Source organism: Hippopotamus amphibius, chromosome 9 (assembly GCF_030028045.1).
Source record: "Hippopotamus amphibius kiboko isolate mHipAmp2 chromosome 9, mHipAmp2.hap2, whole genome shotgun sequence".
Lineage (NCBI taxonomy): Eukaryota > Metazoa > Chordata > Mammalia > Artiodactyla > Hippopotamidae > Hippopotamus > Hippopotamus amphibius.
In genome coordinates, this window is record NC_080194.1 from 106,690,453 (window position 1) to 106,758,207 (window position 67,755).

The window sequence follows — 67,755 nt, forward strand, 5'->3', positions numbered from 1 at the left end:
GGTCACACCGTCTCTTGGCCCCTTTGGCCCCCTCTCCCCTACCAATCGCGATTCCCCGTGTCTGGGGCACTTTCAGATCAGAAGATTCCCCACCTTGGGAATAGCCCTCTTGCTCTTGTGGAATTCATCCGCCCGTCTGTCCATACGTCCGTCCATCCTTGTCCCCATTTGGCCGCCCGGCACCACTAGCTGGCTGGGCGCCCCCACCATCAACTCGGTTAACCTGTCATGGCAGCCTGTGCCCTGCCTCAGCCCCACCACACACACCCCTACGAAGGGGCCCCGAGCCCAGGGTGTGAGGGGCTGTGCCGGCTGGGGCAGCAGGAATCTCCCCCCCAACTTGGGTCTCCCCCCACGCAGTACTGTATCCCCCATCCCCCCCTCGAGCCACTGTACTTCAGAGCATTTCCCCCCCTGCCCTGCCCATCTCTTTGTGTCTCGCTGTGATAGATCAATAAATATTTTATTTTTTGTCCTGGATATTTGGGGATTATTTTTGATTGTTGATGTTCTCCTTTGGTTTTATTTTTGTGGTTTGTGGAAAAAATTTTTTTTTCTTCTGATCTGGGGAGCTATATCCCCAGTAGAAAATGCATTTTAATCACTTTGGTATAACTCTGGATGAAACACTTTTTTTTTTAAATAAGAAAAGAGAATTAACTGCTTCAGAAAAGACTAATAAATGAAAACCTTTTAAAGGAAACTGTCTTGGCCTCCTTTGTAATCTGTCATCTGCCTTCAGCTCCTGGTCCAGGTAGGGAACAGGACTCAGCCTCGGAGAACCTGTTCAAAATATATTTGGGGGGCTGCTTACCAGAATCACCTACCATTGGCTCCTGGTCAATTGATCCTACTCCAGGTTCAGCCTGGCCTTTAATAATGATAATCCCTTTGCAGGGGAAGCAGGGTGGCCAGCCCCACACATGCCCACCCACAGTGGGTCTCATCCCACTGAGGAGGTGGGCTCCCCCTCCCCAGCCCTCACCCCTCAGGCCCAGGCTCTTGGCCTCTGGATGCTGAGGGTGCAGCTGGATGGAAGGAGGAAACAAAAAAGAGTCTTCTGTCCAGACCAAACCCCTGACCTTGGAGGACAGCCATGCAGAGAGGAAAGAAGTGGCCCGACCTAAGAAAAACAGAAGAATGCTTCCCTCTAAACACCCCTCTAAGGAAGACTCACTGTCACACGTGGCTGCGTAAGGCACCACTTTACTTCTTTACAAAACATAACAAATGACACCCTGCAGGCAGCAACGGGAGACTCAGTGCCACCTTTGCGTGCACCCATTCCTGGGGCCATCCCCCTCCGCTCGGGGCCACAGATCCACACCGCCTGGGGATGTGCCCCCCTGGAGCCCACAGTTCCCTTCTGGAGCACACTCTGGGTACCAGCTTCCGGAATTTCCTCCCCAAACCACCAAGTCCACTTCCAGGGCCCACGTGGTCTCAGGTCTCTGTCCGTCCCCCTGAGAACGAACCCCATGGCCAGTGGGCACATGAGGAAGCCACCAGGGTGACGAGGGAGCTGCATGTTGGGAGTGAGGGTGGAGTCTGCTGTGCAGACTGCAGTATCAGCGCATCTGCGCACAAGGACCCTCGCGGTGCCTGGAGTCGGGCTGGAAAGAGCAAGGGGGTGGGGCGATGCTCAGGGACAGCTTCCCAGAGGACAGCAGAGCACAGGAAGCAATTTACCAGGCAGATTATAGAGCAGAGAAGAGGGTCAGGCCATTCGGGGAGAAAGAGCAGCCCTGTGAAGGCCCAGCGTGCCTGGTAGGAGGGGGCAGAGCTGAGGAAACATGGAGGATGGATCAGAAGGGGTTGGGGGTGGGTTCACAGAGACCACAAGAGGGCTGCTGTGACAATCAATGAGGAGTGACAGCCTGCCCAAGAGTCGTGGCAAATGAGATTCATTCATTCATTCATTCATTTGTTCAGCAGAAAAGATCCCTTGCTCATCCCTCTGCAGCTCTCCAGCCTCTGAAAGTTGGCCGGCCCCAGCATTCAGCCCTGGGGCCCCCCTGCTTTAGTTCCTTATAATTCATGCCTTTAAATACCAGGCATGCATCAGCAATTCCCATACTGACACCTCCAGCACAGACCTCTCCCCTGAAGTCTGGACTTGCACGTTCACAGCCAGTTCTTAACATCTCCACCTGGAAGTCTCATAACCCTGCACAGCATGGGGTCCCTCCCACCCACTGCACACACCCACCAAAACCTGCTCCCCTCCCCACCTCCCCCATCTCAGTAAACGGCAGTTCTAATGGTTCAGGCCAGCAGCTTTGGAGCCCTCCTCTCCTCTCACTGACCACACCAGATTCACCAGTGAATCCTGGGGCACTGCCTTCAGAAGATAACCAGAGTCCAACCGCCCCTCCCTACCTCTAGGGGCGGTGCCCTGGTCGGCCAGCAGCTCTTGCCTGGGTGAAGGATGTAGCTTCCAACCTCGGCTCCCTGATTCTGCCCTGGTTCCTCGTCAGCCTTCACTCCACACAGCAGCCAGAACAATCCTTTTAAAACATGGCAGCTCAGGTCACGCATCTGCTCAAAATCCTGCCCTGTCTGGTTCGGGGCCCCAGCCAGAGGCCTTTCAATGGCCGAGGAGCCCCTACCTGAGTTGGACCAGCTGTTCTGACCTTGCATCTTGCTACTCAGCCCCCGTCAGGCCATGCGGTTACACTGCCCTCTTCCCTTTCCTTGTGGGCGGCAGGCACCCCTCGGCAGCCTCCACATCTGCTGCCTCTCCCGCCCAGAAAGTTCTTCTCTCCGCTACCAACGTGCTTGGCACCCTCCCCTCCCTCAGGTCTTGACTCAAAGGTCATCTTCTCAGAGGGTCCTTCTCTGACACCCTGTCTAAAATTGCAAACTATAGGGATTTCCCTGGCAGTCCAGTGGTTAGGACTCCAAGCTTTCCACTCCTGAGGGCCAGGGTTCAATCTCTGGTCGGGGAACTGAGATCCCACAAGCCACGAGGTGCAGCCAAAAAAATCATAATAAGATAAAATTGCTAACTGTAACTTCCTCCCCCACTCGGCCCTGCCTTCTCCTTCTCTGAGCACCCAACACCAGTACCCAGCATTCTGTCACCGCATAGCACAGTATACTTTGCTTCTTTGTTTATTGTCTGACTTTCCACATCGGAATGCAACTCCCTGAGGATAGACATTATTTTAAGAACAAAATAGATTAAACTCCCTGCTTTCATTAGTTATCCCCTCCGGTAGAGAGATGGTAATGGTAAGCAAATGTGCTAGGCTGATAATAGCTTCAAAGATATCCAGGTCCTGGAACTTCCCTGGTGGTCCAGTGGGTAAGGCTCTGTACTCCCAATACAGGGGGCCTGGGTTCGATCCCTGGTCAGGGAACTAGATCCTGAATGCCACAAGCAAGACCTAGCACAGCCAAATAAATAAATATTGGGGGGGAAAAAAAAAGGATATCCAGGTGCAAACCCTGAAACCTTGTAAACATTACTGTTATTAGTTTGCTTGGGCTGCCATAGCAAAGTGTCACAGACTGGGTGGCAGAAATGTATTTTCTCACAGTTCTGGAGGCTGGAAGTCCAAGATCAAGGTGTTCACAGGGTTGGCTTCTCCTGAAGTCTCTCTCTTTGGCAGGTAGGTGGCCTTCTCCCTGTGTCCTCATGTGGTCTTCCCTCTGTGCACATATGTCTCCTAATCTCCTCTTCTTATAAGGACACCCGTCATAGTGGATTAGGGCCCATTGTGATGACCTCATTTTAACCTAATTGCCTCTTTAAAGATTCTATCTCCAAACACAGTGATGTTCTGAGGTGCTGGGGATTGGGACTTCGTGCGACATATGAATTTTAGCGGGGATGCAGTTCAGCCCATAACAGTTATCTCATGTGGAAAAAGAGTCTTTGCAGGTGTGATTGCATTAAGGATCTTGAGATGGAGACCCTAAATGCCATCACAAGTATCCTTAAAAGAATCTGGAAGAATTGTATGCCAACAAATTGAATAATCTATAAGAAATGAATAAATTCCTAAAAACACACAACCTGCCAAGACTGAATTGTGAAAAAATAGAAAATCTGAAGAGACCAATGACAAGTCAGAAGAATGAATCAGTAATCAATCCTCCCAATAGAGAAAAGCCAGGACCAGATGGTTTCACTGGTGAATTCTACCAAATATTTAAAGAAGAATTTATACCAATTCTCCTGAAACTCTTCCAAAAGATTGAAGAGGAGAAACAGTTCCAAGTTCATTCCAAGAGACCAGCATTACCCTGATACCAAAGCCAGACAAAGACATTACGAGAAGAGAAAACTACAGAGAAAGGACATTAGCAAGATGGCAGAATAGGAGATCTTCAGCCCGTATCCCCCCACAGAAACAATCCTAAAATTTATGTAGAACCACAAAAGACCCCAAATAGCTGGAACAATCTTGAACAAGAAGAACAAAACTGGAGTCATTGCACTTCCTGATTTCAAAATATATTACAAAGCTACAGTAATGAGAGAGAGAGAGAGAGAAATGGAACAGAATAGAGAGCCCAGAAATAAATCCATGCACTTATGATCAACTGATTTTCAACAAGGATACCAAAAACACACAATGGGGTAAGGATAGTCTCTCCAATAAATGGTGCTGGAAAAACTGAATATCCAGTTGCAGAAGAAGGAGACTGGACCCCATCTCACACCATACACAAAAATCGACTCAAAATGGAATAAAGACAAACGTTAGACCTGAAATTGTAAAACTACTAGCAGAAAACATAGGGAAAAAAGCTTCTTGACATGGTTCTGGGCAATGATTTTTCGAATATGACCCCAGGAGCACAGACAACAAAAGTGAAAATGAACAAGTGGTATGGCATCAAACCAAAAGCTTCCGCACAGCAAAGGAAACCATCAACAGAGTAAGAGACTCCCTGTGAAAGGAGAGAAGGTATTTTCAGACCACACATTTGATATAGGTTAATACCCAAAATATATTTGGAACTCAAGCAGCTCAAAGCTGAAAAAAATAATAATAATTTTTAAATGGGCAAAGAACCTGAGCAGACATTTCTCAGGAGAACAATTTTATGCATGTATGTATGTATGTATGTATGTATGTATTTGGCTGTGTTGGGTCTTAGTTGTGGCATTCAGGCTTCTCTCTAGTTGTGGCATGCAGGCTCCAGAGCACATGGGCTCCATAGCTGTGATGCACAGGCTCAGTAGTTGTGGTACACAGGCTCAGTAGTTGTGGCCCACAGGTTTAGTTGCCCCACAGCATGTGGGATCATAGTTCCCCGATCAGGGATCGAACCCGCATCCCGTACATTGGAAGGTGGATTCTTAACCACTGGACCATCAGCAAAGTCCCTCAGAACAATTTAAATGGCCAATAGCTATATGAAAAGGTGCTCAGCATCACCAATCACCAGGTAATGCAAATACAAATCAAAACCACAAGGAGATATCACCCCATACCTGTTAGAATGGCTATTATCAAAAAACAAAAGATAACCAGTGTTGGAGAAGAGATGGAGAAAAGGGAACTTTTGTGTGACGCTAGTGGAACTGTAAGCTGGAACAGCCAGTACGGAAAACAGTATGGAGTTTCCTCAAAAAAATTGAAAAGAGAACCACCATATGATCTAGCAATTCTACTTCTGGCTATGTAATCGAAGGAAGTAAAATCACTATCTTGAAGAGATGTTTGCACTCCCATGTTGACTGCTTCACCGTCCACGATAGTCAAGATACGGCAACAACCTACATGTTCAACAGCAGACGAAAGAGTAAAGAAAATGTGCTGTGTATCACACTGGAATATTATCCAGCCTCATAAAGGAAGGGAATCCTTACAAAAATAAATAAAGGAAGGAAGGAAATCCTGTCACATGTTACAACGTGGATGAACCTTGAGGACATTATTCTCAGTGAACTAAGCCAGTCACAAGACAGATACTGTATGATCCCACCTACGTGAAGCATCTAAAGCAGTCAAATTTGTGGAAACTGAAAGTAGAATGGTGGTCACCAGGGGCTGGGGGAGGGGAAGAAAGGAGTTCCTTTAATGGTTACAGAGCTTCAGATTTGCAAGATGAAAAAGTTTTGGACTCTGTAATGATCTCTATGGGAAGATAATCTTTAAAAAACAATAGTGGGTATATGTATATGTATAACTGATTCACTTTCCTGTACACTTGAAAATAACACAACATTGTAAATCAACTATATTCCAAATAAATAAATAAATAACTTAACAAGTTTTGGAGATCTTTTTCACAACAGTGTGAATATACAGTTTACCCTTGAACAACACCAGTGTGAACTGGGAGGGTCCACTTATGCTCGGATTTTTTTCAATAGATATAATACCTGTATTTTCATTTTACAGGCCTTTAACTAAGTGTGTGAAAAAGTTTGTGTTCGATTAGAGATCACAATATGTAGAATCAAAAGAACAGGGAGATGAGTCCTGATTCTCTCCAAATGGTTTCAGCGTCCTGGCCTTGGGTGAGTCATTTATCAATTCCTTTGTTTTTAAGGCAGAGATAGCAGCGCACAGATTTTCCACTGTGTGTGTGTGTGTGTGTGTGTGTGTGTGTGTGTGTGTGTTGAGGGCAGCAGGGAGAGATGGAATGTGTTGGTGCCCTTAACCCCCGAACTGTTCAACGGTCAACTGTACTTAACACTATTGAAGTGTACACTTAAAAATGGTTAAGATGATAAATTTCTATTATGTGTTTTTTTTTAACCACAATTTTAAAAAGAAAAGAAGCCGGCAGGGGAAAAGAACTGATTCTCCTCTAGAGTCTCCGGAAGGAATGCAGCCCTTGATTTTGGCCCAGTGCAGCTGAGTTGGGACTTCTGGTCTTCAAAACTGTGAGCGAAATGGTTTGTGACAGCAGCCACAGGAAACGAATGCAGTAAATAAACAATTAATTCTAACGTCAGGTGAATCAGTGCTAGGAGGATTAAAAGCCAGGGAAGAAGACAGGCAGTGAGAAAGAATGTTAAATTAGTTGGGATGGTTGGGGACCCCCAATCTCAGGTCAAAGGCCCATGATGAACACATCCTTGGGAAGTGAGAGGGGCTGAGAGGTGCACCGCGGTTAATGAGAAAGAACAAAGGAGAGAAGAGATGTCAGCAACCAAGTAGCTAGGACCTCTGTCTCTTGAGGGCTGCAGCAAGGGCTTTGGGTTTGAAAGCAAGGAAATGTCACACTTTCATGCTTCAGAGGCTCTGGGGGGGTCACAGGCGGCAATGACTCAGAGGCTGTTGTACTGTACACCCAGCTAGACCAGGGAGGAGGGAGGCATGGAGGGAGAGTGGGCAGAATTCTGGGTCTGTTTTGTACAGGGAGCCAAGAGGATCTGCCAGTAGGACTTGCTGATGGATCAGGTGCAAGGAAAAGGAACAGGGAGAGAGGAGAGAAGTCAAGGACGCCTTGGAGTTTGGGCTGAGCCCCTAAAGGACGGGGTTGTCATTTACTGAGATGCGAAACACTGGGGGAGGAGCAGATCCGGGCACAAATTAAGAGCTCTGATCCGAATGCATGAAGTTTGAGGTGCCCATTTGCCATGCAAGTGGAGATGTCAAGTAGATATTTGGGTCCTTGTGTCCACCGTTCAAGGAGAGGGCAGTGGAGTCACCAGCCACATGCCTGGGTGAGGTCACCCAGCGTGGGCAGGGAGGGGAAGGGCTGTGTCTAACTGCAGAGATCCGGTGATGCCATCTCTCTTCCTCCCTAGGCTAGGACAGTTCAGGCTCTGGCCTGAATGTTTTTTTTTAATATTTGTAAATAAATATTAATTTCTTAAAAATTTTTAAAATATTTATTTATTTGGTTGCCCCAGGTCTTAGTTGCAGCAGGTGGGCTCCTCAGTTGTGGCATGCATGTAGGATCTAGTTCCCTGACCAAGGATTGAACCCGAGCCCCCAGCGGGGAGTCTTAACCACTGCACCACCAGGGAAGTCCCTGGAGTGAGTCTTTCCCAAGGGGCTCTGGACCATTATCTCGAAACTTGTATCATGAACCCCATCAATAAAATATTTTTGAGCAAACATCACATATATATTTGCCATTGGATGGCAAATGGGCACCTGAAACTTAACACATCCAAGCCAGAGCTCTTAATTTGCACCCAAATTAATATTTGGGGAATTCCCTGGCGGTCCAGTGGTTAGGACTCAGCACTTTCACTGCCAGGGGCCCGAGTTCAATCCCTGGTTGGGAAACAAAGATCCCACAAGCCGTGAGGTGCAGCCAAAAAAAAAAAATTAATATTTGTTCCCCAAAACACAGTAGACATATTCACTTACAAATTACATACATACTTGACTATATAAATAATAAAATATGTTCATCACACAATACAAAAACAGTTTAAGAAGAACGTTTGAAAAATGAGATGAACCATATTTGAATGCTTTTATTTATCAAAAGTAAAAAATTGCTTTTTTGCTTTTAGTTAAAAAAAGACAACTTGGATGAGCAGAGTGACTGAATATGTCAGATCTGATGGTTCTTGGTTTTACCAGGAAACGTGGCTGACAGGGAGCTCCTACAAGAGAGGGAAGTGTCAGCTCCATCTTTTCACTTGTCTTGTGGTATCAGCATCATCTTCAATCTCGGCTTCCTTTTCAAGAATCTTTTGCAGCCACAAGTCTATTCTGTAAGGTTAGTTGTGTTAAAACTGGGTGATATCCTCCAGCTAACTGGGCACAGGCCCACAGCCCCTCTAGGTCCACTTACTATCCCCCTGCACCCTGGACTGGGGCCCTCTCCCAAGCCCCTTCACCCAGGGGTGCTAACTGCTGCCACCTCATGGTGCTGTGCCTGTCCTCAAGGATTTCGCTTAATTCTGCCCAGTCTGTTGTAAAATCCCCTTTATTATATTCTCCTCAATAATCCCCACTGAGTACTCCTCTGTTTCCTGCCAGGACCCTGCCTGATGTATATCCTATAGGAAAGCAACAAACAAGCAAAAACATTGCTGTCCAGCCTCTGATGACCTTCACACCTCCTTGGGACACTTTACTATAAGTGCTTTAGGGCCATCTGACCAGCAGATAGTCAGGGCACCAGCATCAATCTGAATATTAAGAAAGGAGGGATGGAGGGAGGAAGGGAGAAAAAAAAAAAGAAGGAAAGAGAGTGGGAGGGAGGGAGGAAGAAAGCAAAATTATATTTTGTTCCCTCCCCCAGGTAGTTGTTTTGCACCCAGGGGCAAGTGCCCCATCTTGCAGGCCACTGGACCAAACCCTGACAAAAGAAAATCTATACAAACTTGATGGCTGGAGCTGGAGCGTGAGCAGTGCTGCCCCTTGTTCACTGGGTAAACTTGGGCCTGTGGTTCAACCTCTCCCTGAATAAGCTCCCAGGCAGGGGATGAAGCGGGAGCGTGGGCCTCGGGGAGAGAGGATTCTTCACTTGTAGGCGGGGTGTTCCATGATTCCGGTGCTGGACTGAACACCTGTGCTTTGGGGACCGCCCAATTCCCCTGGCCACTTCGCTCAACCAAAACCCTGTTCAGGTGTGTCTCCTCCTGAATCCTGGGCAGGGCGGTGCCAGCTCCAGGTCTCCAGCACTGGAAGGAGCAAATCCCTGAGCACAGTTGTCACAGTCTCCCCCAGGTCCTGCTCCTTTAGCGCCCAGCCTAGCTGGTGAGAGCCTGAGACGTGGGCCATCGCCTCCCCGCTCCCGCCCCCCCCACCCCCCGCTGAGGCCTGCCCTCCCTGCAGGCTTCAGAGAGAGAGAGGACCTGGCCGGCGCCCCTGCCGGAGGTCCACAACGTCTCCTCCGGGTCCGGTCCCTGTTCTTGGCCTCCAGCAGGCTGGGGTCAGAGGCGCTCCCCGCAGGGAAACCGAGGCCCCTAATTGGGGCTTCTACACCCCCTAGGTGGCCGCATCAGAACGCGCATCCCACCTGAGCCGCAGTTGGGCTTACGAGTCTTTGCCAAGCGGCGCGGTGCAGAGAGCTGCGGCTCCTGGAAAGATGAATGAAAGGAGGAGCAGGGCGGGGCGGGGCGGGCCGGGGCGGGGCCTCGGAGCTGCGGCACGGGGGCGGGGCGGGGCGTCACCGAGGGCGCGGGGCGGGGCCGCGCAGGGCAGTTCGGCCGCTCGCCCGCGCCCCGCCCCGCCCCGCCCCCGTGCCGCAGCTCCGAGGCCCCGCCCCGGCCCGCCCCTCCGCTAGCTCGCCAGGCCGCCGCGGCGCGGAGCCGGTGCCGGAGCCGGTGTCCGAGAGGCGGCGGCCGTGCCGCGAGCCCCGAGCCCACCCCGGCCCGGCCCGCGCTCTCCGCCCGCGCCTCCCGGGCCGGCGGCGGCGGCGGCCGCGGGCGAGCGCGTGGGGCCCGGGCCGCCCCCAGCCGCAGCCCCGCCGGGCCCCGCCCCCCGCCGAGTGCATGAGGTTGACGCTCCTGTGTTGCACCTGGAGGGAAGAACGCATGGGAGAGGAAGGTGCGCGGGGTGCGGGCCGGCGGGGCGCCGACCCGGGGGCCGGGCGTGCGGGGGGAGACGGGGAAGCGGGGGGCATGGGAGGGGGCCGGGCCTGGCCGCCGTGGAGGCCGGGTCTGCCGCGAGGCCGCGCCCCTGTGTCCTCCGGGATGAGCTCGTCCTTCCGAAGCCCACAGGCCCCTCCCTGGAAAGCTCCCACCCGTTTCCTCCTCCTCCTCAGCCCCGGTGGGCTGCCCTCCTGCAGGCGGAGGGCCCCTCCTCCCTTTCATCCCCGCCTTCTCCCATCCCCCGACCGACGACCACCCCGGAGGAATCCCGGGCACAGCCCGCCCAGCCCTGGCCTCCATCCGTGTGCTATGTCCACCGGGACTCGCCCTGGGCCACCCCTTATCCCGTGTCTAGTCGGCCTTGGAAGACAGAATCGCTGGAAAAGCCGCAGCCCTGGGTCCGAGTGGCAGCCCCGCGTCTGGCAGGCTCCGTGACCTTGAGCCAGGCGCTACCTGCTGGGCCTCAGTTTCCCCGTTTATGCAGTTGGGGCCTCACAGTTGGCCCGTGGTGCTGGTGGTTGGGAGCCTGGGGGCAGGATAGACAGAGCAGAGATAGCCTGCGGGGAACCTTTGGATCTATGCTGGGGCCCCCACCCCCTCTCCCTGCACCAAACCCAGTGCCTGCCATCAATCTCATCCTAGCCTCCTCTTCTGCCCCGTCCCCCTACTGGGGCCCAAGGCTTGGGTTTGCAGGACAGTTAGGGTATGAAGACCCCAAGATTCCCTCCCTGGGGTCTCCTTTCCTGGGGTCCTCATCTGAGCCATCTCATAGGCCCACTGTAGCTCCTCCAGCCCCGCCCTCCCCTGGGGCTACTGCCAGCCCTCCCTGCAGGTCCTTGAAGGCCCACTTGGAACAGGGGCCCACCTTATAGTAGCTCCTAGGTCCGTAGGTCCTCATGGAGGCACAGACTGTGGCCTTGGAGTCTGGCTGGTGACCCAGCAAGCCTTACCTTCTCCAGGGCTCAGTCTCCCCATCTGTACAATGGGAAGGGGCAAGCTGGGAGATCATCCAGGGCCCCCCCAGCTCCAAGGGTGCCAGGCCCGAAGGATGACTAAGCATGCCTAGTGGCCGGCTTGAAGAAGTGCCAGGCCTCCCTGGAGCAGGTGTCTGGGAGCCCAGCCCTGCGGCCCTGGCCCCTTGTTAGGCCAGGGCATAGCCAAGCTTTAAAGGGGACTTCAGTACACCAACCTGGGGTAGGCACCAACTTAGCCCTGTCCAGTCCCTGCTCTTTGAAGGGTCCTCTTCTTGAGCAGGCAGAAGAGGAAAGGGGGGTGTGAGAAGAGTGTCACCCACTGCCTTATTTCTAAATCGTGCTGCTTTCTTTCTCCCCATTTACCTTGCTGGACCCTGAGTTGAAGAATGCCATTGCTGGGGGGGGGGCCCGGGGCAGGTGGTGGGACAGACATCTGTTCCTCCTCCTCCTCAGCTTGCAGAGAGAGGAACTGAGGCCCAGAGGGGCTTGGTAATTTAGCCATGGTCTCAGCAGGACTCTCACACCTGCATTCTCTCTGCTGCTCTGCACAGCGACTGCTCAGCCTGGCCGCTGCGTGTGTGCAGGAGGATTTGTGGAGGTGCACATGGTGGGTTGGGGCAGGCCAAGGTAGGCCTGCAGCAAACTGCACCTCCTGAGAATGGTTCCTAACGCCCTTTCCACCCCCGCAGGAAGCGAGTTGCCCGTGTGTGCGAGCTGCGGCCAGAGGATCTATGATGGCCAGTACCTCCAGGCCTTGAATGCTGACTGGCACGCAGACTGCTTCAGGTAGGGCAGGCTGGCCCGGGCTAGGATGCCCTAAGCAAGGCCTGCCGGGGAAGTGGCGATCCCTCCTGGTGCCATCTCTGCTTGTGACTTCCAGCAAGTCCTTGGCCTCAGTTTCCCCATCAGTATTTGGACTAGAAGATACCTGGAGGCTTTTCTTTTTTGTCATTCTAGACCGAAAAGGAGAGACCTGCATTTATGCTCGTAATACCAAGGCCTGCTGGCCCCTTGGCGGGGGAGGAGTGGAGGGCTGTGCACCCCTGTCTTCTGGGTGCTGGTGCTCCAGGGAGAGGCCTTGGGAGGAGCTGGGACTCCGTCACTGGCCCCGGACTCTTGCGAAGATGCGTAACCAGTAAGACCAGTCCCTTCCCTCCAGACACCAACTCCCAGGTGTAGGAGAGTAGATCAGAGTTGTGGCCGAGCACGTGGGGACCCAAAGGTGGCCCAGCAACCCAGTAGTATCATCCTGAGAAGCAGGGCCAGGGGACAGCCTTAGATAGCTCTGTACGGCCAGAGCTGGGGTCCAAAGGCTGTAAGATTTCCCACGTGGAGAAGTGTGGTAGGAAACAGTTTCTAGACAGAGGGTCCGGCAGGTGCAAAGGGTAGAATGGTGACAGGGCCTGGCCCAGTCAGTGAACAGCAAAGTTCAAGCAGGAAAGCACCAAAAAGGCAGACAGGTAAAGTGGGGAGGCCCAACTGAAGTCAGGGCATCAACCATCGGCCGAGGGAGTCTGATTTAGGCCGTGGGAGCCTCCAACAAGGATTTTTTTTCTTTTTTAAAAATAACATCTAACATTTTCTGCAGTTTAGGGAGGGCCAGACACTGTTTTAAGGACTTTGTATAGTTGGATATGTGTTGTCTCCATTAATTGGGACACAGAGAGGTTAATTCTCTCCTCCAAAGACACACAGCCAGTGAGTGAAATGAACACACAGCAGAGCACCCACGCTGGCTGGGGAGCCCAGAGGAGAGGTGGGCTCTGTGACCTGGGGCTCCCGATCAGGTGTTCAGAAGGGGGCGTTCGGGGAGGAAAGGGGCTCTGAACAGGCAGAGACAGGGAGGTGGGACAGTGCACACCGTTGAAGGACTGGGAACAGCTCATCTGGTTGGAACAGAGTGAGTCGAGGGACATGATGAGGAGGCAAGGTTAGGATCGATCTGTGAAGGGCCCTGAATGCCAAGCTGAAGCGCTTCCGAGGGCAGTAGGAAGCCAGCAGAGGGTGTCAGAAAGCAGGGGAGGGATGTGGGCAGAAGTGCTATTGAAGAATGCCATCCCAGTGGGCAGACGGCGGTAACGTGGCGGGGAAGGGACTGTCACAGTAGTTTGGGGATCTGTATGCCTAAGACCTGACCTAGGACAGTGACTAAGAGTGGAGAGAGTTTCAGATCTAGAAGGGACGATATTTGGCAAGGATTAGTCATATTAGCCATTATTCATTGGTGACTCTTGTAACGTCATTTCATTAAACCTTCACCATAACCGTAGGAGGTACCATCATTTGCCCGGTTTCCATGTAAGACACGAGGCTCAGAGAAATCAAGTAACTTGCTAAACGTTGCAGCAGCCAGAGCTGGGACTCGAACCTATGTCTGTCTCACACCAAGTCACTGCAGAGTTGAAGAAGCCAGGGGCTGTGGGGTCGAGCTGGAGGCTGGTGAGTGGCAGGGGCAGAATCTGAAGCTGTGTGGTTTTTCACCCCAGGCGCGGAGGAGGCCAGCGGTCTGGTGGAGCTGGGGGCCAGGTTGACGATGAGTTATGCCCTGTCCTTGCTGAGTCGCAGGTGCGGTGGGCTGCCCAGGGTGGCAGTGCCCTGCCCAGAGCTGGTCGAGTGAGCTGAGACCAGTCAGAGGTGGGAAGGCCAGAGAGAGCATCCCCCTTAGCACTGGCAGATGGGATTTGAGATGAGGCCGAGAGAAATCAAGGGAAGAACTTTGGGGGCCCCTGTGTGTGGGGCGGGGAGGGAGGTAGAGTCTTGGGAGACATGGAGGAGGGCCAGGCGTGCGGCCACAGAAGGGCAGCAGTGGGGCAGGATGCATGGAACCTAGCTTTGGAGGGGTCGCTGCCCTGTTAACCCGCAGAGGGGTGAGGCCCTGGGTGGGGGCAGTAGGGAGGGGGCGCAGGGAAGGCTCCCACAGTGAGGGAGGGCCCACAGGCACTAAGAGTGATGGCTTCCACATAGTTCCATGGCTTCCACAGTGTCTCTGGCCCGGTGGTGTGTGGTTCTCCCAACAGCCCCCAAATCTAGTTGAAGCCGACAGTGTCCTCACACTCGAGACAGTGAGGAAAGCAGCTTAGAGAGGAGCCACTGCTTGCTGGGCCCCCTGGAAACATCTCAGTGCCAAGAAGTGGGGCCGCCTCCAGCCCCTGGGCTCCAAGGCCTTGCAGTGGGAGAGGTGCTGTGGGCCCACGCAGTGTCTCTGGCGTCAGCACTGGGTGTCTTTTTCACTGCAGGGCCTGCCCCTTTCTCTGTTCCAGCCTCCTGGGAGGTCGTGGCCAGGCCCAGGGTGGTCCAGGCTTCCCTTTGGCCCAGCTGCTGCCTCTGAGGTCCCTTCCCAGAAGCCTGCTGTGCAGGAGCCCTGGGGTTGCCGTAACTCTGGCAACGTCTCCCTGGAGGCTGGTCGGGCTGGCCCTGGATGAGGACGGCTGAGTGCGCAGCTGGTGCTGGGGGCCAGAGCCTGGGCTGGGCTACCCGCCTCTTTGAGGGACCTTCAGGCAAGGAGGATGGACTGTCCATGGAAGTTAAGCTCTGTTCCCTTGGGGGCAGCACAGGAAGAAGCAGCTGCTCTCTGTCCCCAGAGAGTCTCCAGTGCTTCTGTGAAAGCAGAGGCCGAGGGGCACGGAGGGTGCCTTTCTCGAGTGTGCAAGGCAGAGGGCAGGGTGCCGGCCAAGCCTCCCCGCCTGCACCGGAGCCCAGGCAGTAGGCCCTTCAGCTGCTTCCTGTTGTGAGCTAAGACCAAGTCCTCTTGCACCCACATTGCTGCATCCTCCTCCCCTGCCGTGTGGCCACGCTAGCCCCTCCCTCTGCAACCTCCAATCCTGATTGCCTGGAGTAGGATGGGGAAGCAGCCTGTCTGGCCCACCCCTGCACTCCCCGTAGGCCTCTGGGGCCCCCTGCGATAGGTAGGTAGCTGCAAAGGATGCTGGCCTCGAACCTGAGAAGACGCTGCTTCCTCAGAGGGGCCAAGTAAGTGGAAAGCCCCCTCCCTGCCTGTCCCAGACCTCAGGCAGGGCCCCTGGTGTGAGGGCTGGGGCTGGAGGCCATGGTGGGACAGACCTACCTGAGGCCGGGCTGTGGGGCAAGAGAACTGAAACTCCTTGGTCACTGTTGGCCGCCTGTTGAGGGGAAGCTGGCCGCCGCGGAGGCTCCTGGCCCTTCTGGTACAGTCTCCCGTGAGACTGGTCCCCCAGCTGCTCTTTTTTTGCCCTTGCTGTCCAGGGATGTGGTTCTGGGTAGAGGGCACCCCTGGGAGGGAAGGACCCGTCTTGCAGGGGTTGCCACTGCCTCCCAGCCTGGCCTGTTCATGTCCCCCTCCCCCACAGTGCCCTCTTCTGCCCAAGCCTGGCTCTGCCTTCACCTGCTCTCAGGGAGGGGTACACTGTACCTGGTATTCCTCTTGACCCACTTTGTAGGGGCAGGGGGCACTGTGGGACACCCCTAAGAGCCAGGCGTGTTCTGCCCCATGCCTCCTCTGGCTCCTGGCCGGATGTAGGGGTGAGGGGATGCATAGGGTCAGGGGCTGTGTGCCTTCCATCAGCTAAGGTCCTCTGAGGCCCCAGGCGCCAGCCACCAAGCCGCCGTGAGCCTGGGCTAGATCCCCTATCTGAGATGGAGGTCCCCTGTCTGCAGTCCGAGGTGGAGGCTGAGCCAGGGCACCCTGGGGCAGTTGTGAGGATGCTGGGGGTGGGAACCACTCCCGGTTGAGTGCACAGAGCAAGCCTGCACGGCAGGAAGCACTTGTGTTCTCTTCAGGGACCAGCGTTTGTAGGTGCCTGGCCTGGGACCTCGGGGACCCAGCAGGTTAGTGGCAGAGGCCAGCGGAGCAGGCTGCTGCGGGCTGGGGGCTGGGCGAGCAGGCTGCTGGGGGGCCGGGGAGGCACCTGAGCAAGGAAGTGGTTATGGGGAGTTGACTGCACTCACAGAGCTTGAGTGAATCAGCGCGGGGTCTTCAGGGCTGCTGCAGTGATAAATGTTTGTGCAGGAGGGGAGGAGTGGGAGTTTGCAGGCAGAAGAGCACTCTCTCCCCTGAAGGTAGGCGCCGCTCCAGAGCCCGGACCGACCCGCCCACCGAGGTGGGGGAGGGGACTGCTTCCCGCAGCCTGGGAGTGAGGGGGATACTCCCGTGGTGACAGTCCTGTGACGCCACTTGTGTCTGGTCGGTGGGAGGGCGAAGTGAGTCACTGATCCGCACCGGGAGTGGGGTATCTCCCCAAGGTCACGGTGCGCTGCCTGCGCCCCGCCTCTTTGCGGAGTCTGCACTCCTGCTGCGCACCTTCCCGCTAGGTTGGAGCGCCCCGGGGGCTGCGCTGGGACCTCCCCATCCCTGGGCGTCCTCCCTCCTGGCTCGGTGCTTTCCGTGCCTTGTCGCCCACCCCGCGTGGGGGCAGGAAGGGCTGCGGGGGCAACAGATGACGTCATGGCTCCCGTCCAGCAGCTGCTTCCGCCGTCTCCTCTCACATCCCAGCGCTGTCTCCAGAGGCTTTCCCTCCCCACTTACCACCCTCACTGAGAGAGCTCATCAGAGCCCCCCCACGCCCCTCAAAAGCGGGCATTTTGTGTTCCCTGCCTCCCCCACTCATCCAAAGCCCCAAGCCGTGGTCCCCAGCCCCTCCCCTCAGGCTCCCGGACAATGGGGAACTGGCTGGATCCTCTTAAAGGGACAGTGTCCCACCAGCCCTCTTGCTGCTGTGGGCTTCCCCCTCCTCCCTAGTTCAGGAGCCGTCAGTGAGTGCTGTCATGTGCAGGCTACAGCAGAGCGGGGGCTTCCGGCTGCCTGGGGCACGGGGCTCTCTGACGCAGTCCCAGTCTTTCCTGCCCTTCGCTCCTCTGGATTGTTCCCCTGCTGAGCCGTGGGCTCTGAGCCTGGGTCCTCCCACCCCTGTGTGACCTTGGACATCACCCAGAGCACCCAGTCAGCAGCAGAGCTGGACGGGTTCCCTAGCTGTTCTCTGCAGTGTGTGCTCTGGTCCAGACACACTTGTGCACACCAGGACCCCGGATCAGGCTCTGCAGAACCCAGTGGGTTTTGTGGCGGGGGGGTGTCGGTCACTGGGGGGTCCCATGTGTTTGCATTTGCTTACCCTGGCTTAGCTGAGTTGCTGGTCCCTACCCCACCAGGACGCTTGAGTGGAAAGAAGCCAGGCATGTAGGTCTGGCTCTAGCTTGTGGGGTGGCACCTAAAAAGAAGCCTGTACCTCATTTCTCCCCATCTGCCCTTCAGGGCCCCCACCAGCCAGGCCTCCCTGCTACCTATGCTGAACCCTGTTCTTGTGACTGGCAGTACCTGTGGGGCTGGCTGGAGTCTAGGAAGCGGGGAGATCCCCTCTCTTAACTGACTGGCTGGTCTATACTGAGCTTAACTCCTGCCTTGTATCTTAGTGGAACTGGGAGTATCTTTGTGGGGCCTGTGGGGCCCATCTGTGTGACCTTGGGCGGGATAAACCCTCTGAAGTACATCAGCCTCATCTCTAAAATGAGGATAGCCATGCCTGCCTCATGGTGGCCTCTTAAGTAAATTTAAGCAAGAAAATGAGAAGGTGCTAGCACTTAATAGGTCTTCACAGCTCCAAAAGGTCACCGCCATCTACCTCAGCGGCCGGAGCTGCCTCCACATTGCTGGGGGGGTGGGGGAGAACAGGGAGGGAGAGGAAGCAGACTAGACTAGAAGGACTAGAAGGGTAGGGCTCACAGCTGGTTCCAGCCACCCCCCACCCCAACCTGACTCCTGGGCTCCCAGGTTCCTCACTGGGCCATCTTCCCTGCATGACAAGGGACGGGGGGCTCAGAAGAGGAGCACCTCTCGCCGCAGGGCTAGCAGGTGGGCCACTCTGGGTGCAGAACTGCTGAGGCTGCTGGTTCGGGCTGCACATCCTACCGAGGCTTCTGGCCGAGGGACCGTGGCGGAGGAGGTGGGGGTGGGCGCTGAATCCATCCCTGACTCCACGTGCCAAGCCCAGTGCCCCAGGCAGGCTGCTTCCATCCAGAGGGCACGCCGTTCTTAATGCTGCCTGTAGACTGGCAGGGGCCCAGCTATGGGGGAGGCCTGGGCCACTCTGAGTCCCACGCCCCTTCCACCCAGGTGTTGCGAATGCAGTGCCTCCCTTTCGCACCAGTACTATGAGAAGGATGGGCAGCTCTTCTGCAAGAAGGACTACTGGGCCCGCTATGGCGAGTCTTGCCACGGGTGCTCGGAGCACATCACCAAGGGGCTGGTCATGGTGAGCACCCCTCCCCCACTCACACCTCACCTGGTGGGGGGCAGGGGGTGTGTGTGTGTTTTCCCACAGGTTTCCCTGCTCCACATCTCTCTCCCATCATCTCTCTTGCTCTTCTTTTCGCTGGTTCTCTGATTCCTCAGTACGTCCTGAGCCTGTCTGTCTGTCTGTCTGTCTGTCTGTCTGTGTCCCTCAGCCCCCATCTGTGGAGCCGGCTCTGCCCCGAAGTTGGTTTGGCTGCCACGAGAGGAGGGCAGGGGGAGGAGCTATGGGGGCTGAAGGTGCTGCTGAGCTGGGTTGTCCTCCCCACCCCCCCACACGCACACACACTCCTCTTCCAGGTGGCTGGGGAGCTGAAATACCACCCCGAATGCTTCATCTGCCTCACGTGTGGGACCTTCATCGGTGACGGGGACACCTACACCCTGGTGGAGCACTCCAAGCTGTACTGGTGAGTGCCCGGCCCCTCCCTGAGCCTGGTGTGCCCACCCGTGTCACACGTCTCTCACTCCAGGGCCCTTCCCCTTTCCACATGGGGGCGGTCCTAGTGACAGTGTAGAAACCAGGTCATGGTGACAGGGAAATAAGACACAGCAGTCAGATGGAGAAAGCCTCGGACATTAGCTTTCTTACTGCTGCGCAGTTTGGGCACCAGACCTCAGAGTTAGCACTCACCCTGCGCGCTCAGGACCCATCCCCAACAAGACCGCCCTGACTTCAGACGCCTGCCACAATTTTTGGGGGTCCCCAGGCCTCTCGCGCATCTGACCGATTGGCTGCAGAGTCAGGGATTCCCACAGCCCCCTCGGGTTTGATACTTGGCTCCATGGCTCACAGAGCTCAGGAAAGCACCATATTCACAATTACAGGTTTTTACTAAAGGCTACGAATCAGGACCAGCCAGATGAAGAGACATAGGGGGCGAGGTCCGGGAGGGTCTCGGATGCACAGCTTCCGTGCGTTCCGCCCATGGAGTCAGAACGTGTGACCCGCCCTCCCCGGCATCACTACAGCTTTTATTGGGGTTTCGTTATATAGCATAATTGACTGGCTCACTGGGCACGGGACTGAACTCGGGTCTCCTCCAGGTCAGGCTGGGTGAGAGTCGCAGCTGCCCCACTGACTCTTCTCATTAGCATTAGCTCGAGTGTGGCTTGAGGGGCTCATGCAAAAGGAAGCCACTCCTGTTCCAAGGATTTAGAGCCTCTTTCCCAGGAACCAGGGACAAAAACCAGACAAATTCTTTATTATGGCAACCCTGATAAAGCTGGATTTGAGGGCAGCCTGGCTTTTGAGGATCCCAGATGGACTCTTAATGACTTCCCCCTGAACTGGATTTACCCCCAGGCCTCATCTCGGCCAGCTGACACCCGCAGACAACCTAGAAGGATGGAGCCCTGCAGAGGGGGACGGGCTGGGCTGGCCTGGGCTGGGCATGCGCAGTTCCTACTCCCAGCCCATCAGGCAGCCAAGACCTGCCCTCCTCCTCCCATGGGGAGCAGAAAGGGGAGGGTGGGAGGAGAAAAAAGCCTGGGGCTGAGGAACTGGGTGGGGGGTGATGCTGGTGACTGTCCTGACACACTTTTCTTCCCACTCTCTGGGTCCCCACCGCCTGCGGCTCTTGCAGTGGGCACTGCTACTACCAGACCGTGGTGACCCCCGTCATCGAGCAGATCCTGCCCGACTCCCCCAGCTCCCACCTGCCCCACACAGTCACCCTAGTATCCATCCCAGCCTCAGCTCATGGCAAACGTGGCCTCTCGGTCTCCATCGACCCCCCTCCCGGCCCGCCGGGCTGCAGCACAGAGCACTCCCACACCGTCCGCGTCCAGGGGTGAGTGGCTGGCCTGCCGAGGCTGCAGCTGGTGCGGCTGTGGGCACGGATGCTCTAGGTGGGTGGCTGAATCTGGGGTGGGGGAGCCCTGAGAACGGGTGAGCATGTGGGCCCAGATGGAGCCCAGCTCTGACAGCCTGGTATACCAGATGCCTGATCCCATCATTCCGCCAAAAAAACTAAGCAAATGCTGGATAAAATATTTAAAATGTTTTCTTTAATCCCTGCATGACCCAACAAGAAAGAGATGTAACCAGGTCAGGAATAAGTGAAGGAGGGCGCCCAGAGGTGTCAGCAGAGCACGGAAGGCAGCCATGCCTTGAGGGCAAATCTAAATTGGGTGAATTAAGCTTCAGTTTTCAAGTTTCTCATGGCTGAGCCTTTCAAAGCCCTGACTTGCTCAAGGAAAGTGAGTCTAATGAGAGAACACCTCCCACGCCATAAAGCTGGGACCCCAAAGGGCCCTCAGGGTGAGGAAGAACAAGAAGTAAACCATACCTTCCAGCAGCGTTCCTCTCCCCCTCCCCCAACTCCCAGAACCAGGAAATAAACTGATTTGAACCCGAATGGAAGGGGCGAGAGAATCTCCCCTGACAATTCACACCCTTGGGTTTGCAAACCAAATTCACGCACCTGGGTGGTTCAGAAAACCTCCAGGCAAAAGCGTAAAAGTTTAGAGTACTTCTCCACTAGGTGTAGTGTCCCTAGGCCCTGACAGAATCAAGTGCAGATCCTTTCTGGAGGAACCCACCTCCAGGCTTCACAGAATTTCCCGAGATACGAGATACGTGTCCCAGGGAAGATGAGCCATTCAGTCAAAAATCACAGAGAACAAGGCACTGTGAGCGAGAGCCAGCAGGAGCGACAGGTGGCAGAAGCAGACCTACAAAACCTGCGGATGGGGGTTATCAAAAATAGCATAAAGTAATTATGCTCCATAGGTTTTTTTGTTTGTTTGTTTTGCTTTCTTTTTTGGCCTTGTTGGGTCTTTGTTGCTGCACGCAGGCTTTCTCTAGTTGTGGCAAGGGGGGCTACTCTTTGTTGCAGTACACAGGCTTCTCAGCACGGTGGCTTCTCTTGTTGCAGAGCACGGGCTCTAGGCGCGTGGGCTTCAGTCGTTGCAGCATGCAGGCTCAGTAGTTGTGGCACATGGCATGTGGGATCTTCCCGGACCATATATCAAACCCGTGTCCCCTGCATTGGCAGGTGGATTCTCAAGCACTGCACCACCAGGGAAGTCCCACTCCATATGTTTTAGTAAGTAAAAGATGCTTGGGATAAGTGAGTAAAGAGCAAATGAATTTGGAAAAGAACCAAATAGAACCCCTAGATGTGAAAGACCGGGTTTAACCATAGAGTAGGGTTGTTTTTTGTTTTTGTTTCTTAAGATTTTTCTGATGTGGACCATTTTTAAAGTCTTTGTTGAGTTTGTTACTATATTGCATCTGTTTTATGTTTTGGTTGTTTGGCCCCGAGGCGAGGCATGTGGGATCTTAGCTCCCCACCAGGGATCGAACCCACACCCCCTACATTGGAAGTCTTAACCACTGGACCAGCAAGGAAGTCCCAACAGTAGAGAAGGGTTTTAAACAGCTGAGGGGAGAAGCAGAAACAAAACACGATGAACATAGAGAAAGAGAGGTTAAGCTGTACAGAGGACAGAGTGAGCAGATCTAATCATTCATCTAGAATCCCAGGAGGAGAGAGGATGGGAGAGAGGCAGTATTTGAAGATATGATGGCTAAGAACTTCCCAGAGCTGATAGAAGATACCCGTCTACAGACTCAAATCCAGTAAATCCCAAACAGAAAAATAAAAAGAAATCCAACCATGGATCACCCCACCTGGTGAAGCTAGTACACCAAAGGCAAAAGAAAAGACCTTAAAAGTAGCCATAGGGAAAAAAAACAAATTTCCTTCAAAAAAAGAACAGCTGATTTCTCAACAGAAACGATGAAAGCCAGAAATGGTGAAATGATATATTCAGTGCACTCAGCAAAAAAGAACCATCAACATAGAAGGAACGAAAGTGAAACAAAGACTTATTAAGGCAGACAAAATGGGATTTGATACTAGCAGATCATCCCTGAAAAAAATTCTAAAGGATGTAGGAAAGGTCTGAGATGCATGAGAAATGAAGGCTAAGGGACCGGCCCAGTTGCTAACATGCTGTGTGACATTGAGCAGCTCCCTTGTCCTCTCTGGGCTTTGGGATATTTGTCTGAACAACGAGGAAGTTGGATACCTTGGAGCCTTCTAAGATTTATCCTGGGCCTTTGTGGACCCTAGAGAAATAGTTTTAAATGTTCCCCATGTCTGGATGTGGGAGCCACGTGCCAGCTTCCTTTGGATTCAGTGAACATTTCTCACATCTGCCGGGTACCAGGCTCCATGCCTAGGCACTGGTGAGAAGTGAAGATGATACTGGGGGAGGAGGAGGAGGCTGAGCTTGACTCTGCATCTCACCCCCAATCTTGAGCACCAGCCAGGCCAGCAGCTGCCTTCCGTATACAAGTGAGCAGACAGACGGGTGAGAGAGATGGGGAAACTCCCAGACCAGCTGGCCCCTGACAACCAGGCAGAATTTCAGGAAAAGAGAGTCAATGGCACCTCCTCCCTGGCTGCCTCACTGGGTGAGCTTTCCTTCCAGCCAGCATCTGCTTTCCCAGCAATCTAAGTGGAAGACCTCGCCCGTCTTGAAAGCAGCCCAGCTTGCCCAGAGGCTACTGACCAGGTTTACTTGTTTAAGAGTTTTAGCTGACCACTTTTCCTTTTGTTTTTTTTTTTCAAAAGCATCTTTTTTTAATTAATTAATTAATTTATTTATTTATTTTATTGGCTGTGATGGGTCTTTTTTGCTGTGCGCGGGCTTTCTTTTTAGTTGTGGTGAGTGGGGGCTACTCTTCGTTGTGGTGCGCGGGCTCCTCATTGCTGTGGCATCTCTTGTTGCGGAGCACGGGCTCTAGGCGCATGGGTTTCAGTCGTTGCAGCACATGGGCTCAATAGTTGTGACTCACGGGCTCTAAAGCGCAGGCTCAGTAGTTGCGGCGCACAGGCTTAGTTGCTCCGTGGCATGTGGGATCTTCCTGGAGCAGGGATCGAACTCATGTCCCCTGCGTTGGCAGGCAGATTCTCAACCACTGCGCCACCTAGGAAGCCCCCTTTTCCTTTTGTTTACATATATTTTGTTTATAGCAGCATTTTGAGGAAAGTTTAATTTATCTGTGCCTCAGCAGGAGGTTGAGGCAGGGGAGACGGGGAGTGTAAGGAATATACATATATATTTTTTATTTTATTTTATTTTATTTTATTTTTCTTTTCCCCCCTTGGCCGAGCCATGCAGTTTGCAGGATCTTAGTTCTCTGACCAGGGATTGAACCCCAGGCCATAGCAGTGAAAGCATCGAGTCCTAACCTCTGGACTGCTAGGGAATTCCCTAAGGAATATATTTTTAAGGCTATATCCGCAAGAATATTTTTCTACCATTGAAAGTATATTCACTATCTTTTAACTTTTTATCCTGAAATTTTCGAATTTGCAAAAAGATTGCTAAAATAATAAGTATGTTGAATACCGAGACACCCTTTACCTAAGTTCACCAATTTTAACTTTTTGCCACATTTGAAGTATGTGTATGTCTCTCTATGTATATATGTGTGTGTATGTCCATACTGCTGTTATTTACTAAATCATTTGAAAGTAAATTGTAGGCACCATTGACCCATCCTCCCCCCACATACTTCAAGGGTTCTCCTAAAAGCAAGGGCATTCCGTTGCATAATTACCCATTGTATCTTACTGTGCAGTTGTGACATTTAGGAAATTGAACATTGATACCATAGTTTTATCCAATATACAATCCACATTCAAATTTTACCAATTGTGTCAAAACTGTCCTTTATGGCAACTTCCCCCTCGATCTGAGATGCAATCCAGGATCACACATTGCACTGAATCCTCATGTCTCTTCAGTCTCTTTTCATCTGTGCCTGTTCCTCAGCTTTTCATTGTCCTTTATGACCTTGACATTTGTGAAGAGTGCAAGTCAGTTGTTAAGGAGGATACCTCTCCGTTTGGGTTTGACCGAGGGCTCCTCTTCCTTAGGTTTAGATCATGCATTTTAACCGGATAACTGATGCTGTGTCCTTCTCCATGCATCTTACTGGTAGACACAGGATGTCAGTAAAGTGTACCCTTTGCTGGGGATGTCACCTTTATTTAGTTAAAGTGCAGTCCACTCTCTGCTGTAAAGGATTTTTTCCCCCTTTGCAATGTAATCAGTGAATTGTCTGTGAGATTTGAGTGTAGAAATATTCTGTCCCCACGAACCTTTCACTAAATGGTTCTAGCATCCATGGGTAATTCTTACCTGTAGCAGTTATTACTATGATGGCTACAAAACGGTGATGTTCTAACTCTGTTCTTTCTGCTGCATTTATTACCTGACTTTCCTGTGTAAGGAAGCGCTTCTCCTTCGTGTGAGAATATACTCTCGATAATGAAAAAGTGCCAGGAATCTGTTTTTCCTAAAGCTCTCCGTCTCCTCCTTTCTGTCCCGCCCCCCGCCCCCCACCCCCCAGCCCTTCCCCATCTCAGGGCAGAGACAAAGTGAACATTCCTTGAAAAGCTTTCATGAAGACAAAAATCAAGTCAGGTGCTTAACACCAAGGAGTTAAAAGAAACAGGTAAATTAGGCGAGGTGGCCGCTTGGTGAGTTCGCTTGTGGCCCACTGATGGAGGGCACCAGCCCCACCTCACCCTGCAGCTGCGGCTCAGGGCTGGCTGCTTGCCACTTCCTGCTGATCCCAGAGCAGTGGAACGAGGTCTTGCAGGGCAAGCTTGGGGGTCACGTAGGAAGCCAGTGGATCCAAACCCTCTTAGAATTCTTGACACTCGTCTGTCCCAAGCATAGCAGGCAGTTGGAAGGAGAGGTCTGACCTCCGTGGCAGAGACAACGCTCTGTTGAACAGGACCCCCGAGCATCCAGTATGGGGGCGCGGATACCTGGGGGCATGCCACTTTTCTCCAGTTTCACACCCACGGCAGGCATGGTAATTGATACAGGACTCTTCCCACCAAACCGGAATTCAGTGTTCTGGACAGTTGCCACCTACCAGTCACGCAAGACAGGATGGTTTGCCCCCACATCCCTGATCTGATCCCCTTGGCCTTGGTTTCCTAGCAGGGCAGGCAGGGGGTCTGACCACTGCTCTCTGTTCACAGAGTGGACCCGGGCTGCATGAGCCCAGATGTGAAGAATTCCATCCACGTCGGAGACCGGATCCTGGAAATCAACGGCACGCCCATCCGGAACGTGCCTTTGGACGAGGTATGGGTCCCAGGGTCTGGCAAGCAGGGTTGGAGGTGGTGCCTTCGTGCCTGCTCCCCACCACCTGGGACCCACCTGTCCGCACACCTGCTGTCCCCAGATTGACCTGCTGATTCAGGAGACCAGCCGCCTGCTGCAGCTGACCTTGGAGCATGACCCGCACGACACACTGGGCCACGGGCTGGGGCTTGAGCCCAGCCCCCTGGGCTCCCCGGCTCACACCCCTCACACCCCCAGCGGGGAGGCGGGCAGCTCCGGCCGCCAGAAGCCAGTCCTGTAAGTCAGCCCTGCACCTTGATGTACCGCTTCTCAGCACTTTCACTGACCCTGGGCCCCGGTCCCTACCCTCCAGTAGCTCACATGCTGATGGGGGAGTCAGCCCTGCAAAAAAAAAAAAAAAAAAACAGGCCAGCAAGGGGTACAGGGGGGCTGGCAAGAGGAAGGAGAATGAGAAGGAGCAGGTGGGGGCAGCCGCGCCCCCAGCTGGGGTTGACCGAGTGCTTCCTGGGTGGACCAGCGCCCTGGCTTCGAGGAGCAGCTGGCCAGTAGCTCCGGATGCTGGGGCATCGGGTGTGCTGGGGAGGGGTGGGCTCTGAGGTGGAAGCTAGTGGCCAGGGTCTTTGGGATTTGCCCATCCTGGGGCTCCGCTGAAGGGTGTTGCAGCAAAGTGACGTGTTTCACAGAGACTACTCTGGTCCCCTTTGTGGGAAGGTGCCCAGGACCAGAGACAGCTGGGGGTCTGTTGCAGTGGTCCAGGCCAGAGGGGCCAAGGGCCCTGTACCCTCTTGGGGGGTTGGGCAAAGGAAGAAGCCCAGAGGCCACCTGGTCCTTGTGCCACTCACCATGGGGACTGCTCAAGACTCCTGGTCAAGACTTTGGGGGGAACACCTGGGGTGACAACCTTACGCTAAAAAACAGTGACATTGAAGGTATGTGCTTCCTCTTCCCCCACATTTGTCCGGAGCTCAGGCCACCCTGCAGGGCCACCTATGGGCATCCTGGGCAGATGGTCTGCCTCTGCACCTCGAGGCCTAGGACTCAAATGCTGGGAGACAGAGCGTCTTATTCAGGGTCACTAGGCAGAGAAGGCCAAGGGCAAGCATTCCTACCTCAACAGAAAGTCCAAGCCAGACAGGGCACTGGGTGCTGGCATCAGGGTAGGGCAAGAACGTTATGACCACCCCAGGAGAGCTGCCCTGTGCCACCCTTTCTGACTGTACAGGAGACTGCACGAAGCCTGGCATCGATGGGGCACAGCAGGTGGGGGAAGGAGGCAGGGCCGAGGCCTGGCCTCCCCCAAGGGGGTCTCAGCCGGGTGCCCACCTGCGGCTGGTGGCACCGGGCCCTGGGTGTGTCTCTCCAGGAGGAGCTACAGCATCGACAGGTCCCCGGGCGCCGGCTCGCTGGGCTCCCCGGCCTCCCAGCGCAAGGACCTGGGTCGCTCCGAGTCCCTCCGTGTGGTCTGCCGGCCGCACCGCATCTTCCGGCCTTCGGACCTCATCCACGGGGAGGTGCTGGGCAAGGGCTGCTTCGGCCAGGCCATCAAGGTACGGGGCCCGCCAGGCAGGGGCGGGGCCGTGGGCGGGAGCAGGGGGGCAGGCTGGGGCTGACCCGTTGGTCCTCTGCCCTCCTCCCACCCGTGTCCCCGGGAAGCCACAGTGGAAGGATATCTGGCTTCCAGACGCGCTGGCCAGAGCTCTCCTCCCCCTGGGCCTCCTCGAGCTCGTTGGGGGAGGGGACCTATAGAAAGACTTCGTGGAGGAAGTTGTGGGAAAGTGGCTCCTCTGGGTGGGGGATGGGAGGGCAGCCCAGAGTGACCCTGAAGGCTCCCTCCCCCAGCCCTACCAAGCCGATGCCAGCCCCCTCCTGGCCTCTGGGCTGCTCAGCCCCTTCACCCTCTCCCCCAGAGAGACACGAGGCTTCCCTGGCTCTGATGGCCCTTGGCTGTGCCCAGACTGGAAGGTTCAGGATTATATAAAATGTGCCAGCAAGGTGGCCTGCGTGTCCAGACAGGCCTTGGCCCCCAGCCCCTGTGCCTGGTCAGAATCTCTGACAGAGCTGCCATTCGAGCTCTAGGAGACACCCAGCAGAGCAGAAGAAAGAGAGCTGGCCACCGGGTCAGGCAGCCTTGGACCTAGGCCCCGGCCACCCCCCATTCCTTGCCGCCTGGGTGACCGTGGGCCCTGGTAGGAAACCTCCCTGAGCCTCTCAGTTTCCTCATCTGTAAAGGACTCAAGTCCCACCCCCTCAGGGGCTGAGAGCATCCCATAAAGAGTCTGCGAAGAGCTTGAAGCCATCTGTCCATCTGCCTGGGGTGGGGAAGGGCCTCCCACAGGGCGGGCCTAGAGCAGAGCCTGTGTCTCCGTGCTGCGTCTCAGCACCTCCGTGTCCCCACGCAGGTGACGCACCGGGAGACGGGCGAGGTGATGGTGATGAAGGAGCTGATCCGCTTCGACGAGGAGACCCAGCGGACGTTTCTCAAGGAGGTGGGTGAGCGGCTGCCACCCCCTGTGCACCAGCCTCCTAAGGCCTGCTGTGGGCCCCGCCCTTCCCCATTGAGAGGCGGTGGGTGGCAAAGGGCCCCAGGCGGATGCGACACCCAAGCCCACGTTGGAAAAAGAAACTACCTGCCAGGAGGGCGAGAGGGGCAAGGATGTCCCTGGGGGTGGGAGCAGAGCCCAGCTGCTGGCAGGGGTGGCCCTGGGGGCACAAAGGCTCCTCCACCTTCGGAACTGTCCGGGGCGGCCTCCGGTGCCGCAGCGAGGGGAGAAGGAGGCGTGGGCCCAGCCTGTGTGCACCCCGCCAGGTGAAGGTCATGCGATGCCTGGAGCACCCCAACGTGCTCAAGTTCATCGGGGTGCTCTACAAGGACAAGAGGCTCAACTTCATCACCGAGTACATCAAGGGCGGCACGCTCCGGGGCATCATCAAGGGCATGGTGAGTGCCAGGCAGAGCCCCTGCGTGGGCCCCTCCCACCGCTCCCGCTGTGGCACCCTGGGCCCGGCGGCTCCGCTCTGGGCCCCGGTCTCCTCCCAGGCTCTTCACGGGGGATCGGCCTCCGGTCTCAGAGACCCTCCAGACCCTGCTTCTGAATCAGACGGAAGCAACTGACTCCATCTAAAGTCAGGGCGGGGCGGGAAGCTGGGGTCCAGAGAAGGGTGGCAGCTTCGCCCAGGGGATGCACAGGCTGTCAGGCTCGCCCCGAGCACCTGCCACAGGTTAGCTCTCCCAGAGGGCCTTTGTTTGCTTCTAGCAAAACCAAGTCACTTAGTGTTTGCCATGTTCTGTAAAATTCAGAACTTGCTTTAAGAGCTTGGATGAACTTAGCAGATCTCCTTTACAAATAAAGTATTTGGAGGGGAGCTTCCAGCACTCTCGGCCTGCTGACGGTGCCCGGGATCCGGTGCTCACCCCACCCCAGCATCACCCTCAGACCGGGAGACCCTGTTCCCCTCCCGCCTCTGAGTCCTCAGCGCCTCAGGCTGGATTACCTGCAGTTGCCGGAGTGTGGTCCCTGCAGGCTCCTGACAGGTGTAACTTCTCAGAGGGATTCTGTGGTCCAGAGTGACTTAGAAACGCTGGGCTCTACCAGTGCAGGCTTCCCAGCTGCACCTGAATCTTTAATATGATCTGATGTCCTTGCCCTCCCGCTTGAGGTCTCCAAGGGTGTGGGGGAAGAGAATGAGGTGTTTCCCCGAATGATTTGAACCCAAAACCTGCTCTCTGGGGTGACTCGCAGCAGCTCTCTGCAGGCAACCTCGCCAGGCCTGTCTGTCTCTCTGCTGGTCCTTGAAAGCAGGTTCAGATTTTTTAAAAACTTGAAAAAAATGGGATTTCATAGAGTTTTTGTTCTCAGAGGAGGTGGGTCAGGAACTATAGAGGAGTATCCCCCCGCCCGTCACTGTTTGGGACCAGTTCTGTTAGAAAATTGTTTTGAATTATCCACCCAAACTCCTTAGAAGAGACAGTTGTAAGGGATTTCCCTGTGGGTCCAGTGGTTAGGACTTAGTGCTCTCACTGCTGGGGCCCCAGGTTCAATCCCTGGTCAGGGAAGTAAAATCCCATAAGCCCTGCAGTGGGGGGACAAAAAAGAAAAGGAAAAGCAAAAAAAAAAAGAAAGGACAGTTGCGGGTGTCGCAGAGCGTGGGGGGGACAGTCATCGGCCCCTACAAGACACTCACCCCCTCCTGTCTCTCTCTCACTCGGTGTCCTGTGACCCCGTTGGCTCACCCTGGTCATTCTCCGCACCTGCAGGACAGCCAGTACCCGTGGAGTCAGAGGGTGAGCTTTGCCAAGGACATTGCTTCAGGGATGGTGAGTAGGCTCTGATTTCAGGGGTGGGGTGTGTGGGCTGGGTGATCTGACCCCACCTATGAAAACATTCTCAGGACTTCCCTGTCAGTCCAGTGGTTAAGGCTCACTGCTTCCACGGCAGGGGGCTCCAGTTTGATCCCTGGATGGGGAAGTAAGATCCTGCATACCATGTAGTACAGCCCAAAAAAAAGCAAAGAAAAAAATCCTCTACTGCTCACCTACATTTCACAAGGAATTTAGACGTGGAAGCCACAGGAAGCTTTGAGAGGGGACGGAGGGGATCCATTGGGAAGGGGGAATGTGGGCGCCTTGGGGGGACCAGGGCGGGGCTGGGGTCCCTCCGCACGGCTGCCCCCTGACCTCCGTGCCCCCCACCCTCAGGCCTACCTCCACTCCATGAACGTCATCCACCGGGACCTCAACTCCCACAACTGCCTGGTTCGTGAGGTGAGCAGCCTGGGCCGGGAGGGTGCAGCGGGAGCCCCACCCACCACCTCCTCGGTGTGTGGGGGGCAGGGCGTCCGCTGTGAGCATGGCCTTCGCAGAGAATGGCCCACAAGGTGGCCACGGCCTGCACCGGGCTGACCCGCAGCTGTGGGCCTGGAGGAGGGCCTGGGTGTGTGGGCTGGGGTGGTGGTCAGGGCAGGCTTCCTGAAAAAGGCTTCGGTGGAGGATATACTTCAGTGAGGGCAGGGAGCCCGGAGCCCAGGGGGCAGGGACTGAGGGACCACAGGCTGTCCCCAGAAGGCAGAGGAGGGAGTGGGTTGGTGGTACCATGGGCATATCTCAGCGTGGCCCTGCTTCCTTGTCACCCCAGAACAAGAACGTGGTGGTGGCCGACTTCGGGCTGGCACGGCTCATGGTGGACGAGAAGACGCAGCCCGAGGACCTGCGGAGCCTCAAGAAGCCAGACCGGAAAAAGCGTTACACGGTGGTGGGCAACCCCTACTGGATGGCGCCTGAGATGATCAACGGTGAGTCCGAGGCCCCGCCTAGCACATTCCCCGGACCCCGAGGTCCCTGCCGGAGCTGCTGGAGGTGGAGGTCCCCGCCTCCTCCTCTTTGAGTCCTGTTGTTAGTTTCCTTTTGCTGCTGCAACCAATCATCACACACTTGGCTTAAAAAATGCAAATTATCCTGTAGTTCAGGAGGTCAGGAGTCCAGTATCAGGCTCACTGAGCTAAAGTCCGGTGTCAGCAGGGCTGTGTTCCTTCTTGAGGCTTGAGGGGGAGAATCTGTTTCCTTTCCTGTTTTTTTCTTGCGGGATTGAACCTGGGCCCTCAGCAGTGAGAGGGTGGAGTCTTAACCACTGGACCACCAGGGAATCCCCTGTTTCCTTTCCTTTTTCAGCTTCCAGAGGCTGCCTCATTCCCTGACTCCTGACCTCTCCTCCAGCAAGGCCAGCAGCATAACTGCTTCTCTCTGCCATCTGTGTCTATCGTCACATCTCTTTCCCTGACCCTGACCCTCTACCCTCTTTCATAAGGATTTTTGTGATCACATAGGACTCAGCTGAATAATCCAAGATCATCTCCCATCTCGAGAACCTTAACTGAGTCACACCTGCAGAGTCCCGTATAAGGCAACATGTTCACAGGGTCCAGGCATTAGGACGCGGACATCTCCGGGGCCATTATTCAGCTTCCCATAGATTCCCTTTCTCCCTCTCCACTTCTTTTTTTTTCAGGCCTATCACGCGGTGGTCCCATGTGTGCCCGGACTGGGGTTTTAAAGCCCCTCCACAGGCAGGGGACGTGCAAACACAGACCCAGAGTCATCTCAGTGCCAGTTCTGACCAAAGTTAATGTAACCCACCCCCCAATAACTTAACCTATAAAGTGGGGTTAACCGTCCCTGTCTTTAGGGAGTAGTGTGAGGATTACATAACGTTTGTAAACTAATCAGAATTCAGTAAATGAGAGTGGCCGTCCTGGTTATTTTTCACATCATTAGGGAGAGGGTATTATTCCCATTTTACCGCTTAGGCAACTGAGGCTCGGAGAGTCTGTATCAGTCCGTAAGGCTGCTGTGACACATTACCTCAGACTGGGTGGTTTAATACAACAGACATTTGTTCTCTTGTAGTACTGGAAGCCAGAAGTCTGAAATCCAGTAGAGCTGTGCTCCCTCCGGGGATTTGAGGGGCGAGTCCGTTCCTCGTTGCTTCTGGGTTCTGATCCTGGCATTCCCGGGCTTGTGGCCACATGAGTCCAACCTCTGCCTCTGTCTTCACATGGCTGCCTCCTCCTGCATGTCTTCTCCTTTTCAGGCTCTCTCCTAAGGACAGCTGGGATGGCGTTCAGGGCCTGCCTGGATAACCCAGGACTGTCTCATCTCTGGGTCTTTAACTTCATTGTGTCCTTGAAGAACCTTTCTCCAATAAAATAACATTCACAGGTTCCAGGGGTCTAACACAGTTGTCTCTTGGGGTCACCACAAGGTCCACGACCCGCCCGGAGTCGTATGGCTGGTCAGCGGCCAAGCTGGGTCTGGCACCCCTCGCCCAGCGCCCTCGTCCTCACCCCGCGCAGGTGGGCGCAGACCGGGCGGGCTCGGGTGGGGTCAGAGCCCGAGGCCTGCTCCCGCAGAGGTTGCTAGCATCTGCCTCCTGGCCTCCACCCGCCGGCCAGGGCCTCCCCCAGCAGGCAGGTCACAGGCCCCGCGCCCTCACCGGTTGGCAGCCCCAGCCCTGCTGCACCTGCTGACAGTGATCTCTTCATCCAGGCCGCAGCTACGATGAGAAGGTGGATGTGTTTTCCTTTGGGATCGTCCTGTGCGAGGTAGGTCCAGGGGCGGGCTCACGCTGCCAGGCTGTAGGCTGAAGTCTGCAGGGGCCCCAGGCCAGGGAGGCTCTGGGAACAGGGCCGCCCACCGCAGCCTGCATCCCCCGGGGTGTGGCGGTCAGGCGGGCACCAGGCCGGGTGTGACCTGCCCTCACACCCACCTGGGTGGCGCCCAGCCCCAGGGCCCCCCCGGGTAACTGCTGGGCCTTCTGCTGGGCAGATCATCGGGCGGGTGAACGCTGACCCGGACTACCTGCCGCGCACCATGGATTTTGGCCTCAATGTGCGAGGCTTCCTGGACCGCTACTGCCCCCCAAACTGCCCCCCAAGCTTCTTCCCCATTACTGTACGCTGCTGCGATCTGGACCCCGAGAAGAGGTGAGTGGGGTGGGGGCCCAGGCTGGGGTGGTCCCCAGCAGAGCCAGAACCCACCGTCCCCCTGCCTGTCTCCCCAGGCCCTCCTTCATGAAACTGGAGCAGTGGCTGGAGAGCCTCCGCATGCACTTGGCCGGCCACCTGCCACTGAGCCCACAGCTGGAGCAGCTGGACAGGGGCTTCTGGGAGACCTACCGGCGCGGCGAGAGCGGACTGCCCGCCCACCCCGAGGTTCCGGACTGAGCCCGGCCACCCAGCTGTCCCTGTCCCCGCCTCCGGAGAATTCTCCCTGCCCTGGATTCCTCTGCAGGAGGTGACTGGGTGCGGCGCCCGCAGGGGGGCGGCGGACACCCAGACCCCTCCCCAGCGCCAGGCCCTAACTTGCCTTCTCCTACCCTGTGGGCCGTGGCCCCTGCCCTGTCTCTGCCCCCGGCCCCAGAGCTGGCCTGGCTGCACCCACACCATCACCTCACCCTGCCTTACCTCCGTCTTGGTGGGGCCACCCCCTCCCGCTTCTCCTTGCATGAGCTGGAGGACCCGTGTGAGCTGCGCCCCATCCCACACCTGCCGCCCCGGCCGTCCTGTGCACACTCCACCCGTCTGCAGCTCCTCCAGGGCTGGGCTGGAGGACAGGCAGCCTCAGACCGTGACCCATCACGCGTGTTCCCAGGAGCCACACAGGGAGTCCGGGGTCCATCACCCCCCAGGGGGTGTCTAGGTAGCAGCAGATGTTGATAATTATCCAAACCTCCAAAGCGGAGGGAGATCTGCTCCCGTGGGGCGGAAGTCCCCATGTCCGGGCAGCAGCCCTCCCTCGCTTTGGGTCTTTTCGTTCTTTTATTGAAGCCACTTTAGTGAGAAGCAGGTACCAGGCCTCAGGGTGAAGGGAGCGTCCCTGGAGGGAGAGGGGAGCCGTGGTCCTGGGGCCAGAGCTGCTGGGAGGAGCAGCAGAGGGAGGCTGGGCAGAGCGGACGAGGCAGGGTCCACCAGCATCCCAGCCCCCTGAAATTCATCTCAGCGCCCCCTCCCAGGCCTCTCCCCTAGGCTCCCTGCCAGTGGCTGGAGCAGCCCCTGCCCCTCCCTGTGCCCCTCTGTTCTCTGGGTTCTTTGTGTGTAATCTATTTTTTAAGAAGAGTTTGTATTATTTTTTCATACGGCTGCAGCAGCAGCTGCTGGGGGCTTGGGGTTTTATTTTTTTGGCGGGCGGGGGTGGGGGGGCCATTTTGTCACTTTGCCTCTGTTGAGCATCTAGGAAGTATTAAAACTGTGAAGCCTTCTCAGTGCACTTTGAACCTGGCAAACAATCAAAACAGGCCCATCGGACTATGTCTCAGGGAGATGGGACACAGTCACCTCCATCCAGGAATCACATGTTTAAGGGACAAAACCCAGATTCAGAATAATAAAATAAATTCCGTACTCCCCCCCCCCGCCAGATCCCAAATCGTGACGTGTGTCTGGGGCCCTGAGGAAACAGGCAAGAATTACCTTTTGACTTGGAAGCCTGGTGGGAAGGCAGGAATGGAGGTGGTGGCCCAGCTGGGACAAGTGGAGACTTTTCCAAAGCTGGGTTTGAGGGTGGGTGGGGGGGAGTAGGGGAAGAGCGAGAGAGACTAGGGAGTGGATTGCTCTTATTTCATGCTTGCTTTTATTCTAAAATGTAAAGGGTTCAATCAGGAAAACAGAAACCACCTTAGTTATTTCAAATATAGGTCATTTAATCCAGGGAATTGTTTATACAGGTGTCAAAAACACAGTGGAAGGGCAAAAAATGGATACTGAGATAACCGTTTCTGATGAATTGCAGGACGCAGCTGCCACCACTTGGCTGGGGCATTTAAGGAAAGAGGAGGTTAGTTTAGTTATCTGGTATTGGGTAACAATTCACCCCTTCAGCTTGGTGGCTTGAAGTAACAGTGATCACTTGTGGCTCACAACCTCTCTGTCCAGAGTTTGGGAGCAGCTTGGGTGGGTGGTTTTGGTCTGGGGTCTCTCCTAGGGTTGAGTGGGTGGTTTGGGCCCGGGGTCTCTCCTGATGTTGTGGTCAGATACTGCCTGGGGCTAAGAACCCTTTGAGGGCTTGAGTGGCACCAGAGGGTCCACTTCCAAGGGCCTCTGTATGCGACTCACGCACATGGCTGCAAGCTGATGCTGGCTATTGATGAGAAGCCTCAGCCCCTGTCCGGGGCCTCTCCATAGGGCTCGTTGAATGTCCTACGGCATCCTCTCCGGTGAGCATCCCAAGAGAGCAAAGCAGAGGCTCTGTTGCCTTTTAGGACCTGCTCTCTCAGAAGCCACACAGGGTCACTTCCACCATATTCCACTGGTCACACAGACCAGCCCTGATTCACCGTGGGAGGTGTGTACACAAGGCCACCCATACGAACCTGGAGGGATGACTGGAATCATCTTGGAAGCTGACTAGAGACTTGGAGGGCAGAGCCCCAGGAGACCAGTGCTTGGATTTTTGATGTGTGTTGGGGCGAAGGGTTGGGTTCCAGTTGGTGCTGAAACGTCTAAGAAGGTAGATGTAAAAATAGTGCTAGAGCTAAACGTGCTCCTGCTGGACTGGAGGGCACAAGAAAAATGTCACTTCCCCTCGTCCATGTTGCAGTCTCCCTCAGCTGGCCCCTATTAGCAGGCCCACCTCAACAGGAAGCCAGTTGCAAGGAAGTGTGGGAAATGTAGTTTTCAGCTGTCCAGCAGCAGTATCACGGGACAGAAAACGGAGTGGGCACAACCCACCCCTTTGGCTACTCATCACCCATACACCCCTTTCTACCATATTTGATTTCCATACAACTCTAACAACTTCGTGCCTCCACCAACAAGACGCAAGTATCCTTTGTACACAGATGTGTCTGTCATTCTCTCCGTAATATCAAAATCAGAAACAGTGCAAGAAAAGGAAAGTTAGATATTGTCATTCTAGCAATATCTAAAGAGAATAATACACTATGATCAAGTAGGATTTATCCCAGGAATGTAATAGTGGTTCAGTATTTCAAAAGAAAACCTGTGGAAAACCACAGAGATACCACTTCACACCCACAAGGATGGCCATAATTTTTAAAAAGATAGAAAATAAGTGTTGGTGAGGATGTGGAGAAATTGGAAACCTCATTCCTTGCTAATGGGAATATAAAATGGTGCAGCTGTGTGCAGAACAGTTTGGCAGTTCCTCAAAATGTTAAACACAGAGAAGTAGAAACATGTCCACACAGAAACTGGTACATGAAGGTGCATAGCAACATTATTCATAATAGTCAAAAAGTGGAAACAACCCAAATGTCCATCACCTGCTGAATGGATAGACAAAATCTGGTCTAGACATACAACGGAATATTACTTGGCCATGAAGAGGAATGAAATGCTGCTACAAGCTACAACATGGATGAACCTGGAAAACAGTACACTAAGAGAGAGAAGCCAGACATAAAAGGTCACATGTTGATGATTCAGTGCACGTGAAGTGTCCAGCACAGGCAGGTTCATAGAGATAGAAAGATTAGTTGGGGGAAGGGTAGATGGGGAGTGACTGCTGAAGGGTATGGAGTTTATTAGGGAGGTGAAGAAAATGTTCTGGAATTTGACAGTGGTGATGATTGCACAACTCTGCAAACATGCTAAGAACCACTAAATTGTACATTTTCAAATGGTGAATTCTGGGACTTCCCTGGTGGCCCAGTGGTTAAGAATCCACCTGCCAATGCAGGGGACACGGGTTCGATCCAGGGCGATCCCACATGCCGTGGAGCAGCTAAGCGCACAAGCCACAACTACTGAAGCCCACACACCTAGAGCCCGTGGTCAGCAGCAAGAAAAGCCACCGCAATGAGAACCCCATGCACCGTAACAAAGAGTAGCCCCCTGCCCTCTGCAACTAGAGAAAGCCCAGGCACAGCAACAAAATCCAACACAGCCAAAAATAAATAAATAAATTTATTTGAAAAAAAAAGGCAAGAAAAAAAGAAACCAACTTGTAATGATATAGATTAAGAGGATAAAAAGATATACCACACAAACTAATTTTTTGGAAGCTGGACTGGATATATTTAGATTAGATGAGATAGGTTAGATTAATATCAATCAAAGTAGACTTCAGAACTGGGAAAATGATTAGGGATAAAGAGAGAATTACATAATAATAAAAGAATCAACTAGCCAACAAGACAACTATCTGAAATGCATATGCATCTAAAAACATTGTTTTGACATACATAAAGCAAAAATTCCTAGAACTGAAAGGGAAAACAGATGTTATAGAAGTACCACCTTTCCAGCCATGTGAAGTAATACCTTTGAAGTGGATCCTCCAGCCCTGGCAAAGCCTTCCGCTGACTGTGGTCCCAGTTAGTATCTTGGCTGCAAACTCATCATAGACCCTGAGCCAGAACTGTCCAGATCAGTCACTCCTGAATTCCAGACCCGCAGAAGCTGAGAGACATAAGTGTTTATTAATATTTTAAGACACTAAGTTCTAGACTAATTTGTTACACAGCAATAGATAGCTGATAAAGCCACCATAAAATCTCTCTGGTTCTTTGACCATGACTTAAGATGAGAATTTAAAGCCCCAAGCTAGTCCCTTTCTTCCTGTAACTCTGCAGTGCAGCCAGAAATAGCCAGCCCACCTCACCATTCTTACAGTTTTCCTGAGCTATTTGTTTTCACATGGCATTGAACACTTCTTCTCAAGCAACCATGAGTGTTAATCAGATTATCTGAGATGTCTCTTATGTCAGGGGATACTAGAATCCCATTTACATTGGCAAGGTGCTCAGCACTGGGTTCAAGCTCAAGGATGTAACCAAATCAGTCCCATAGTCCCACCTTTTAAGGTCTACTTCCCTTGCCAGCTGGCTTTCTTCTAACTTCTGACAATGGAAAGCACTAAAGGGACCTTGGAAGATGGACAGAGAGGAAAAAGGACTTCCTTCCAGTTTTCCAGGGATTGTCTGTATTTCTCAAACAACAGCAAACACTTGGCTTCTGCCTCCAACTACTTACAGCAGGCATAGTCCAGGCTGCCCGTAGCTCTTTCTTCACAGGTCTCAGCACCAGCCACATGACACAGCCTCCTCAGTAGTCTGGGTACCACCCAAAGGCTCCCTTTCCTCAGGGTTCTGAACACCAGCTACATGGGGATACAGTGTAGAGCTCCTAGGTCTTGGTAAGTTATAAAATTTGGTTTCCATTATCCTGACTAGTCCCTGATTGATATGGTACTTGCTACTGGAGTGGGATGGAAATATTTGCTGGATAAATTAATGAATAAAATAATGAATAATTGAAGTTGTAAGATCTAGGACTTCCAGCTGCTACCTTACTCTCAGGGTGAGCAACTAAATTATTCATTAAGTAATTAAATCGTTCAATGTGTACTCTTTGTCTGTGTTAACCTCTTTACCGCTCCATCAAACCAGTCCATCAACACCTTTCTGCTTCCACCTCTTAGCCCAATACATTTATTTTTTAAATTTATTTTACAATGTGTTAATTTATGCTGTACAACAAAGTGAGTCGGTTATACACATATATACATTCTTTTTCATATCTTTCATTGTGGTTTATCGGAGGATATTGAATATAGTTCCCTGTGCTGTACAGTAGAACCTTGTTGTTTATCCATTCTCTATATAATAGTTTGCATCTGCTAATCCCAAACTCCCAATCCATCCCTCACCTACCCCCCTGCCCCTTGGCAACCACAACTCTCTTCTCTGTGTCTGTGAGTCTGTTTCTGTTTCGTAGATATATTCATTTGTGTTGTATTTTAGATTCCACATGTAAGTGATATCATATGGTATTTGTCTTTCTCTGTCTGACTTACTTCACTTAGTATGATAATCTCTAGGTTCATCCATGTTGCCACAAATGGCATTATTTCATTCATTTTTATGGCTGAGTGGTATTCCATTGTATATATATGTACCACATCTCCTTTATCCATTCATCTGTCAATGGACATTTAGGTTGTTTCCATGTCTTAGCCATTGTGAATAGTGCTGCTATGAATACAAGGATGGATGTATCTTTTTGAAGTATAGTTTTGTCCGGACATATGCCCAAGAGTGGGATTGCTGAATCATATGGCAACTCTATTTTTAGTTTTTTGAGGAATGTCCATACTGTTCTCCATAGTGGCTGCATCAATTTACATTCCCACCAACAAGGTAGGAGGGTTCCCTTTTTTCCACACCCTCTCCAGCATTTGTTATTTGTAGATATTTTAAATGATGGCCATTCTGACCTGTGTGAGGTGGAACCTCATTGTAGTTTTGATTTGCATTTCTCTAATAATTAGCGATGTTGAGCATCTTTTCATGTGCCTGTTAGCCATCTTTATGTCTTCTTTGGAGAAATGTCTATTTAAGTCTTCTGTCCATTTTTCGATTGGGTTTTTTGTTGTTGTTGTTAAGTTGTATGAGCTGTTTGTATATTTTGGAAATTAAGCCCTTGTCAATCACATCATTTGCAAATATTTTCTCCCAGTCCCTAGGTTGTCTTTTTATTTTATTTATGGTTTCCTTTGCTGTACAAAAGCTTGCGAGTTTGATCAGGTCCCATTTGTTTATTTTTGCTTTTATTTTCAATGCTTTGGGAGACTGACCAAGAAAACATTGGTACAATTTATGTCAGAGAATGTTTTGCCTATGTTCTCTTCTAGGAGTTTTATGATGTCATTTAAGTCTTTAAGCCATTTTGAGTTTATTTTTGTGTATGGTGTAATGGAGTGTTCTAACTTCATTGATTTACATGTGGCTGTCCAGCTTTCCCAACACCTCTTGCTGAAAAGACTGTCTTTTTTCCATTGTATGTTCTTGCCTCCTTTGTTGAAGATTAATTGACTGTAGGTGTGTGGGTTTATTTCTGGTTAGCCTGATAAATTTAAATGAGACTCAGACTCTGCAATCCTCTGTTTGAATAAGAAATCCAATAGGTTTAGAGTTTTATTAAAATTTTGCAGGTAGGGAAAGAGAAAATTGCCAATGATCCTTTCTTGACATAACAAAAAGAAGCTTGATGATGTATATCTTTCGGAAAGCATATACATCAAATTAAACACTATTATAAGGGCAACAAATTATTAAAGAAGATAACCAGAATAGACTTTCAGGGATCATTGGTTACAGTTCACAGAATATAGTGAAAGACCCTGAAGTCTGAGTGTTTTAAAAGACTCATTTGAACAAATACCATCTCTAGAAGATTATATATTTGCAAACTCTCACATCAGATAGGAGTGCAGAACTGATACTTTTGTGAATGCTCTCAGTTTATCACAAACAGCTTTATGATCCTCAGTGATGTCTGCCTCTCTGCAGCTATAGGACAAGACAACGTATACTTCTCTGAGATTTTCTTTAATAGCAGCATTTTCAAGCCCATTTTCAAGAATTCCATTAATTAGCACCAAAAAACAGAAGAGACCTAATAAACCTAAAGCATAAAGTAGGGAAAAGGATCTGCCAAGATAGTTTTTAGATAAAATTGACACGCAAGTGAGATGCACAAATCTTAAGTGCCCAATGTGAAGAATTTTAATAAATTTTATACCCACGTAGCCACCACTCCAATCAAGAAATAGAGCATTTTCATATCCCCAGAAAGTTCCCTGGGGGTTTTTTCCCATCAGTCCCCCCATCCCCACCTCCACCACCCCATAGGCAACCATTGCTACGACTTCTATCACCCTAGGACACATTTTCCAGTTCTTAAACGTCAAATAAATGGAATCATACAGCATGTACTCTTTTATGTCTTACTTCTTTTTTTCAACCTAATTCCTTCCAGGTGTGTCCATATTGTTGCGTATAGTTGTACTTCATTCTTTTTATTGTTCATTTGTATTCCATGGCAGGAATATACTATAATTTGTTTATATATTCTTCTGTTACTGGACATTTTGGTTATTTCTGGGTTTTGGATATTATACATTTATATACAAATCATTGTGAGGACATATGTTTTCATTTCCATTGAATAAATTCTCAGGAGTGGAATTGCTGGGTGACGTGGCAAGCATATGTTTAGCTTTATAAGAAACTGCCAAAGTGACCGCACCATTATTCATTTCTACCAACTATGAAAGTTCTGGTTTCTCTGCATCCTCACCAGAAGTAGATACCATCAGTCTTTTTAATTGTAGCCACTAGCATCTCATTGTGAATTTAATATGAATTTCTCTAGTGACCAATTATTTTAAGCATCTTCTCATTTGCTTATATGCTATCCATATATTTTATCTGGTCAAGTATCTGTTCAAAGCTTTTGCCATTTCTTTTTGTTTGTTTTGTTTTGGCCTCCTCACACAGCATGAGGGATCTTAGATCCCCCAGCAGGGATTGAACCGTGCCCCCTGCAGTGGAAGCACAGAATTCTAACCACTGGACCACCAGGGAATTCCCATCTTTTGCCATTTCTTATTGGTTTTGGTCTTCATATTATTGAGTTTTAAGGGTTCTTAAATAGTCTGTATGCAAGTCCTTTTTCAGATGGGTTTTACACATATTTTTTTCCAAGTTTGTGACTTGTTTTTCATTTTCTGAGCTGTATCTTTTGAAGACCAGAAGCTCTTAATTTTATTTATTTATTTTTGTTTGTTTTTTTTGGCACACGGGCTTAGTTGCTCTGTGGCATGTGGGATCTTCCTGGGGCAGGGATCGAACCCATGTCCCCTGCATTGGCAGGCGGATTCTTAACCACTGTGCCACCTAGGAAGCCCCAGAAGCTCTTAATTTTGATGAAGTTCAATATATTAGTTTTTTCTTTTACAGTCTGTGCTTTTTGTCTCCTAAGAAATATTTGCCTAAGGTCAAAGCTTTTCTTTTATTCTAGAACATTTATAGTTTCAAGCTTTTACGTTTAGGCCTGTGATCCATTTCGACCTAATTTTTTATTAGAATGTGAACTCAGTGACCAGGTTCATTTTGGGGGGCATATATTTATATATAGCTAATTGTTCCAGCACCATTAGGGTTTTTTAAATTTAAAAATTCTCTTTAAATTGAGATATGACTAACACATAATATTGTGTTAGTTTTAGGTGTACAACATAATGATTTGATATATATATATACATTGTGAAATGATTAACACAATAAGTTTAGGTAACACCATTTATTGAAAAAACTGTCCTTTCCCTGCTTCTTATATTTGGAAGCTGTATTATTGGGTACCTACACATTTAGGATTGCTGTGTCTTCTTGATGAATTCACCCTTTTATCATCACGAAATGTCCTTCTTTATCTCTGATGTTAATGTAGCCATTTCACCTTTCTTATGGTTAGTGATTCCATGGTATATATTTTTCCTTCCTTTTATTTTCAACCTATCTATGTATTTATATTTAAGCTGCATCTCTTGAAAACAGCATATGATTTGGTCTTGTTTTATTATTCAGTCTTTCAAACTTCGTCTTTAATAACATTTTGTCCATTCACATTTACTGTCATTGGTAATCATTGCTTTTATGTTCTAATTGTCCATCTGTTCTTTGTTCCTTTATTATTCCTTCTCTGCCCTCTTTTGGATTGAGTTCTTTGTTTTTTTAGAATTCTGTTTTATCTCCTTCTTTGGCTTTTTAGTTATACCTCTTTGTAGTATGTCTTAATAATTGCTCTATGAATGATAAAACTAACCCTCCACTTAACTCATTTTACCTTGAAGTAATGTTTATCACTTCACACATAACATAAGGATCTCTCAACCATGTAATTCCACTTATCTCTTCCCATCCTTTGTGTGTTTATTATAATATGTTTTGCTTCTACTATGCTATAAACCTCACAATGCATTGTTAGTTTGGGGCGGGGGGGGGGGGTTTTGTTTGTTGTTGTTATTGTTTTTGCTTTAACCACCAACATTCTTGAACAAAGTAAGAAAAGAAAAAAATAGTCTTTATTTTTACCTACGTACTTACAGTTTGTGGTGCTTCTCATTCCTTCCTTTAGATCTGTGTTTCCATCTGGTATCATTTCCCCTCTGCGGACAAACACCCTATTGCAATTTCATAGTGCATGTCTGCTAGAGACAAATGTTCTCTACTTTTGTTTATCAAAAAAAGGTCTTTATTTTATCTTCATTTTTGAAAGCTATTTTCACTGAGTACAGAATTCTAAGCTGACAAGTTGCATTTTCAGCCTTCACATGTGTCTTTCTATTGTTTTCTGGCTTCCAGTGTTTCTGATTAGATGTTAGCCATTATTCTCATTGTTCCCTTATATGTTAGGTCTTTTTTCTTTGTCTCTTTTTAAGATTTTCTCTTTCCTTTTGGTTTTCAGCAGCTTGACTCTGGTTTGCTTATGTGTGATTTCCTTTCTGTTTATCCAGTTTGGGCTTTGTAAAGTTTCTTTTAATCTATGGGTTAACGCTTTTCATCGAAGTTGGAAATTGTGGTTTCACTTCCAGCCAAGTAAACCTCTAACAAACCTGGCCCTCCCACAGATAATAACTGTAAGCGCTAGATAAATATTTGTAAATGGCATGAAGGCACTGGAGAGTGAACAGAGGCAGATTCTGAAGGGGAGTTGAAAATCGGCAGAAGGGACTAGCACAGTGGGAGTTTCCCATCTTTACAGCTTTTAGCCTGAGGTCAAAGACAAAGTCAGGGTCATATAGTAAGTGCCCTGTCCAATCTAAAATTAATCTTTCTGGCTTGAAAAGCCAGAGAACAGTATTTGGGGCAAGTACAGCTGATGGAACTAAAGGTGATTCACGGAAAGAAGAGAGCCAGGGAGTCCCCGATGCTGGTATAAGTCTGCTAAAGTCTCTGGCTGATCCTTACATCATGTAGGCAAGGGCAGATTCAGGGCAGCTTAAAGAACTGAACAAAGATTTAAGCTGCTGCCCAAAAGACAGAGCTTGAATTTGAGTCCACCCAATTAATTGCCTGTTAAAAAATAAGCACAGTGTTATATAAGAGAAACTAGAATCTCTCCAGTGTAATATTCACAAGGTTCAGGATAAAATCCAAAATCTTCAACATATAGGTCACCTAGGAAACTGTGACCAATCTCAAGAGAAAAGAAAATCAATCATCCAAGGCCAATCCCAAGATGACCCAAATGTTGACATTAGCACTATGGAATTTTATTTTAAAGTAGCTATTATAATTATACCAATGAAGTAAAGGAAAATATTTTCACGATGAATTAAAAGATAGGACATCTTAGCAGAAAAATGGAAGCTATGAAAAAGAAGCAAATGGAAATTCTAGAACTTAAAAATAAAACACCTAAAATAAAAAACTCGGGACTTCCCTGGCAGTCCAGTGGATAGAACTCCGCGCTTCCACTGCAGAGGGCCCGGGTTTGATCCCTGGTCAGGGAACTAAAATCCCACAAGCCGTGTGGTGGGGCCAAAAAAAAGAAAGAAAAAGAAAACCACTCATCTACTTTCTGCTCTATGGATTTGCCTATTATGGACATTCCAGAATCATACGGTATGTGGCCTTTCACTTAGAATAATATTTTCAAGGTTTATCCATTGAGTAGCATGTTTCCTCCATTCCTCTTTATGGCTGAATAACGTTCCCTTGCATCATGTACTGCACTGTGTTCACCCATTCACGAGTGGATGGACATTTGGATTGTTTCCACCTTTTGACTATTACAAATAATACTGCTGTGAACATCTGTTACCAGTTTTTGTATGAACATATGTTTTCAATTCACTTCAGCATATATCTAAGAGTGGATTGCTGGCAGATATGGTAACTATGTTTAACTTTTCGAGGAACTGCCAAACTGTTTTTCAAAGTGCCAAGAGTTTTATAGTTTCAGATCTTACATTTAGGCCTATGACTTATTTTGAGTTAATTTTTGTATATGACATGAAGTAAGGGTCCTGCTTCATTCTTTTGCACGTGGAGAGTGAGCTGTCCTGTTAACCATTTGTTGAAGAGACTGTTGAAGAGACTGTTCTTTCCCCATTAAGTGATCTTGGCACTGGTGTCAAAAATCAACTGACCATATTTGTATGGGTTTATTTCTCAACTTTCCATTCTATTCCATTGATTAATATGTTTATCTTTATGCCTGTATCAATAGTCTTGATCTCTGTTACTTTGTAGTAACCTTTGGAATCAGGAAACAGTGAGCCCTCCAACGTTGTTCTTTTTCAAGATTGTTTTGGCTCTTTGGGGTCCATTAAATTTCCATACGAATTTTAGGAACAGCGTGTCCATTTCTGAGGGGGAAAAAAACCCAGCTAGGGTTTTTTGATAGAGATTGCTTTGAATCTGTAGATCAATTAAGGAGTATTGGAGTATTGCTATCTTCTAATCCATGAATAATACAGTAATAACTCTTCTAATCCATGAATATGTCTTTCCATTTATTTAGGTCTTAAATTTCTTTCAGTGGTGCTTTGTAGTTTTCAGTGTATAAATCTTGCACTTCTTTTGTTAAATTTATTCCTTAGTATTTTGTTCTTTTAATGAAATTGTTCATTTCGTTTTGGATTGTTCATGGCTGGTGAATACACATATAGTTGATTTTTTTAAAATAAATTTATTTATTTATTTATTTTATTTATTTATTGGCTTTGTTGGGTCTTTGTTGCTGCACACCGGCTTTCTCTAGTTGCTGCGAGCGGGGGCTACTCTTCTTTGTGGTGTGCGGGCTCCTCATTGTAGTGGCTTCTCTTGTTGCGGAGCACGGGCCCTAGGCACGTAGGCTTCAATAGTTGTGGCACATGGGCTCAGTAGTTGTAGCTCACGGGCTCTAGAGCACAGGCTCAATAGTTGTGGTGCACGGGCTTAGCTGCTCCATGGCATGTGGAATCTTCCCAGGGCAGGGCTCGAACCCGTGTCCCCTGCATTGGCAGGCGGATTCTTTACCACTGCGCCACCTAGGAAGTCCTATAGTTGATTTTTGTATAGTAATTTTGTTTTCTTGCTGAACTCTTTTATTAGCTCTACTGATTTTTTGTGGATTTCTTAGGATTTTCTATATACAAGATGATGTCATCTTCAAATAAAGATAGTTTTTTTTTAAATTTTTTCCCTTCCAGTCTGGATGCCTTTATCTGCTTTTCTTCCCTAATTGCCCTGCCTGGAACCTCCAGTACAATGTTGAACAGAAGTGGCAAGAGCAGACGTCCTTGTCTTGTTCCTGGTCTTAGAAAGCTTTCAGTCTTTCACCACCACGTATGATGTTAAGCTGCGGGTCTTGCATATATGCCCTTTATCAGACTGAGGAAGTTACCTTCTATTCCTTATTTGTTGAGCGTGATCGTGAAAAGGTGTTGAAGTTTGTCAAATGCTTCTTCTGCATCTATTGAGATGACGACGTGGGTTTTGTAGCCAACATTCTAAGTAGAAAAAACACTGCTTTTCAAATAGGTTAGTATCTGTTTCTGTGGTTTATGTGCATATATTAACTTTCTCTGTTATAAGAAACTTTAAGTTGATCACTTACATTAAGCATTATCAAATAAAGGCAAAGCTAATTGCCTATTAGCAAAATACTCTGTATGCAACGATTGCCAGTATCAGAAATACTATTTAGGGGTTGTCAATTACATGCCCTGAAACAGGAAACAAAATTCACTTACTGTATTGCTTTTCAGAAGGCACTTGGCCTTCAGAATCAGAAATAGGGACTTCCCTGGCGGTTAGGACTCCTCACTTCCACTGCATGGGGCGCGGGTTTGATCCCTGGTTGGGGAACTAAGATCCCACATGCCACGTGGCTCAGCCAAAAAAAAAAAAAAAGACAGAATCAGAAATAAGGATTTCCCATAAATAAAAAACCACTGCAGTGCACCTAGTGGTTAAGTCAGTTGTTTTTCTCCAGCTGTGACACCATATTATTAAAAGCATTAAGCACCTAGGATTTACGCTACACTTGATAAGTCAAATAATGCCTGTCTCCTTTTAAAAAGAATGTTTTGTGGTCACAGCAACTTCAAAATGTGATTACGTTCAAACAATCTGATATATCATGCTCTAGCAATTACAGAAGTGTGATTTTTGACACACAGCAATTTTACAAGTTAGGCAAATGTAAAATGCTAAAAGATGTGAACAACTGTTCTGTTTCAGCTTAGAGTGCTGCAAAACGGAGGTAATAGATTTCAGTTAACATAATCAGCCTATAATACAACCTTCTAACTCATAAAGACTTTTGGAAATACAAATCTAAAAAAGGTAATTCCTTTTCCAAATTACAAAATTTTGCCAAATCAATACAGTACTTTGTAATACAATAAACCTATGTGGTATTTGTTGGAATCATATATCACTTTAACGATTATTCCCACCACAAAAATACTATTTAAGTATGAAACCAAATTACTAAGTCTTTTCATCAGAGTTTATAGCAGAGCCAGCTGTTTTATACAGATTAATTTGGCTTTTAAAATTATATAGGGACTTCCCTGGTGGTCCCGTGGTTAAGACCCCACGCTCCCAATGCAGGGGGCATGGGCTCCATCTGGTTAGGAAACTAAGGTCCCGCATGGCTTGATCAAAACAAACAAACCAAAAAACAAAAACAAAAAATAAATAAAATAAATTTAAAAAATTAAAAGATAAAATTATATACTTTCCTTCTTTTAGAGTGCATTCCTTCTTGTAAGCTGCTGAGTCAATACAGCAAAGCAATCACGTGTATGCAAAATGGGCTCTGTTTCCTTGTGAGGTTGGCCCAAAACCATTCATGAAAAGCTTTAAGATTCTACTTTAAGAAACGCAAACATACCAATAACTAATTAATTTTGCAAATATTGGTAAGTCTTCCATTAGTAGGAAAACTCTCAATGAGAGATGATCACATATATAGTTTTTTGGATTTTTTGAAAATTATGAACCAACATGACCTATTCCAATCCCAATACCCTTAGATTATTGTTCTGGTTTTGCTGTACTGGCTGCTACCACGTATACAGTGTTGAACAGAAGTTGTGATAGTGGGCAAGCTTTTCTTGTTCCTAATTTTAAAGAGATACTTTCAGTATTTCCCTTTTGCAAATTATATTTATTATAGGATTTTGATAAATACTCTGTATCAAGTTAAAGAAGTTCCCTGCTATTCATTATTTGCTGAGAGATTATAGCATGAATAGATTTTGAAAAGTATGGAATAGTTCCTATTCATCTATTGGGATGTTTATGGCTTTTGGGGTTTTTTTTTTTAACTGGCAATGTGATAAATTACATTAATTTGTTTTAAGATCTTTTTATTTTATTTTGTCTGTGCCATGCAGCATGCAGGATCTTAATTCCCTGACCAGGGATCAAACCCATGCCACCTGCAGTGGAAGTGCAGAGTCTTAACCACTGGACTGCCAAGGAAGTCCCTACATTAATTTTTTTAATGTTAAAAATCTTGTATTCTTGGAACAAACCCAATTTTACTAAAATGTATTCATTTTTTTCTATACTGTTGGATTTTATTGGCTAAGATATTTTTTTATGATGCTTACAGCCATAATTCAGAGGAAGATGGTCCTCTTAACTTTCCATTCTCCTGTTATCCTTGTTTTGTTTTGGTGTTGAACTTACACTAGCCTCATACAATATTTGGGTACTATTCCTTTTGTTTTTTCTTTTTCTATTCTCTAGAAGACTGTGTATTACACTCTTGTGAAATTCCTTGAGTGTTTGGCAGAAGTCACCTATAAAGCTGTTGTGAATGTTGTCATTTTTAAAAGATTTAACATAGCATTCAATTTCTTTCATCAACTGAAAGAAAACCACACAACGTTAAGAGCTGTGAGTTGAGTTTCATTCGGTGTTTTGCTGAGGACTATAGCCCAGGAGACAGCCTCTCAGATAGCTCTGAGAAACTGCTCTGAAGATGTGGGAGAGAAGTCAGTATATATATGCTTTTGGCTAAGGAGTACATGTAATCAAACATACATTTCAGTAGAAAGTTACTGCTAGTCACAAGGAACGGATATCCCAGTTAATGATTTTAGTGCTTTTCTAAGTATGGGAACATGCAAGAATCTGGGTCCATAAAAATTTTTGTTGAAATATATCTAACTTTCTAAGGGCCTGTTTTGCCTGTTTTCCCAAAGCACAGTGTGCCCCATCCTGTTCTTGGTCTTGAATTCCTTTCGGGGTGCACTGTAGGTCAGCAACTGCAGTGGCTAATGACTTGATCCTTGTAAAATGGATGGTAGGCAACATTTTTGTTTTACACTTTGATGATTTTCTATGTCATCTTGAGTCAGTTTTGATAATTTGCATTTTCCTAGAAAACTCACCATTTGACTTAAGATTTTAAATTATTGTTAGAAAATTATGGATAGTTTAAATCTCTCTGTCCTCTTTATCATTTCTAAAAACATTAATTTGTGCTTTTTTTTTTCTTGATAATTTTCCCACAGGTTTCTTTTTTTTTTTTTCCTCTTTTTTTAAATTTATTTATTTGGCTGTGTTGGGTCTTGGTTGTGGCACGCAGGCTTCTGTAGTTGCAGCGCATGGACTCCAGAGCGCACTGACTCAGTAGGTGTGGCATGAGGACTCTCTTGTTGTGGTGCGCAGGCTCAGTAGTTGCAGCTTGCGGGCTTAGTTGCCCTGCGGCTTGTGGGATCTTAGTTCCCTGACCAGGGGTCGAACCCACATCCCCTGCATTGGAAGGCAGATTCTTAACCACTGGACCACCAGGGAAGTCCCCCTGACAGGTTTCTTTTTATAGATCTTCTTTGTTATTTATTTGTTTGAGGGTTCATTAATTTTTGCTCTTGTTTTGGTTACTTTCTTCTTCTAATTTCCTTGCATTCGCTCCATTTTTCTTTTTCTACATTTCTGAGAATACTTGCTGTTTCTTATTATACATACGTTTTATTTTATTTTATGTGTTTGTGGTTGTACTTGTACATTGAATTCCTATAGCCACATCCTACAGTTTTTTGGTTTTGTTTTTCTTGTTTTTTTTTTTACAGTTTTTATATTTAGTGTTTGTATTAGTTTCCTATGACTGCTGTAACAAATTGCCACAAGCTTGGTGGCTTAAAATAACAGGATTTTTTTTTCTCTCACTGTTCTGGAAGTCTGAAAATCAGTGTCACTGGGCCAAAATCAGGGTCTCAGCAGGGCCAGGCTCTTTCTAGACATTCTAGGGGAGAGATTATTCCCTGCCTTTCCCAGCTTCTGCTAGGTGCCAGCATTCTTTGGCTTATGGCTGCAGCACTCTGATCACTCCCCTCCTGGTCACATTGTCTCTCTCTGCCAACCTCCCCCCACCATGAGGATACATGTAATTGTATTTAGGGTCCATCTGAATAATCCAGGATAATCTCCCCATGTCAAGATCCTCAATTTAATCACATCTGCAGAGATCCTGTTTCCATATAACATTTACAAGTCCCGCAGTTATTTCTAAGCTTATGCGTGTACAACATTAAGTAGCAAATTGAAAAACACCATGAAAAGTCAACACAGTGTCATGGAATAAAGACAAAGTGGAATAAAGAAAAAGTCCTCACATTTTCATTTTGCACTGGGGCCCACAAATTTCATAGCTGGCCCTGCTTCTGGGACTCCCATTACCTGTATGTTGATATACCTGATAGTGTTCCACTCACCAGTTTCTTTATTCTGTTTTCTGTCTAGTCTTCAGAATGGATCATCTGTATTGACCTATCTTCAGGGTTCCTAATGCCTTCTTCTATCAACTCAAACCTGTTGTTGAGTCCCTCTAGTGAATTTTTTATTCCATTACTGTACTTTTCAACTCCCGAATTTTTCCATGTTGTTCTTTTTCAACAATTTCCATTTCTTTATTGATATTCTTTACTTGATGAGTAATTGTCATACTTTCCTTTAATTCTATAAACATGAATTCCTTTAGTTCTTTGAACATATTTATAATAGCTGATTTAAAGTCTTTGTCTAGGGACTTCCTAGGTGGCACAGTGGTTAAGAATCCACCTGCCAACGCAGGGGACATGGGTTCGACCCCTGCTCCAGGAAGATCCCACATAACAAAGAGCAACTAAGCCCATGCACCACAACTATTGAGCCTGTGTGTCACAACTACTGAAGCCCACGAGCCTAGACCCTGTGCTCTGCAACAAGAGAAGCCGCCACAATGAAGAGCCACACGCCACAATGAAGAGTAGCCCCCGCTTGCCGCAACTAGAGAAAACTCGTGTGCAGCAATGAAGACCCAATGCAGCCAATAAACAGATAAATTTATAAAACAAAATTAAAAAATAAAAAAAATAAAGTCTTTGTCTACTAAGTCCCATATCTGAGCCCCTTCAGAAAGTTCCTTGTTGCTGCTTTTTCCCCTGTGTTTGGGCTGTGCTTTCCTGTTCCTTTGCATGTCAGTCAGACCAAAGTTTGTGTGTCAGTGCAGCCATGTCCTAGCTGTGTGATCTGGAGCAAGCTACTTTATCAGTCTGAGCCTCATTTTCCCCAAATGTGAGCTAGAAATAGCTCTGCTGGGAGGATTAAAAGAGATCTGTCTCATAATTTTTTACAGAAAACGGAACATTTTAGAGAATGTATTGTCACCCTGGATCCTAATGTCCCAGGGACTCTCGTTGTAGATTCTGTCGTTGTTGTTGTTTGCTGGTTGGCTGGTTGGTTGATTTAGTGACTTGCCTAGACTAATTCTTTATAGTTTTTCTTTCCCACAGTGTGCAGCCACCTAAGTCTCTGTTCAGTTTTATTCCAGTATGTTTTTGTTTTTGTTTTTGTTTAATCTTGTTTTTACTTTTAAGCTTGACTTCCTAGGTATCACCCCTGGGTCAGCATAGCTTAGTCCTGGTTGGTCAGAAGTTTTTCTTAAATGCCTTGATCCAGTGCCTTCCACCCTTTGCCAGCTGGGTCTGTGTGTGGACTAGGGCACACAAAGTTCAAGCAGGTTACAAGTCTGCCTTGGTTTTTACTTTCTGATTGCACAAGGCCTGATGACCAGTCAGGGGCTTGGGGTTGGGGTCCTTAACTGCATGCACATGTGTGTGCACACGTCTGGATCCCCAGGAATATGTCAGAGCTTCTCAAAGCCCCCTACGACTATCCTGTGCCCTACCTCTCCTTTTCAAAATTTTGACCGGTCTCTTGCTTGCCCCAGGCAGCATTGTAGCCTTGGGCAATTGTGACATTGGCCTTTCCCAATTTTTTGCCACCAATTGATATTATTTTCAACATCGTCCCTTGCCATGAGTTTTTGTTTTTTGTTTTGTTTTGTTTTGTTTTGCAGAGCTCCAAATCAGATCAGCTGCTCCAGCAGCAGAAGTGTGAGGCTGCCAGTTTTCATGGCTACCATGTCTTCGTATTAGGAGTGGGGGAAGGGAAATGCGAGCAGCCTGAAGATAAAAGGCCACAGACCCACTGTTATTAATGTTCAGTTTTTCTTGAATAAATGCCTTTCAATTTGTTGTATGCCTTTAGTTACCTTCCAGAGTACTGAAATAGTTGTATTGGATTATTTTGCCAGTTTTATCATTGCTTTTTTTGAGGAGAGGATTTGCCAAGGTCTTCCCTCTGTCACTTCCCCTCCTCATTCTTCACTGCTTCTTACAGTGCATTAAGCAGAAACTTCTTCTTCCTGAAGTACATCTGTTAGCAATTCTTTCAGAAAGGATCTGTGAGAGAGAAAATCTTTTTTTCTTTTTTTACCTTTTATCTGCTTTTTATTACCATGGGGATCTATTTGGACCTATTTTAAATTATATTTAGGATTCATAGTGTTTCTTCATTCTTGACCATCATGACTCAACAATTCTGGAAAATTCTTAGTTGTATCTTCAGATATTATCTCTATTTCATTCTTTCCATACCCTTTCTGGAATCTCTATTAGACATATGTTAAATATTCTGATTCTATTATCTGTGTCTCCTAACTTTTTTTTCACATTTTTTCATCATTTCAGCTCTCTGTGCTTCTTCAAATTTCTTTTCCAGTTCACTAATCCTCTCTTCTACTGTGTTCAATCTACTGTTAAATCCACCCCTTGGGGGCTTTATTGTGCTCTTTGTTTCCAGTGACTACATTTTCAATTTTTTGAAACTGTGTTTCTTTGTCAAATTCTGGGGCAGGGGGGTGGGGGGTGGGGGGTTAGTGTCTGCTTTCTTAGAGTTTGGATTTCTAACATATTGAATTCTATGTTCTCTTTCATGCTCTTGTATAATCTCAAGATCTAGGGGCTCTGATTGTGCTAATTATAATTCTGAGTCTCATATGTGAAAAATTGTTTAAGGGCTTTGACATTTCTTAACTGTAACAATAGGCACGATTTCCACTGTAGGTGGGTCCAACTGCCATACTTAGCCAAAAAATTTTATATATGTGTGTGTGTATAAATATATATTATACACACACACATATAATACAGGACACCTATATATAGGCATCCTGTATTGTTCTGTATTTTTTTTCATGTAACCCTAGTGCAGGGCCTCATCTCCTGTCACTCCTGGTCATTGACCCTCACTGACACTTAAGGGAAGACACATTATCAACTCATCGACTGTCATTTATGGTGTTTAGTCCCTTCTTTGTTTCTGGACTCCTGGGTTTTCTCTTTCTTCCATGGGAGCTCAGCTATGCGTCTAACATAATTTTTTATTTAATCAAACATTTCAAAGAATTTTACTAGTAGAGTTTTCTGGTTATCTTATCTGCCAAATCGGAAACATATGGGGAGATTTTTCAGAACACATTTCATAGTCCTTCTTCCCCTGCCAAAATTCTGATACCGCCTTCAAGAGTTTGCCAAAATCTGGGCGGAGCTGGGACCAGAAATGGGGTGGCGGTGGGGATCATTCCTGTGTAATTTGAAAAACAACACAACTCACTTCCCTAGTGTTTTGATGATTCAGTTCCTGGTGTCTTAGACTTCTGTGCCTAATGCAGTTTCATGGCCCATAGGAGATACTGGGTAAATGTATGCGGAATACATGAATGATGACTGATGGACACTTATGGTCAGCATAATACCCATTGTACAGGTTTGATATGTGATTAAACTGCTCCATAAAGGTCATTTTCCCTTCCCCTAAAACAGGAAGGAGGAGCTTACCACCACCCCATGGGCATGGCAGGCTCAGGTAGGACTACTCTTAGAGTGGACAACCTGCATTCCAGCCTTGGTCCAGGTCTCTGAGGACCTTGATGGAGGTCATATGGGAAGCATGTGGGTTGGCCTGGATTCCATTCTGTGGATTTGGACCCACATGTGCTTGATGAAAGGGCCAGTCAGCCTGGAGGACAGGCCTTAGGGGGCGCCTCAGGGGTCTGTATTAGGCCCCACCCATTTATCTATTCTGGAGTGTGACACAGAGTTGAGAAGGATCAGGACATCTTAGGTGACAGTCAGGACCCTGGATGGCCTCTTTTGCCCCTTAAAGCCTCAGCTTTCCTTCTCCATCCCCTCCCCACTCTAATCTGTCCTCAGCCCTTTCCTAACTCGGTCTCTCTGCAGAGAACACCTCCTCCAGCACCACGGCCTCCAGCTCATCTCTTCAGGTCTCCAGCCCATTGCAGGAAGACCCAAAGACTCTTCAAAGGCCAAGTACACAGACACAGACTCCCCTTCCCCCCAGCATGCTGCCCTCCTTCTGTGATCCCAACCCCAGAGTGTCATCCTTACCCATCCAACCCACCCAGACACCTGGGAGTCACCCAGGACTCCACCCTCCTGTTTCTGAATCTGTTTAGACCAAGTCTCCTGGATGGAGTCCACTTCTGGGCATCTCTGCAGTCAGGCCTCTGCCTGCCACCTTCCCTCTGCACGACCATCTGAGGTCAGTCACCAGCACAGCCCTCTGGATTATCATACCCCCTAACACACCTGCAGCCTCCAGTCTGGGGCTGGTGGCCCCTGAGCCTGATCAGGGCCTCTGACTTGCTTTGTCTGCCTTCAACAGTGGTTTGCTTTGCTTTTGCTTTTAAATGAGGTAACACTATAAACTAGAAGGTTTCACATACAAGGGAAGAATTCTGGCTGCTCTTGAGTAATTTACTGGGCCCAAATGCATGCTGTCCCCAAGTGGCAGCTGTTCCCTGATGATCACAGGCCCCTAACGAGTTTGCCTTTTTCTTCAGGGCCCTTGACATTAAGACTCTTCTCCAGTCCATCACCATCCTCACTGCTCACAACTAAAACCCAAAGTTGACCCTGTCTTTCAGCAGCTTGTCCAACTCCCTGCAAAGGAAATCAGCCCCTTTAACCTGGCATTTGAGGCCCTTCCCCACTCCACCCAGGCCACCCCTTCAGCCTCACCCCAATCCTTCTTCTCCCCTGGAGAAGCACAGCTTGCTGGTCTCACAATTCCCAAACACATCCTGTTTTCCCAAACCTTTCTGCGTATAATTGGGCTTTTGGTCCTCCTCAGGAGGACCTCTTACCTCTTTACGTAAGAATGATTGTACCAGATCATATACACCATCACTCATGCTGTGGGTACCTGCAGGCAAATGCTGGCCCTCTTAGGCTCAGGTGAGGGGACAGCAGTGCCCACCTGCCCTTACAAGGACTGCAGGAAGCATGACCCAGCCAATGCCTGGCTATGGTGGGGGCTCCACAATGTTTGTTAAAGCCCAATCTGAAACTCACTTATCTCATTTATTTTCTTGAATAAGAACTACATTCATGTGGTAGGAAATTCAGAAGGCACACACAATTACACCATGGCCTCCCCAGCAGGTGGAGGTTGATGCTCTTCCCAGCACACACTGGGGACTTTTTTTTTTTTTGGTTGCATTCAGTCTTCGTTGCTGCTATTGTAGGAATCGGTAGAGGTAGGCAGGACACCGAGGCTTATAATGCAGGAAGCAATGTTTATTGTACCAGTACAGGCCCAGTGGATTCACATCCAAAGACTGAGGCCCGAACCAAAGGAGAGCTTCTCCTTTTATAGACCAATTCCCATGCTTTTGGGAGCCTATAGCTATGTTTATCTGTGCAGAAGCAGTGTACAGAAGCCAGAGTGCATATGTTAGTTTTTTCTTATCTCATTGACCCAGATATTTGCGCTGCCCCTGGCAGGGTCTTGTGAAAGAGGCCATAAGTTATTTATTCCCTGGCACTTGCATTTTTCTATGTTTGCTTTGTCCTTCCCTGTTCTTGTTATTAACCTGCCTCACTGCATGCGGGTTTTCTCTAGTTGAGGTGAGCGGGGGCTACTCTTCATTGTGGTGTGCAGGCTCCTCATTGTGGTGGCTTCTCTTGTTGCAGAGCACGGGCTCTAGGTGCACAGGCTTCAGTAGTTGCAGCGCGTGGGCTCAGTAGTTGTGGTTCATGAGTTCCAGGGCACAGAAGCTTTCGTTGTGGCACGTGGGCTCAGTAGTTGTGGCACACAGGCTTAGTTGCTTCATGGCATGTGGGATCTTCCTGGATCAGGGATCAAACCCATGTCCCCTGCATTAACCACTGCACCACCAGGGAAGCCCCCACACCTTTGTTTTTAATGGATGTGTACTCCTTTGTTTTTTTCTTTCCATCTTAGAATCTTAGAGATCACTTCATTCTAGTACATGGAAAGTTTTCTCATTCCTTTTCTATAACTTCCTTTTTTTTTTAAAGTAGAATATACATCTATAAAAGTGCATATAAGGGAAAAGCTCAATGAATTTTCACACACCCAAGAGACTGGCACCCAGGTGAAGAGGCCGATTCCAGCCTCCCAATGCCAGCATGTGCTACCCCAAAAGAAACCACTAACCTGACTTCTAACACTGGAGTTTAGCTTTGCCTGCTTTGGAACTTTTATTATATAAATAGATCCAGTATTTTTTGTCTGGCTTCTTTCATTCAGCATTATGTCTGTGAAATTCATCCACACTGTGTGTAGTTGTAGCTGATTCGTTCTCACATTTGTGAGCTACTCCATTGAATGACATGACTATTTATGTACCTATTCTGCTGTCCGTGGGCTTCTGGGCGTGCTCCAAGGTTACCTCATAGTGGATCAGGCACTGCCCAGGAACAAAAATGGCTCCCATCCTTGGTGCCCTGGGGAAGTTTGGTGGATGCATTTCACAGTTGCAACTGTCATTCATTCCTTTTTTTTTCTTTTTTTTATTACTTTATTGGCTGCATTGGATCTTCGTTCTTGAGCACGGGCTTTCTCTAGTTGTGCTGAGGGGGAGCTACTCTTCCTTGTGGTGCACAGGCTTCTCATTGTGGTGGCTTCTCTTGTTGGGGAGCACGGGCTGTAGGCACACGGGCTTCAGTAGTTGTGGCTCACAGGCTCTAGAGCACAGGCTCAGTAGTTGTGGCACTCGGGCTTAGTTGCTCCATGGCATGTGGGATCTTCCTGGACCAGGGCCCGAACCCATGTCCCCTGCATTGGCAGGCAGATTCCTAACCACTGCGCCACCAGGGAAGTCCCCGTCATTCACTCTTATGGCAGGGGTGCACTGGATTGAGTTTTGGCCCAGACCCCTCATCACAGCTCAGTTATATTCCCTCTGACTATCCCTGTCCTCAGATGGTGGTGGTTTACCCCAGCATCGAACCCTTCCTTAGTTCCCAGAGAGCCTGCAAAGAATAAGATTATCCTGCCCTTCAGGCACTCCTGAAATCCACATGGCCCTTGAGGATGGGTGTTCACAGCCTTGAGGCACAGCAGTTGTCTTTGGGAAGGGGAATTGGGTGGTCTGGGGCCCAGGGTGTGAGGGGGACAAACTTTTCACCTTATACCCCTGGATGAATTTTGAATCTTGTGTGTCATGCCTATAAGGCTTACTCTTAAAAACAAATGTTATACATGTGTATGTGTACACACATATATGTGTACATATGTACTAGAATAGAATACATTAATTAGAGTGTTTTGGGAGTATGGAAATTGGGCTTTCTGGGGGGGTGACATTTGAGATTGCCTTTGAAAGAGAATGAGCCCATCAGGAAAGTGGGTAGGCGGTGACAGAGAGGGCCTGCGAGGAAGGGGGGAAGGCCCGGGCAAAGGCCTGCAGGCTTGGGAAAGCGGGACGAGCTTGGGGAATCCTGAGAAGATGTCTGAGGCTGTAACTGAGGCACCCAGGGGAGCCGGAGCCCCTGGAGGAAGAGCTCTCCAGGGAGAGTCTGGGGTCAAGGAAGGGCTGAGGACAGAATGCAGGAGTGGGGAGGGGATGAGGAGGAAAGCTGAGGCTTTAAGGGGCAAAAGAGTTCTTTCAGGGTCCTGTCACCTAAGGTGTCCCTGATCCTTCTCAACTTTGTGTCACACCCCAAATAGATAAATAGGTGGGACTATACAGACCCCCAAGGCGCCCCCTAGGGCCTGTCCTGCAGGCTGACTGGCCCTTTCACCAAGCACATGTGGGTCCAAATCCACAGAATGGAATGCAGGCCAACCCACACGCTTCCCATGTGACCTTCATCAAGGCCCTCAGGGACTTCCTAGTGGTGCAGTGGTTGAGAATCCGCCTGCCAATGCAGGGGACACAGGTTCAATCCCTGTTCCAGGAAGATCCCACATGCCGCGGAGCAACTGAGCCCGTGCGCCACAACTATTAAGCCTGCGCTTTAGAGCCTGTGAGCCACAACTATTGAGCCCATGTGCTGCAACTGCTGAAGCCCATGTGCCTAGAGCCCGTGCTCTGCAACAAGAGAAGCCATGGCAATGAGGAGCCCACGCACCAAAACAAAGAGTAGCCCACGCACCACAACAAAGAGTAGCCCCCACTCACCACAACTAAAAAAAGAAAGCCCATGCACAGCAAAAAAAAGGCCCAACACAGCCAATAAAATAAATAAATAAATAATAATGAAAAAAAGGTCCTCAGAGACCTGGACCAAGGCTGGAATGAAGGTTGTCCGTGCCCTGGAATCAGTCTGACCTGAGCCTGGGGTGGTGGTGAGTTCTTCCTTTCTAAGGCTGCACTGTCCAATACGGGAGCCACCAGCCACATGTGGCTATTTAAATTTCAAGTTCAGTTGGTTAAAATTAAATAAAATTTAAAAATCATTTCCACATTTATACCTTTCAAATATTCAATTTTGTATGGAACAGAAATTATTTCAAATGCTCAGCCGAGGTCCCAGGAAAGAAAGAGAAATCCTAGATGCCAGAACCAAGAGGGGATTGACCCCTACAGATGACAGCTAATGAGGTCTCCCTGCTTCTGGGGTGAGGGTGGGGTGAGCAGCAGGGACTTGTGTTTAAGCGCATGTGCAGACAGAAGACAGCCTTGGGAGCACACCTAAGGTCAGGGCACGTCCTGAGATCTCTGTATAAAGCTGGACCCTTGAAAAGCCACATTCTCAGCAAAAGGGCGAACTTGAGAAAAAAATACCCATCTACACGGATGTGACAAGCTTGTCTGTTTCAGCCTGAGAATCCAAAATTCCCAACTCAGCATTGCATGGTTTGAGATGTCAATTTACTGGACAGGAATGGTCCATAAACTCCCAACTCTAAGCAATGACATAAATACTGAACATAGTCTGATGATACTTCTGGGAGATAAACAAAAAGGGAAAAGCTTTGAGGCGATGCTCCCAATATCAGGCTACAGCAGCTTCTATTGGAATAAAAAAATAAAAGAACCTGCCACGCTAAGAATGAGCTCATAGTAAGAAATGTCAAAATCCCTGGGGGGACAATCCACTAGGATAGAAACTCAGAAAGACACAACAAACAGAACATGAGAGGCCCGAGCTCTCCAGACTACACAACAACAGTCTGAAAGAGAACATAAAATAAGTCTGTTAAAGATGAGTGGTTGCAGGACTTCCTTCGTGGCGCAGTGGTTAAGAATTTGTCTGCCAGTGCAGGGGACACGGGTTTGAGCCCTGCTCCGGGAAGATCCCACATGCCACGGAGCAACTAAGCCAGTGTGCCACAACTACTGAGCCCATGCTCCGCAGCAAGAGAAGCCACTGCAATGAAAAGCCCACACACAGCAACAAAGAGTAGCCCCCACTCGCCGCAACTAGAGAAAGCCAGTGTGCAGCAACTAAGACCCAACGCAGCCAATAAATTGATTAATTAATTAATTAATTAAAAATTTAAAAATAAGGGGAAAAAAGGTGAGTGGTTGCCTTTGGGGGGAAGGAGTGGGCATGAGGGAGGCTTCTTGGGATACTGAATGCTCTGTGTCCCGACCCAAGTACTGGTTACATTTGTTCAGTTTTTGAAAATTTAGAGAGGCGCATACCTATGATTTGTATACTTTTTCAGATGTATGTTATGATTCAATAAAATGACAACAAATGATTAAAGGAAAAATATTAGGAATCAGAACTCTAAGACATTATGGCAGTGGAAACAGAAGAGGCAGGTTTTAAGAAGAATCAAACAGAACTTTTAAAGATGAAAAATGCACTCAATGAAACATTTTTATAGGGGAAAAGAGTTGCATAACAAGTTAAATGTAGCTGAAATGAAAATTACTGACCTGGGAGACATATCTGAGGAATAGAGTAAATGTGCCCAGAATGCACAAAGAGCCAAGATGGTGGAAAATATAAAAGAGAAGTTAGGAGACATAGAAGAGAGAATAACAAATTCGACACAGGTCTAATAGGTTCTATAAGGAGAAAGAAAGAATGGGGGAAAGACAATATCTAAGGAGAGAATGGTTACCAATTTTCCAGAATTGAGAAAAGATATGATTTTAAAGATTCAAGAAGCAGAAACTCTAACCCTGCTCAGAAACAATAAGTCCACATTTTTTTTTAAATAAGTATTTTATTTAATTATTTATTTGGGAGCCTCCTAGACAGCTTCCACCATAAGAGGGCAGACAGCAGTATCAAGCAGTATCAGCAGTATTTTGTCTTGTGGAACTGAAAACCACAGCCACAGAAAGATAGAGAAAATGAAAAAGCAGAGGACTTTGTACCAGATGAAGGGACAGGATAAAACCCCAGAAAAACAACTCCATGAAGAGGAGATAGGCATCTTTCCAGAAAAAGAATTCAGAATAATGATGGTGAAGATGATCCAGGACTTTGAAAAAAGACTGGATGCAAAGATCAAAAAGTTTACCAAAGACCTAGAAGAATTAAAGAGCAAACAAACAGAGATATGCAACACAATAACTGAAATGAAAAATACACTAGAAGGAACCAATAGCAGGTTCACTGAGGCAGAAGGGCGAATACGTGAGCTGGAAGACAGAATGGTGATAATCATTGATGTGGAAAAGAATAAAGACAAAAGAATGAAAAGAACTGAAGACAGCCTAAGAGACCTCTGGGACAATGTTAAATGCACCAACATTCGCATTATAGGGGTCCCAGAAGGAGAAGAAAGAGAGAAAGGACCCAAGAAAATACTGGAAGAGATTATAGTTGAAAACTTCCCTCGCATGGGAAAGGAAATAGCTACCCAAGTCCAGGAAGCGCAGAGAGTTGCAGGCAGGATAAACCCAAGGAGAAACATGCCAAGACATATAGTAATCAAATTGACAAAAATTAAAGACAGAGAAAAGTTATTAAAAGCAACAAGGGAAAAATGAAAAATAACATACAAGGGAACTCCCATCAGGTTAACAGCTGATTTCTCAGCAGAAACTCTGCAAGCCAGAAGGGAGTGGCGTGATATACTTAAAGTGATGAAAGGGAAGAACCTACAACCAAGAATACTCTACCCAGCAAGGATCTCATTCAGATTCGATGGAGACATCAAAAGCTTTACAGACAAGCAACAGCTAAGAGCATTCAGCACCACCAAACCAGCCCTACAACAAATGCTAAAGGAACTTCTCTAAGCAGGAAACATAAGAGAAGAAAAGGACCTACAAAAACAAAAACAAAAACAAAACAATTAAGAAAATGGTAATAGGAACATCCATATCAATAATTGCCTTGAATGTAAATGGACTAAATGCCCCAACCAAAAGACACAGACTGGCTGAATGGATACAAAAACAAGACCCATATATATGCTGTCTACAAGAGACCCCCTTCAGACCTAGGGACATATACAGATGGAAAGTGAGGGGATGGAAAAAGATATTCCATGCAAATGGAAATCAAAAGAAAGCTGGAGTAGCAATACTCATATCAGATAAAATAGACTTTAAAGTAAACAACGTTACAAGAGACAAGAAAGGACATTACTTAAAGATCAAGGGATCAATCCAAGAAGAGGAGCTAACAATTATAAATATATATGCACCCAATACAGGAGCATCTTAATACATAAGGCAAATGCTAACAACTATGAAAGAGGAAATTGACAGCAACACAATCATAGTGGGGGACTTTAACGCCCCACTTACACCAATGGACAGATCATCCACACAGAAAATTAATAAAGAAACACAAGCTTTAAATGACACAATAAATCAGATGGATTTAATAGATATCTATAGGACATTACATCCAAAAACAGCAGATAACACATTCTTCTCAAGTGCACATGGAACATTCTCCAGGATAGATCACATTTTGGGTCATAAATCAAGCCTTGGTAAATTCAAGAAAATTGAAATCATATCAAGCATCTTTTCCGACCACAATGCTATGAGATTAGAAATCAATTACCGGAAAAAAACTGTAAAAAACACAAACACATGGAGGCTAAACAATACACTACTAAATAACCAAGAGATCACTGAAGAAATCAAAGAGGAAATCAACAAATACCTAGAGACAAATGACAATGAAAACACAACGATCCAAAACCTATGGGATGCAGCAAAGGCAGTTCTAAGACGGAAGTTTATAGCAATACAATCCTACCTCAAGAAACAAGAAAAATCCCAAATAAACAATCTAACCTTACACCTAAAGAAACTAGAGAAAGAAGAGCAAAAAAAAAAAAAAAATTATTTATTTGGCCATGCCTTGCAGCTCTCGGGATCTTAGTTCCCCCACCAGGGATTGAACCCAGGCCGCAGCAGTGAAAGCACCAAATCCTAACCACTGGACTGCCAGGGAATTCCCAATAAGTCCACATTTAGAAACATCATAGTGAAAAGGCAGAACCAAGGCCAAAAGAAAACATGTTTAAAGCTACCAGAGGGGAAAATGCTGATTATCTGACAATGAGATTGAAAGCAGAACAACAGCAACATCAGAAGACAAAAAAGGCAATGGAACCTCATCATCAAATTCTACAGGAAAATAATTCTCAACTGTAGAATCGATACCCAGCTTAGTCATCATTCAATATGGAAGTAAAATAAGTTTTTTTTCAGAAACGACTCAGAGAATTTCTCTCTCATAAATCCTTTCTGAGAGTATTGTAAAGGATGTACTCCAGGAAGAAAAAACTGGAATTCAGAACAAAGCGGTCCAGTTGCAAGAAGTGAAGAGAACAAAGAGATTATTAGTACACATGTGGATGAATCTAAACAAGCAAGGACTTTTAAGAAGACTAATTTTGGTGTTGAAAATAAAATACTGGAAATTGATGTTGTATTTGTTTTTTTCTTAAGGTGTGCCCTAACATAAGTGCCACCAACTGGATGGCCTAAAATGACAGAAATCTATTCTCTCACAGTTCTGGAAGCCAGAAATCCAGAGATCAAGGTGTCAGCAGGGTTGGTTCCTTCTGGAGGTTCTGAGGGAGTATCCCCTCCACGCCTCCCTCCCGGCTTCTGGTAGCTGTTGGCACTCCTTGGCATTCCTTGGCTTATAGCTGCATCACTCCAGTCTTGCCTCCATCTTTACATGGCCTTCCCCTCTGTGTTTCTATCCCATAGCTCCCTCTGCCTTTCTTGTCTAAGAATTCCTGTCATTGGATTTAGGGCTCACCCTAAACCCAGGATGATCTCATCTCTAGATCATTTACATAATTACATCAGCAAACACCCTTTTTCCAAATAAGATTACATTCCACTTGGTTCAGAGGATTAAGACTTGTTTTGGGGGGGACTACTATTCAACCTACTATAGATGGCTAGAGAGTTATTATTAAGAGTTCTAGGGTCCTTGTTTTGTTTTGGATTGATTTTAGACTTTGTGAAATCAAATATGCATGCTGGAAACTGAATGACACTTTTCAAAATATTTGAAATAAAATTATAAGTTGGGAAGGAATAAAAATTTTTGACCAGTTTAATAGAAGATAGAATCAAAGAAAAGCAATCAAAGAAAAAGCACAGCATACAGAAAGCACAAAATAGAATGACATAAATAATCCAATATAGCAGGACTCACAATAAATGAAAATGCACTAACTCACCAATTAAAGGGTAGGCATTACCTGATTACATGCTATTCATACTATTTAACCATATACTATTTATATAGGAGGCCCACCTAAAAATATAAAGATTCAGAAAGGCTAAATATAAAGAGATGAAAGGAAAAATGTTTTAGGCAAAAGAAAGCTGGTGTGCTTCTGTGTGTCCTACACATTAGTATAGACGTATTTAAATAGACTTTGAGCCCTCCCCACCCCTCCAAAAAAAAGTAGGAATAAAGAGAAGTCTCACTACATAATGTTAAAAGGATTAGCTGACCAAGAAGATAAAACTGTTTAAACTTGTATGCAATAGCAACAAAGAGTCTCCAAATATACAATGCCAAAATTACAGAATTACAAGGATAAATTGACAAATCCACAATCACAGTGTGGAGATTTTAATATATGTCTCCCACTAGTTGAGAGCTAGCTCAAGCAGACAAAAATTAGGATACAGAAGATTTAACCTACCATCACAAACCTCTATATTCAACAATTAGAGACTACCCTTGGAACATTTTCAAAAACTGGCCACATGTGAAGTCAGAAATAAGCCTTAATAAATGCCAAAAATTTACTACCACACATACCACCTTCTCTGATGACAATAAAATGAGGAATCAATGAGAGAAAACATAAGCAAGTCCACACACAATTAATATACTTCTGAGTATTTTGCCGATCAAAGAAACGAAAATACCATACAACAAAACTGGTAGGATGTGGCTATAAAAATACATACGAATAGGACTTCTTAAGTGGTGCAGTGGTTAAGAATCCACCTGCCAATGCCGGGAACACGGGTTCGATCACTGCTCCAGGAAGATCCCACATGCCGTGGAGCAACTAAGCCCGTGCACCACAACTATTGAGCCTGTGTGCCATAACTACTGAAGCCCACATGCCTAGAGCATGTGCTCTGCAATGAAAGAAGCCACTGCAAAGAGGACCCCATGCACCACAACAAAGAGTAGCCCCCACTCACCGCAACTAGAGAAAACTCGTGTGCAGCAACAAGACCCAACACAGTCAATAAATAAATTTATTTAAAAAAAAAAAGTGAGAAAACCCCACACAAAACAGGAGAACATTTTTGCAAATCATATTTGATAAGGGTCTTGTAACTAAAATAAAGAACTCTTACAACTCAGTAATAACAAGACCAGTAATTCAATTTAAAAATGGACAGAGGCGCTGATTACACATTTCTCCAAATAAGATATATTAAGTGACCAATAAGCACATGAGTAGATATCCATAGCCATCAGGAAAATGCAAATCAAAACAATTAGATACCACTTCATAACCACAAGATGGGCATAATCAAAAAGATAAGTGTTGGGGAGGAGGGGAGACACTGGAGCCCTTATATACTGCTGGTGAGAATGTGAAATGGTGCAGCCCCTTTTTTTTTGTTTGTTTTTTTGTGTTTTTTTTTAAGGTTATACTTCATTTATAGTGATGATAAAACATTGGCTTAAAATGTTGTACAAGATACCCTTGTTCCTTATTTTGTATATAATATCTGTAGCTGTTAATCCCCTACCCTTGCAGTGTCCCTCCCCGCTTCCCTCTCCCCGCTGGTAACCACTAGTTTCTTCTCTATATCTGTGAGTCTGCTTCTCTTTTAAAAATAATTAATTAATTAATTAATTTTTTTATTGGCTGTGTTGGGTTTCCATTGCAGCACACAGGCTTTGCCTAGTTGCGGCAAGCGAGGGCCATTCTTCATTGCAGTGCGCAGGCTCCTCACTGCCGTGGCTTCTCTTGTTGTGGAGCACAGGCTCCAGGCGCATGGGCTTCAGTAGTTGCGGCACACAGCTCAATAGTTGTGGCTCACAGGCTCTAAAGCACAGGCCCAACAGCTGTGGCGCACGGGCCCACCCGCTCCGCAGCACTTGAGATCTTCCTGGAGCAGGGATCAAACCCATGTCCCCCGCACTGGCAGGCAGACTCAACCACTGCGCCACCTAGGAAGTCCCTGCTTCTTTTTTGTTATATTCATTAGTTTGTTGTATTTTTTAGATTCCACATATAAGCGATATCATACAGTGTTTGTCTTTGACATTTCACTTAGCATAATACCCTCCAAGCCCAACCATGTTGCTGCAAATAGCAGAATTTCATTCTTTTTTATGGCTGAGTAGTACTCCATTGTGTGGGTGTGTGGGTGTCTGTGTGTGTGTGTATACCACATCTTTATCCACTTCTCTGCTGATGTTCACTTAGGTTGCTTCCATATATTGGCAATTGTAAATAATGCTGCTATGAACACTGGAAAGCATGTATCTTTTTGAATCAGTATTTTTTTTTTTTTTCAGATATATAGCCTGGAGTGGGACATGGTGCAGCCACTTTGGAAAACAGTCCAGTTCCTCAAATAAACATAGAGTTAACCACATGATCCACCATTTTCATTTCCAGGAATATACACAAGAGAAGAGAAGACACACAAAAACTTGTACACAATGTTCATAGCAGCATTATTCATAATGACCCAAAGTGGAAACAATCCAAATGTCTATCAACTGATGAATGGATAAATACAATATGGTATACCCATACAGTGGAATTTCATTTCACAATAAAAAGAAATGAAGTAAAGCATGGATGAACCTTGAAAATATTATGCTAAATGAAAGAAGCCAGTCACAAAGGACCACATATTGTATGATTCCATTTATATGGAATGTCCAGAATGGACAAATCTATAAAGATAGACAGTAGATTAGTTGGTCTCTGACTCTGGGGGAGAATATAGAGGTTGGGGAGTTAGGTTACAGGGCACAGAGTTTCTCCTGGGTATTGAAAATGTTCTGAATTGACTGTGTTGATGGTTGCACAACTCTGTGATTATACTACAAACCATTGAATTATACACTATTTTTTATTAAAAAAAATTTTTTATAAATTTATTTATTTATTTTTGGCTGTGTTGGGTCTCTGTTGCTGCATGTGGTCTTTAGCTGTGGCGAGTGGAGCTACTGTTTGTTTTGTGGTGCACGGGCTTCTCATTGAGGTGACTTCTCTTGTTGTGGAGCACAGGCTCTAGGCACGTGGGCTCAGTAGTTGTGGCGCATGAGCTTAGTTGCTCCGTGGCATGTGGGATTTTCCCAGAGCAGCGATCGAACCCCTGTTCCCTGCATTGGCAGGCGGATTCTTAACCACCGTGCCACCAGGGAAGACCTGAATTATACACATTAAATGGGTGAATGGCATGGTATGTGAATTATATCTCAATAAAACTATTAAAAATAATATTAATAAAGCACACGAATGGTGCCATTACTGAATCGCAGGGTCTTTTTATCCACAGAGCACCAGTGGCTGCGGAAGCTCTCTGCGATGCTACCCAAGTTGAGGGACAGGAGGAAATAGGATGATGACGAAAGGGTTTTAATC

At 48.1% G+C, this 67,755-nt stretch overlaps 1 protein-coding gene across 4 annotated transcripts; it reads left to right on the plus strand.

The window, feature by feature from the left end:
• The first annotated feature begins 10,318 nt into the window (after positions 1–10,318).
• On the plus strand, positions 10,319–34,725 carry LIMK1 (LIM domain kinase 1). 4 transcript variants are annotated; one of them, XM_057695724.1, is made up of 16 exons: positions 10,319–10,427; positions 12,135–12,231; positions 18,527–18,665; positions 19,004–19,113; positions 20,290–20,496; positions 25,720–25,825; positions 25,926–26,101; positions 27,189–27,372; positions 28,225–28,311; positions 28,632–28,763; positions 30,081–30,140; positions 30,522–30,587; positions 30,958–31,114; positions 32,865–32,920; positions 33,144–33,301; positions 33,379–34,725. In XM_057695724.1, the coding sequence occupies exons 1-16, from the start codon at positions 10,373–10,375 to the stop codon at positions 33,539–33,541; spliced, it is 1,953 nt and encodes a 650-aa protein (XP_057551707.1). In that variant the 5' UTR covers positions 10,319–10,372; the 3' UTR covers positions 33,542–34,725. The 4 variants fall into 4 exon arrangements, with proteins under 4 accessions (XP_057551707.1, XP_057551709.1, XP_057551710.1 ...); XM_057695726.1 differs by lacking the exons at positions 10,319–10,427; positions 12,135–12,231 and adding an exon at positions 12,556–12,580; XM_057695727.1 differs by lacking the exons at positions 10,319–10,427; positions 12,135–12,231 and adding an exon at positions 13,982–14,079.
• The last annotated feature ends 33,030 nt before the right edge of the window (positions 34,726–67,755 follow it).

Excerpts from the sequence above, each read along its gene's own strand:
- LIMK1 (XM_057695724.1), top strand. The coding sequence starts at position 10,373 with ATGAGGTTGACGCTCCTGTGTTGCACCTGGAGGGAAGAACGCATGGGA. Across the intron at positions 19,114-20,289 it reads GAGCACTCCAAGCTGTACTG|TGGGCACTGCTACTACCAGA; the intron begins GTGAGTGCCCGG and ends CGGCTCTTGCAG. Across the intron at positions 32,921-33,143 it reads TTGGGATCGTCCTGTGCGAG|ATCATCGGGCGGGTGAACGC; the intron begins GTAGGTCCAGGG and ends TCTGCTGGGCAG.